Consider the following 58,762-nt stretch of genomic DNA (forward strand, 5'->3'; position numbering starts at 1 on the left):
TTCCTGGCTGAACCCAGCACAGATAGGAAGTACACATACGTTAAAAAAAAATCACCACTTCACTGTTGCTAAAAGACCTTTCAGATATTTCATATTTTTTTCTCCTCGAGTCATCATTTTTGTAGGATATCTACTGCTCTAGGCTGTGTACTGCTTATTGCTCTTAAAAGTTATAGAATCATAGATGGTTTGGGTTGGATCATCTAGTTTCTGGGCTGCCAGCGCACACTGCTGGATCATGTTCAGCTTTTCATCAACCAGTACCCCCAAGTCCTTCTCCTCAGAGCTGCTCTCTATCCACTCTCCACCCAGCCTGTACTTGTGCTTGGGATTGCCCTGACCCAGGTGCAGGACCTTGCACTTGGCCTTGTTGAACTCCATGAGATTGGCAGTGGCCCACCTCTGCAGCCTGTCAAGGTCCCTCTGGATGGCATCCCTTCCTTCCAGCGTGTCGACCACACCACACAGCTTGGTGTTGTCAGCAAACTTGCTGAGGGTGTACTCAATGAGACCATCCATGTCGCTGTCCTATGTTAAACAGTACCAGTCCCAACACCGACCCCTGAGGAACGCCGCTCACACTGAATGGGTCCATCCATCAAATTCATGCCTCTCCAATTTAGAAACAAGGATGTTGTGTGGGATGGTATTGAATGCTTTGCACAAGTCCAGGTAGACGAAATAGGTTGCTTTTCCTCTATCCACCAAGGTTGTGACCCCATTATAGGCAGCCACCATATTCTTCAGGCATGGTCTGCCCTTGGTGAAATCACATTGGCTGTCCCCAGTCACCTTCTTGTTTTGCATGTGCCTTAGCATGATTTCCAGGAGGATCTGCTCCATGATCTTGCCAGGCACAGAGGTGAGACTGACTGGCCTGTTGTTCCCTGGATGCTCCTTTTTTCCCCTTTTTAAAGATGGGGCTTTTTTTTCCCCTTTTTCAGTCAGTGGGAACTTCATCAGACCGCCACAACTTCTCAAATATGATGGATAGAGGTTTCACAAATTCTTCTGCCCGTTCTTTCAGGACCTGTGGATGTATTCTATCAGGTCCCATGGGCTTGTGCACCTTCAGGTTCCTCAGGTGTTCCCAAACCTGATCCTCACTGACCATGGGTGGCTCTCTATTCCCCCAGTCCCTGCCCTTGTCTTCCATGACTCTGGGGCTATGGCTTGCGCCCCTGACGGTGAAGACCGAGGCAAAAAAAGCATTGAGTACCTCGGCCTTCTCCATATCCCGGGAAGCCAGCTCTCCTGTTTCCTTCTGCAGAGGGCCCACATGTTCCCTGATCTTTTTATCCTCTATGTACCTATAGAAGCCCTTCTTGTTGGCCTTGATGTCCCTGGCCAGGTTCAATTCTGTCAGGGCTTTGGCTTTCCTAATTTGATCTCTGACCTCTCAGACAACTTGCCTGTAATCCTCCCAGACACCCTGTCCCTGCTTCCACCCTCTGTAGGCTTCCTTTTTGCACCTCAGTTTGTCCAGGAGCTGCTTGTTCAACCACACAGGTCTCCTGGCTCTTTTACCCAACTTCCTTTTCATTGGGATGGATCGTTCCTGAATGGTCACTATTTCACTGGAAAAGTCATAAGGAAAAAAGGATTCGATTCGAGTTTTTTCTCCTTTCTTTCTGATTTATACATGTTTTCCCAAATCTTTTCCCATGTGGATTTTTATTAGTAAGGGAGTAGCTCTTCAGGTTGTAGTTAACCACAAGAATTGGGGTTGAAAATCCGTAGTTCAAATTCTTTCTGAATCTTAAGTCAGCATTTCTAGTGTATTTCACTGTGTCTTTGTAATCATAAATGGATGAGTTAAAACCACAAGGAAGAAGGTTGCCCAGCAGTTCTATTGCTGAGGTTACCACCTCAGATACCATTTCAATGTGGCATGTGTATGGAGACTGGCTTAAAAAACTCCATTGGATTTAAGTTGGGAGTCCTCAAGGGGCTGTCACCACCAAAATAAAAATAAGGAATCGTTGCAGATTTAGTTGTCTTTTATCAGTATTTTTATTTAACTCTTTTATAAAATAGTTAGGCTCTCCAAAATATATTGGTTTTTAAGTGTTTTATTTGGATTCATTAGATTTTTTTTTCCCCCTGGATTATTCTTAGCTGTCTTTAAAAGGCTTTAAGCATGTCTTATGTGCATGTGTGTTAAAACTGAATTGGTGTACTGTTAGTGTATTTTTACTGTTGTAACAGGAAAAGCATTCTGACTTTTTTTTAAATGAGCAATCGTATGTATAATCAACTTGGTTAAAACTTCCTTCCTGGTAAGTGCAGCACTTCCTTTGCATCTGGATATGAGGGCGAGCAAGAAAAGCAGAACAGCTTAAACGAAGAATTTTTGTGTGTGAATGATCTTCCTTTAAAAAAATAGGAACTTCAGAAATTAAACAAATGAGTCGTCTTCAGCAATTCAGCCTTTATTTTATAACCAGGTAATGTTTCATCATGTTTTGTCAATTATAGGGGCAGTGTGTCCACAGTCGTTGCTTTCCGGAACTTGAGAATTTTAGTGAGCATGCTGTGTTGTTTCAGTTTAACCTTTCACATTTTTATCTTCTTGTTTTGTTACCCGGTAAGGCATTGTTACATTGGGTTTTGTTTTTCCAGCAGGTAGAGAAAGATTTTGTGTGTAAAAAGTGTTGTCTGGAAAAGACGTTCAGTATGTCACTGTAGCCTAAACCTGGTGAAAGAAAGCCCAACGGGTAGCTTGTGTGAGCGCGCTCAATCACCGCTGCCTTCCTCTTCCTAGCTCTCGGTGGATAATTTCCACTTTAATATTGTTCAGTGGAGATCAGCTGTGAGCAACAATATTTTTTGTTTACAGAAAGCTGGTAAGGTATTCAGAGTTGTTTTATGGTTTAGGTGTGATTTGATACATAGGGTAATAAATCGGCATCAGCTTAGGAGCATTTTCTTCTGTAACAAACTAATAGCTCATACTGGAAGTGTTTTCTTTTAAAACTGATGGATGTTTTCAGTCTGGTGGATTGATTTATTTGAATGAAGCATGTTTAAGGATGCTAGGCTTGAATTTAGATGCACATTCAGTAACTGTTTTCAGAAGTAGTCCCTGACTTTTGAATCCTAAGGGCCATTTTTTTATGTAAGAATCCTCATCACTAAAGAGAGGCAGAGAAAAATGGGAGTAGGCTCATCTGTCCAGGCTGCAAATAAATTTCTTGGTTTGTTCCTTGATGTCGTTCCTGGAGCTCAGTAGGTCGTGTTCTGCTCACATAGAGTAACAGATTTCTATGAAAATCCACTTATGTTAGTATCAACAGCACCAAACCAGGTGAGGCAGCAGAAGAATCAGTGCTTGATCAAACAGAAGAATGAACAAATCAGTATAGTCAGACTGCTTATCCTCAGTGAAATCTGGGAAGGCTGTTTAGAAGTTCTATCTCAATTGTTTAATCACTGAGTTGTTGGGGTTTTTTTCTATATTTGTGTTTGAATTGATTACATCTGAGGTGGTTTATTTAAATCAAAGACCAGAAATTAAGGGAAAGGACAAATATAAAAAGCATATACTTAGCAGGATTTTTACTGGCTTGTGATTTTAATTAGTTAAAAAATAAGAGTAAAGAAAAATGTAAATGAGAAAGTAATCAAATATTTGTATGTTTTGCTAGATTTCTTCTGGCATGGAGTTGGGGGATTATGACCAGCCTGTTGTTATGAGAGAAGAAAACAAACGAAGGAGAAGAAGAATGAAACCTCATTGTACGTCAAGTAATTTGTCATCAATGGAACTCATATCCATTGAGTTCATTTTACCTACAAGCAATAAACATACTAAAGTGCCAGAAATTATGTTACTCGAAATAGCTGGCAACTGTACGGTTGAGCAAATGAAAGCACAGATTTGGATGCGTGCAATAGAGATGAGTCAAACCACGGACTTCTACCACACGTTCACCCCAGATCAGTTTATTCTGCAGTATCAGAAGAAGGGGCAATGGTATGAAATTTATGATAAACATCAAGTATTACAGACATTGGACTGCATACTGTACTGGAAAGTGTTACAGAAAAAGGTAGGCAAGATCTATGTTGTCCAGAAACAAAAGCCATCAGAAGAAGTGCAGGAATTTCAGCGGCAGCTTAACGATTTAATTGGTTATGATGTCACTGATGTAAGCAATGTGCATGATGATGAACTAGAATTTACCCGTCGCAGATTAGTCACTCCACGAATGATAGAGGTAGCCTGTAGAGATCCTAAATTGTATGCAATGCACCCATGGACTACATCTAAGCCACTCCCAGAATATTTATTTAAAAAGATCACTAATAATAACATTTTCATAATCATACATAGAGGAACAACTAGCCAAAAAATTAAAGTGTCAATAGATGACACTCCAGATATGATTCTCCACAGCTTTTTCACAAAAATGGCAAAGAAGAAGTCTTTGATGGATATTCCTGAAGATCACAGTGAACTGGATTTTGTTCTCAGGATTTGTGGCAGAGATGAGTACATTACTGGAGAGACACCAATCAAAGATTTTCACTGGATAAGACAATGCCTTAAGAATGGGGAAGAAATCCACCTTGTCTTAGACAATCCCCCTGACCCAAAGGAGGATGAGGTTCAGAACGAAGAGTGGCCCTTGGTGGATGACTGTACCGGAGTTACAGGGTATCACGAACAATTGACAATAGATGGAAAAGATCATGAGAGGGTGTTCACTATCTCTTTGTGGGATTGTAATAGGAAATTTAGGGTGAAAATAATTGGCATAGATATCCCAGTTTTACCAAGAAATACTGATCTTACTGTGTTTGTGGAGGCTAACATTCAACATGGGCAACAGCTCCTGTCACAGAGGAGGACTTCATCAAAGCCTTTTACTGAGGAGGTTCTGTGGAATATTTGGTTGGAGTTCGATATCAAAATCAAGGATTTGCCTAAAGGTGCACTCTTGAATCTTCAGATATACTGTGGTAAAGCGCAGGGACTGTCCACAAAGACGAACCTTCAGTCACATGAATCGCCCAGCTCTGATTCAAAATGCAAAACTCAGCTTCTCTATTATGTAAATCTTTTGTTGATAGATCACCGTTTCCTCCTGCGAAGTGGGGAGTATGTGCTCCACATGTGGAAAATTCCAGGCAAGGGGGAAGAACAAGGAAGTATAAATGCAGACAAACTGACATCAGCAACTAACCCAGATAAAGAAAACTCAATGGCTATCTCTATTGTGCTGGACAAATACTGTCACCCAATTGCCTTGCCCAAGCACAGAATAACATCAGACCCCCAAGGGGATAGGACACGAGCTGAAATGCCCAACCAGCTTCGCAAACAACTTGAAGAGATCATAGCAACGGACCCCCTTAATCCACTTTCTCCTGAGGACAAAGAACTCTTGTGGCACTTTAGATATGAAAGCATAAAGCACCCCAGAGCGTATCCTAAGCTGCTTAGCTCTGTGAAATGGGGACAACAAGAAGTAGTAGCCAAAACATACCAGTTACTAGCTAAAAAGGAGGTTTGGGATCAAAGCACTTTAGATGTTGGACTCACAATGCAGCTCCTGGACTGTAACTTTTCAGATGAAAATGTCCGGGCGATGGCAGTTCAAAAACTGGAAAGTTTAGAAGATGATGATGTTCTTCATTATCTTTTACAGCTTGTGCAGGTAAGGTGTATTTGCATTCTTGGACTCTGCCTTCCAGGAATATTTGCATTACCCCATCATCATTCCCATCGTAGAAGGTCTAGTTAGTAATCCCTGGTTTTGAAGTCCTCAGTGTTTAGTCAAAGCAGCGATAGTAACCAAATTAACTCAAAACACACTTTCCTCATTTCAACTTGTGCTGATGTTGTTGTGTTGCCATTGCCTTGTGTCTTACAGTTTGTCTTGTGTTTACAGTGGTATGTTCTTCTGGAAATTGCCAACACTAACAGGGCTATGGTGGGAGCAAATCCTGACTGTGCGGTCTCTAATCCTGTTCGCATCACAGTGCTGAATCACACAACACTGGAGCTTTGTTGCCCAGCTTTACCAATAGTTTAGAAAGGGTGTAGACAGAAAGAAAGGCAGATGTTGACATGGGGAAGGCCTGAAGAAACATCTGGGCTTGGGTTTTAGGTCAAGAATAACAGTGCAGTTACATGGTACGTGGCAATGACTTCAGTCTTGTACTGTTAAGGGGACCAGATTTATCTAGAAGCTTCCAAAATTTTTCAAAAAGTAAATAAAGTATTGTTAAGACTCCATAATAAGATCTATTCATTCTGGAAAGTTGGGTGAAAAACTGTGGTTTTAATGGCAGTGAATCTCTGCTGTATCGATTTGAAGCTTTTTGTGTATGATCTTCCAGATGAAATGTCAGGAAAGTTTATGTCAGTTTACACAAGAAAATTGGTTTGTTTGCTTTCTCGCAACATGGTGCCGGAGCTGGGTGGCCTGTCAGTGGCAAAGTCACGTCTGATGGCTGATGAAAGGTGTAACCCCGCGGTTCTTCCTGGTAAATGTGTCCCGTGAAGCAAGGTGACTCTACAGGCTTCCCAGACCCGACAGGGCGCTGATTCTTGCAGAAAGGCTATCGTCCCACTGAGCAGGAAATACTTTTTTCAGAGAATCGGAGAACAGAATTGGCTTTCAAAGGGAAGGAAAAAAAAAAAAGGAACTGCTGCAGCCTGGGAACCTGCGGGATGGAACTTGTTATTTCTGCGGGTTCAGAGAGAGACCAGGTTCCCAGGAAAATGAAGTTAGTGTTTCAGGTTTTCCTGTGTTCCAGTAGTGCTTTAAACAAGGCCTTTTTAGCCTTGTCTTCGCGTGTCTGAAAATGAGGCTCCCCAGGCAGAATTTATGCACTTCTGCATTAACCAGAGGAGCTGCTACACTTACCTCATTGGGCCTCCCACGTAGCTGCTGCTATATATACGCTTGGCTTGCCAGCTCTTGCTGTCTACATGTGGCTCAGCAATTTTATTCACTTTTGTATCCAAATTAGGGGTTTGGGATGGTGATTGGTTGGTATCAAAGTGCCTGAGACAATGGGGTAAATAGTTCATTTTTCATTTGTTTTTCAAATTACTTGTTTTCAGGAAGTACAAATCTGGAGAGTTTTAAAAAGAATAAATCTCTCTAACAGTAAATTAAACTACTGTAGCCTAAAATCATAGTAGCTTAACTTCACTGTGGCATTTTTAGTAAGAAATGTAGTAGGAAATTCAGAGATTGCCATCCCCAGAAGGAAGAAAATACTAGATCCCAACTTTTACCTCTCTGCTGCTTCCTTGTCTTTCCTTCTGTGGCTAACAGCAGGGCATAGGCCATCCATCCTGCAGCAACATATTGGTACCACAGGGTATTTGAAAATCCATATTTTTCATGGGATGGATGTCAGCCATTCCTCTGCTAGAACGGACACATCCAAGATGTTTCTTCTGCAAATGGTCATCACTTTTCACTTGCATGTCTATGTGAAAGCTTTATGGCTTATTTCATTCTGCACAGGGTTTTCCAGTTTTACCTCCCAGTAGAGTTAGAAATCAAACAAACATTTTATTTCCCCCTGTGTTTATCCCAAATAGAAACAGCCATGTCATAAATAACCTATTGAGCTTCCTGTAAAGTCTCTTGTTCTCTGTGCAGTTGATAAAACATGGATGGGATAGGTAAAATACAGCAACGTCCATTGTAAACCAAATACCAACGACTGTACTGCTTGTATGTGGCAGTGAGTAAAGCTCTTCTGCTAACCTGACATGGCAAAGGTACATGCAGGGAACTAATGAAGTGCCAGCAGACTTTTAAATGGCTGCCTGTTGTTGTTGCTATTCAAATGTTGATATTTGCCTCTGTGAAGAAAAAAGAAAAATGTGCTTGACTTTTAAAAATAATTATTTGTAAAACATAACATAAAAGAATATTAGAAAAATGTATGATAAGCATCCTTATTATGCTTAAAATAGATTTGAAACCTTTCTGTAAGGGAGTTTTTGTTTTGAAGCAATGGCTGGTTGTTTGGCTGCATTTCATTATTAAATTGTTTTTCAGGGATATGCACTGAGCACATTGAGCAAAATATATACCAGAATGAGGTTTTTAATAGTCTTTCTTGGAACTGTAAGCAAATCCATTTAAATTTATGTACTAATTACTGCTTTTTGGTGCCCTATTGCAGTGAAAATTAATTAAAAAAAAATCTCATAATCTTATACACAAAGTAAAAGGATCTATATATTTTAAGATCAGTCTATGTTTGTGAGTTCTCATTGTCTTTCCTAGATGAGATGGTGTTGTTTGGGGAAATAAAATAGTATTACAGAGACAGTCAAGACAGTTCTTGCAGAACTATGATACTGTAGAAGGGCAAGTCTGGTGCTTGGTTTTCCTGTCTGTTAAGCTGTAAATAACAAGTCTTTGTAGCATTTTTATGAGTTGGTTCATTCTAGAGGGTCAACTGAAAAAGCCCTTTTTTCCTGTTAAAGAAATCATAGAATAAACCCACAGGACGATTTACATTTCAGAAATAGTGAAGATAATCTAGTAATTAAAAAATACAACTGTGTGCCACAGGACTTTTAAGAGTTTATAAACCCCTGTGATTTGTTTGATGAGTTTAGTAGACCTCTGCTGATGGCTTGGTTGCTTCTTTGCAAGCTACAGACCACAGCAATCTTGAAAGAGCCATTATATTCTATGGAATAACTATCTCTAGAGGTTTGCACACTTTGTTGCTACTGGAAGCTGAGCGTACTACATGTACCCATCTCTCCGCACATCCCTTTGTTTTCCCTTAATCTCCCCATGTGCTGCTTCCTGATGCTCTATTTCCAGAACCTGAAGCCATTCATCAACCCCCTCAGTCCATGACAGGGATTTTGTGACTCTATTCCAGAGACTGTATGCTTCTTATTTCTCTTTTCTTGCCATGGGATATACTTGCATACCTTCTTTCTCCCCATTAATCTTAGTTCAAACCTCCTATAAATTTGAGTCCCTCAAGCAACAGGAAAGAAGCTGCTGGAAGAACCACTTGAAGTGGACAAGTTCCCTGGCATAGCCCAGTACCCGGAAGTGTGATAGTTTTCTGGTAGATCAATTCCCTTGGATATTGGGATGGGAGGGAGAATAACAGCCAAAAAAAAAAAAAAAAAAAAATCCAATCCTGACACTTTTTTTAAAAGTTCCTGACATTTTGTTTCCACCCTTTTTTAGCAGTAGCTTGGAAATATCTGTGGGTTTGGGTGGAGGGGAGTGGCTCTTGGAAGAGAAAAAATACATCTGTGCTCACAGAGTCATTAGAAAAAGAGTTCTGGTGAAGGACAAGGGGTAATGGCTGTAAATTGAAAAGTGAGTAGGTTTAGATTGGATATCAGGAAGAAGTTCTTCATGGGGAGGGTGGTGAGGCACTGGAACAGGTTGCCCAGAGAAGCTGTGGATGCCCCATCCCTGGAAGTGTTCAAGGCCAGGCTGGATGAGGCTTGAAGCAACCTGGTCTAGTGGAAGGTGTCCCTGCCCATGGCAGGGGGGTTGGAACTAGATGATATTTAAGGTCCCTTCCAACCCAAACCATTCTGTGATTCTATGATTCATTGTACTGCATTAATATAGGATGTGCATCAGAGCCTTTATTCTGTTTTGCTCTCTGTGTAGGGTCTGATGGCCAGAATGTCTGGGATTAGGTGCTCCAAAAAGCTGCTCCTCTGTCCTGTGCTTGCTGGTGAACCCAGCAGTGAGCCCTGGTGCCCCAGCCCTGAAGTGGTGGATCTTGTAAAAAAAAACAGTGCTTTGTTATTGAAAATTCTCATTAAAGAACGATTACAAATACGTCATTTTGTTCAGCAATAATCTTTTCAGGCCTTCTCAGTGTCAGTCAGACTGCGGACCTTTTTCTGATCTTGCTGGTTTGTGCTACAGCCTGAGAACAATGTCGCTTTGTTCACATGCCTTCATGTGCTCTGATCGGTCTGGTTGGTTAGCTACTCCCTGTGTTCTTTTATTTGTCACATTAATAATATACCTGAAAAGAACCTCTTGGCAAAGAAAAAGTGCTTCCTGAATCAAACACAGAGAACTTCTGGTTTGTTTTGTTTTCAACTTTGTTTCCTCTGAAGTTTTTACACATTTTCTACTTTCCTGCTTTGTTACACATTTTCTATTCCTGCAGCAGTGTGTTCTCTACATGTCATTGGTAAAGTGTAAGTGCAATAGTATCCTACATATGTTAATAACACATCTTCTGTGTTTGTATTACTCAGGCTGTGAAATTTGAGCCATATCATGACAGCGCATTAGCCAGATTTCTGCTAAAACGGGGTTTGAGAGTAAGTATTTCAGAATACAGCCAACTTATGCTAAAGTTACTGGCATTGTCAAACCCTTTGTCAAGAAACGTGTGCTGATTGTAGTATTTTTCTTTCCCTCCAGAACAAAAGAATCGGTCACTTCTTGTTTTGGTTCTTAAGAAGCGAGATTGCCCAGTCCATGCATTACCAGCAGAGGTTTGCGGTCATCCTGGAAGCCTATCTTAGGGGCTGTGGAAAAGCAATGCTACACGATTTCATGAAGCAAGTTCAAGTAATTGAATTGCTGCATAAAGTCACAATGGAGATAAAATCAGTTTCTGCAGAAAAGTATGATGTCACGTCTCAAGGTATTTACTAACAGGCATTTCTTCATTTGTTATAGTACTGTTGTGGGGAAAATCTGGGCAGCAAAGTGTACTGTTTATTAAAAAAAATCATGTATAAATTACTGTCAAAAGGCACCATTATTATTTCTTATAAAGTGCCAGTGTAAGTTGATAGTGATTGACCCAATATTTGGTTGCTTGTTCCACCCCAGAGAGGGAGGAATATCAATATTATAGACACCCAGTTCATTCCCATGCTTTGGCTTGAACCTCATGCCATGCAACTGGGAAAGTCAAGTTCTTGTACCCTTAGCTGAATGCCAGCACTGAACTAAAAAAAAAAATCCCAGGACACAATAATTAACTGGAAATAAAGAGAAAAAGTGACACTTGCCAAGAAACACAGCCTTACCCTAAGCAGTCACTAAAAGACTCTTGGCAAGAAGACTGGAGAGGAGCTCAGTACAGCCTCTAGCTAGGCCACAAAAGTAGCTGGGGGATCAGCAGTGAATATACAGAGCACATCCTTGCCACGTGCTGAATAGGGGTCCTGTGAGACACAGATGTGGTATTGTTATTTCTTGTTCCTCTAAGCACTGCTTTGGAAGCCACAGTAGGATTATGCAATGCCTGTTTACCTCTGGGTTTTGCCTGCCTTTTTCCACCACCCACCCACCCCCAGCTTCCTTAAAAGCTTGTTATGGTGTTGGGAGTAAGTGCAAAAAGGTATATGACAATATCCAAATTCTAAAAGCTGTAGAGGGACCGACTCTTCCTGTGTTCAGCCTGGTATGGTGTAGGCCAGAAAGTCCTTGGTTCGGAAAGCCATTCCACTCTGGTTATGCAGAATTGGCTGTGGTGGTGTTTCAGCAGAAATTGGGAGGAAATACGCATTTATTCTTCAATATATAATGTAACAGCATTTACATTACTACATAGTGTGAGTTAGTGGATTTACTGATCCCCCATATAAAATAGTCTTTCTAAACAACTTTCTAAAATTTATCTTAAAATGTTCTATAATCTGAATATATTTGGTCAGAATCTCATGGTTTGGAAAGAAACTTTACAGCCCTGCGGATGCACATGTCTGTGACAGCAGAGGTTTCCATAATACACTATCTTTGGAGGATATGTGGGCAAAGAAGAAAAGTTTCAAGAGAAAGGAATCACATTAACACCCACCAGGTGTTGAAGTTAAAGAATCTTTGTATGTTAGGTACAGCAGAACACTGAAAGATGACTTATGTAATTGACATTTTCACTCAGTAAGGCTTCCTGAAACTGTGGAGTGTCCTACTAATGCTATATCTAATTTAATTTATTCTCAGATTATTGAGGATATGATTTTTCTTACAGGCACCCTCTACTTCTTATATTTTTAAAAATGTACATCCTAAAATTTCTTCTTCAGTTTACTGCTTCTATTTTGCCCCATAATTTCTTATGTTCGTAGTTGTTTATATTTCCAGTCTGAATGTTTCAGACTGTTTAATTTCACTTTGCCATGCAGCCTCACCTAATTCTTGTATATATTTTTTTTCCTCCAGTATTTGTGAATTTTTTAAAAGAATAAATTCCTTCCTATTAGGTCCATACTAGCCCAGTAGCAATCATGCTGTCAAACTGTTCCTTTCACTTGTAATCTCTTTGCTTACATTTGAACATAGCAAGTAATAATAACTAACTAACTAAATCCTTAAGGTCATAATATCACAGCTTGCATAGGATTATCTGCTTTCATCACCACTCTCTTAGATGATTTGTCTCCCAAGAACATGCCTGTGCAGCTGTTTCTTCTCTTAAAATGCATAGAACTTTCTTCATAAGCCAGATCAACTTGAAATTGTTTTAGCAAGTGCCTTCTCTTGCATTTTAAAATCAGCTAATTCCTAATCTTTACTAGCGTGAGTTGGTTGGCATACAATTTTCAAATGACGTTACAATACAGTGAGGAGACTTAAAGAAATCGAGTTAGATTTGTCTAGGAAATCAGTAGTTACATTCCAGAAAGTTGTTTCATGACCCAAGTTATTACAACCTAGGGGGTTATTTTGGTTTGGTTTGTTGGGGTTTTTCTTAAGAAAGGTTTCTAATAATAAAGTCTGTTAAGTCCGCTTAATAGCTCCTCCATCTGACTCAGATTTATTTATTTTCTATCAGAAGAGGTACTACATTAGTCACCACACAGGGCTAGATAGTCCTTTTCTAAAAGCTTTAGGATAGGTGTAACTTTTGGTTCTGTGAATTCTCTGGTAATTCTTTTGGCTTCACTTTCTTAATTTGATAGTAACTTTTGAAATGTCTGGTTGAAACAAGTCCAGAGAAAGCCACAAAGATGCTCAGAGGGCTGAAGCACCTCTGCTATGGGGACAGGCTGAGAGAGTTGGGCTTGTTCAGCCTGGAGAAGAGAAGGCTCCGGGGACACATTATAGCACCTTCCAGTACCTGAAGGGGGTTTATAAGAATCACAGAATCATAGATGGGGACCGGCCTTTTAGCAGGGCCTGTTGCAACATGACAAGGGGCAGTGGTTTTAAACTGAAAGAGGGTAGATTCAGACTAGATATAAGGAAGACATTTTTTACTGTGAGGTTGGTGAAACACTGGAACAGGTTGCCCAGAGAGGTGGTAAATGCCCCATCCCTGGAAACATTCAAGACAGGTTGGACAGGGCTCTGAGCAACCTGATCTAGTTGAAGATACAGAATCGTATCTCATATCCTTTCTTGTTGCAGGTGGGGTTGGACTAGATGATCTATAAAGATCCTTTCCAACCCAAACTATTCTATGATTGTATGATTTTATGATTTTGTATATTGTGGATCCAGGTCCATGTCTAGCTTTCTGAATACAGCTTTTTTTGCTCTTTAATTTTTAACTCCAAAATTACTTGAACATGTATATGCAGCCTCTGCTGCATAGCTGTACTTTCTTTTAGAACAGCGTTTAGATCCTTGTCTTAACGAAGGCTAATACCAGTGTACTGCTTATGCTGCTAATACCTGCCAGCTGGGATGAACAAAGTGTATCGTATGTATTATAACGCATACTGTTCTAAGCTGAAGTTTCAGAAGCTTGAGGGTTTAGGAATGAAAAGATTCAGTTTATATGTGACAATTAAAATTCTTGTTCATGCAAATATACAGTAATTTTTTTTCTTACTGAAATGTGAGATTAACAAGGTTGCACTATGAAACCAGTTTTAGGAAGATGGGAAATTCAGTATCTCTATAGTTGGAGTCCCTGTGATTACAGTATAATTGACTCCCAAGAATACAAAAACCACAAGTCTGTGTGTAACAGCAATGAGGTCAGTCAAAATAATACTGGAAAATGAAAGGTACTTTTAATTGCCTCCTCCTTCTGAGTTTTTGGGGTAGAGGTGACATCTTAGTGTAATCTCCTGAGTCTTCAGAATAACATCAAGCATAGTGCAGTGCTTCTAACACTCTGTAGAAGGCATGTGACTTGACATGCCTGAAGACTTTGCCTTTAGGTATCTGAAACAGCCCTGACCATTCATACTGCAAGTTAGCGTCTTCCCCCATTCCTCAAATCAGGAGATCCTGAAGGAAAGCAATTTAAAAAGTAGCTAAACTGAGTAGGTTTTTAGTTAAATCATGATGCTTAACAAGTATTGATTGCCTGTAAATTTTGCCTTCCAACTTGTGATTTCATTGTGTTTTCTTACTTATAATTGCAGTTATTGCACAGCTGAGGCAAAAGCTTGAAAAATTACAGAGCAGCAAACTTCCAGAAAGTTTTAGAGTTCCATATGATCCTGGGCTAAGAGCAGGAGCCCTAGTGGTAAGTACGTCCTGAGTTTCTACAAATCTTTTTGAAAAAAATCTACTTGCATATGTATGTCATTTGGTACAAATTTTTGCTACTATGTCTAAAGGTCTTACTTCACTGTGACTACAATGACATCTCATGGACTCAGTAACTTTTGCTCCCAAACATTAGCATTTTTCTAAATGTAATGACATGCTACCATGCACTAAAAAAATGCAACAACCCGTAAAATCCTAATAATTAAATGGCAATTATGATTTTTCCGTTAGTTTTAATCCAGGATTTAACCAGGTAATTGACTTTTTTTTAAACATTAATTACTTGTATAAAACTGATTTATCTGACTTCAAGGGCTTTGGGATATTCAGTTTCTGTTCCTCCTGTTACTTTCTCTGTCTACTGATTTATCTCTGTCATTAAGATTTAGGTCCAGACTTTCATCTTACTAACAAAAATATCTACCTCTGCTATTTCTGATGTTTCAATATCTCTCTGTTGCTTTTATTAGAAAACACATTAAGATTTTGTTAGAAATACATTAAGAAACATTTACTTTTTCTGTGTTGCTTCCTCCAGTTTTGTGGTGAGATTGCAGTGGCCTATGTCAACTCATGTTTTGTAGATCTAAAATCAAGATTAATAAACAAGCACATGTGTAGTGAAAGGGGATTGGCTCATGCATCTATTATGCAACGTAAGGTTTGCGTAAAGCATCACACTGAAGGTCCTTGGATTCACTTGATGTGCAGCAAGGAGCCTACAAGAAAAGGATCCCTTGATTTTTCTCTTAGCTAAGGGCAGACAAACCATCCAACCTAGGGAATTGCTGAATTGTAGGGTACTTGTTCGGGTAACTCATTGTCTAGGTCTGGCCATGTTTCTGTTAAATAAAACTGGTCCTTGATAGACAGGCTGTAAGCTAGTCTGTCTTCGAGCTGAGAGTGTTAAACACCTCCCAGTTGGGTATGACTGAGGTACTGTCAGGTACACAAGTCAATTCAAACATTGTTTACTCAGAAATGCAGGATTTGTAGCTTCTTAAATGTTATCTTCTTGATTGCATTTCTTTCTTTTCAGTTTTTTGTGTACAAAAATCGCCAACTGCTTGACAAAAAGTGGATTTCAAAATAAAATATAAGATTTTTCTGAGTTTTCTAGTTTTCCTTCACTTAGGAAGTATGCAGGCCTACCAGGAACTTCCTAGGGGAAGGAAGCAATAGATTTTCAAGGGAAGGTAGCTATGTCCAAAAACAGGTGGGTTAGAACCCTTTTTTTGCCAAAACTATATGAACAAATATTTTTGATATAATAAACTGTATTGGTAGGCTTTCATTTCATCTTCATGCTAGCAAGTGCTGCTTGTCCATTATCTTAAAACCCTGACTAGTTTAAACCAAGTATTAGAAGTAAAATACGTGTTTCTAGTAGGTTCAGAGACATAACAACTTCTTTCCTTTTTAAAAACAAAGATGATAAAAACTGTTTCCTTTTAAAACTACAAGCTCAGAACCTCAGTCTGTGAAACAGGAAAGCACATGTAAGGAATGGTATTTAACTGGAAGTCGGTTAACACTGTGGCTGGTGTGTAAAAAGGTTAGTTGTGTTGAGGCTGAAGTACAGTGGCGAGCAGTAAACGTGTCTTTCTACAGATAGAAAAATGTAAAGTAATGGCATCAAAGAAGAAGCCCCTCTGGCTTGAGTTTAAATGTGCAGATCCAACAGCTCTGTCAAATGAAACCATAGGCATAATCTTCAAACATGGAGATGACCTCCGTCAGGACATGCTTATTTTACAGGTATGAAGCTGAAATGTATAAAATGAATAATGTGAATATTTTAAAATATTTTAAGATAGTTTTACTTCTCAGATGTGTGTATACCTTATCTTTACTGTCCATATGGACTATAATGTTGTCTGTTGGTTTTTGAACTGTGTATGGCAAGGCTGACATCAAAACTAATGTAACAAATTTATGTTACTGTGTTGTGGGTTAACCCTGCTGGGGTGGGGAAAGAGGAAAGGAAGAGTAAAAGCAAGAAAACTTGTGGGTTGAGATAAAAATTGTTTAATAAGCAAAGGAGAAGTGGAAGAAAACAGAGAAAACAAAACAAGTGATGCAAAGGCAGTCACTCACCACATCCCATGGATAGACCAATGCCCAGCCAGTTCCTGCACAAAAGGTGGTTAACCTACCTAACCTCCTTATTCTTGGTTTTATTGCTGAGCATGATGTTATTCAGCAGGGAATATTTCTTCAGTTGATTCGAGTCATCTGCCTGGTTGTGTCCCCTCATGACCTCTTGTGCACCCCGGATCGATTCACAGTGCCTCATAGTGAGAAACAGAGGCAGGCTTGAAGCTCTGCAAAGCCTCTTCAGCGACAGCTGGGACATCAGTGTGTTACCAGCATTGCTTTGGTCACCGATCTAAACCACAGCACCATGCAAGCTGCTCTGAAGAAAATTAACTGCATCCCAGCCAGACCCAGCACATATTTCTCCTGCCATGTGCCATACTTCACATTTTGATGTTCTAGAGAAGGAAACCGATGTAGTGCAAGATGGCCTGTTTTTCTGACGTAGCATTTTTATAATTTATTTATGCAATGGGTGAAGTTACAAATTAAAAAGAAATCAGTAGGTAGCATTGGTCTAGTAATATTTTAGTGATTGTCCTGAGAAATGGGTATGTTAGCACTTTGGGGGATATTTATAGGAAAAAGTGGACATACTTGCTAACCTGTTCAATCTGTGCTCATGTAGAAATCATACAATGTATTTATTAATACTTTATAAAACAGGAGAGATTGCCTGGGCACAGGACAGATGAGGAAATATAAACCCTGGTTCTGTAACTGGTAATCTTGAATGGCTGCACACGTTCTGTATTTATCCCTTAATCTGTGAAACAGACAAGTAAGCTTAGCCCCATCTCAGAAGTCTGGGTGGTGTTATTTGTGTGAGCAATAAGTAACGTCTGAGCAATTTGAAATAACTTTGTGTGTACATTTGTTTTTACTAGATTCTTCGAATTATGGAATCCATTTGGGAAGCAGAATCCTTGGACCTCTGTTTGTTACCGTATGGTTGTATTTCTACAGGGAACAAAATAGGTACGTGATCGCACTTCCTGTGGTGAGAAATTCAAAATACCATCGTTACAGAAGCTGCATGTAGGAGAACTCTTCTAGTACACACTGTGGTCATGAGAGAAATAGCCATTTGTTACACTTCCTGTGAGCAGCCTTCAGTTGCATCTCCCTCCTCATGGGTATCCTTCAGCTGCTGCACTAGCTTAGCTGCCGAGGAGTCCTGTGCAAGTCCAGCTGTTTGCATCCTGCTGCAGGTTTCTCTTTCACAACAATATTTGGTACGAAAAAGACGTGAAAGTCGCTGATGTATTCAAGACGTGTTTTAATGTGTCAATAAGAATGAAATAGAGAAAGGAGTTAAGATAGCAAAACATTTTTTTTTTCCCCTGACCTAAAGCTTCCTACGCTACGCTACATATAAGCAACGGTATTACTCAACAGGGTGCTCAGGCAGTAGTTTGCCGTGGGCATTAGTTCTCACAGCAGAGATGGTCTATTTTCCAGAATTCATGGTGGGAGAAGCCAAGCAGTTGGTTACAAAACTTCTGGAGAACTGTGTGGTGATGTAGTAGAGCAACCTGGTAATCTCTGGAAGAGTCCAGTTACATCCAGAAATGCGAAACTGATGCATAATTTATACATGCTGATGGCTCCAAACTGACTCTTTGTGCTTGGATTTGCATATATTATGTACCCTAGCACATCCACATTGCACAGTTTCCTAGTATCCAGATAATACAAAATTGATGGTAGAGTCAGTTTTGCTAAGCAGCTCTTGAATGATAGGCTGAAGGATAGGCTTCTCAGTGTAGAAAAATCGGCCACGTCCAAATGGAGCTTTTGTGCTAAAAAAAATTCTTTGGCTGGTATAAACAGTGCATCAGTGAGACAGATTAGCAAGTACAGCTCTGCCATTTACTTAAACCTTGAGCGTGTGTAAAGATTAGCAAGTTTGTTAATGCCTGTCATCAGTGTAGCTGGCAGTATGATAGTAATTGCGTGGATTGATAAAATAGCGATAATAGAAATGTTGCTATGTGTCTCCCATGATCTCCAGCTTTTTAGCTCTTTTTCAGCAATATATTTTGCTTTATGGATTGAAGAATAATGAACTGACTCCCAGTGAAATTAAGAACTCTTAAATATATATCTCTAATGTAATTCCTCTCCAAAATACGCTGCCACATAAAAATTTTCTCATCCTTTTTTTTGGCTTCAAGATATCTTAGCAGTGCAGAAAACCAAAAATCATGGATAAAGTACTTGGTAGTGTGGTACGAAAAGAGTTTCTTTTCTCCTAATATAAGTGTTTGAAAATTAAATAAATTGTATAGATAGAATTATAATAATAAAGGAAACATAACATTGTATGTCAAAATATTAACTGTAAATATAATAGAGGGTTCATTTTTTTCCTCTCCTCTAGATATGTTAAAACAAACCTACTTTCTTAGAGAGATATTTAGGATTTAATTTAATTTTGTTTAAAATAATCTTAAGACAATGTATTGAAATAATGAAGGAAGGTGGAAGAATTCTGCCAGTGATCCTAGCATTCTTATATTCAAGTTACAGACTTCATTATTCTTTCATGAATTCATAATTGACTCCCCATTCTTTTATCTCAAGGAAATAATTGTTTATTTGCCTATATGCATGGAGGAGATGTAAGAGTTTAACATCCTTTCAGCACCACACTAGGGGCATGGTTAATCACATAAAGACTCCTGTTCCGTTTGCTGAGAATACCTGCAGCCGAAATTAGTACTGCCCAAGGAGGGACACTTTGATGTAGAGCTTGTGCTGGGTTGGAACAAACCCAAAGAGCAGTGGCATGCAAATGTTCTTTCACAATATTCATATGTGGTCTTCTTCCAAGCTGCTTCTTCCCTCATATCATCGTTTGGGCCCAGCCTAGACACTGAGCACCACGCGGCCGCTTACTCACTCCTTCCCCCAGAGGGATGGGGAGGAGAAAATACAAGGAAGGGCTCATGGGTCGAGACAACAGGAAGGGATCACTCTCCAGTTATGGGCACAGGCAAAACAGACTCAAACTGGGGAAGGAAAATCAATTTAATTAGTTACCAATCAAACCAGAGTATCACAGTGAGAGATAACACCAGATCTTAAAACACCTTCCCCCACCCCTCCATTCTTCCCAGGTTCAGCTTTGCTCCAGTTTCTTTACCTCTTCCCCCTACATGGCACCAGGGGACAGGGAATGGGGGGTTGTAGTCAGTTCATGACACGTCTCTGCCTCTCCTTCCTCCTTAGAAGGAGGACACAACCTCTTCCCTTGTTCCAGTGTGGGGTCCGTTCCATAGGGGATAGTCCTCCACAAACCTCTCCAGTGTGAATCCTTCCCATGAGCTGCTCCAGCATGGGGCCCTCCCCAGGCTGCAGGTGGGGGTTGTCTCTGCTCCCCCATGACCCTCCATGGCTGCAGGGGCATCACCAGCCTCACCGTGGGCTGAGAGGAACCTCTGCTCCAGCCACCTCCTCCCACCTTTCTACACTGACTTTTGGTGTCTGCATAGCAGTCTCTCTCCTTCTGCCAGTCTCTTTGTTTTCCCCACTTAAATACATTAATCACAGAGGTGCTGATTGGCTCAGCTGTGGCCAGAGGTAGGTCCAACTTGGAGCTGGGGAAGCTTCTAGCAGCTTCTCGCAGGAGCCATCCCTGTTGCCTTCCTCCTCCTACCACCACCAAAACGTGCCACACAAACCCAATACACATCCCTCTTAATATTTCCATGGGACTTGGGGCAGTTCCCGCGTGCTGGCAGAAGGACAGCACCCAATTCTGCACTGAGCACAGGGAAACAGCCAGGTGTCTTACACCTTGGGCTGGCTTCCCCACCTGTGTAGACCTTTCTCCGTTGAAGACATCTGCATCCAGTGTCGTTTGCAGTTTTGGAAACATCCGTCCTCTCCACTGCTGCTGCCAAACAGACCTCCGTAGGAAGAACTACCTCTTCCATGTATCACTGGTAAAGGATCGTACCCTATTCTCTCTCCCTTTGATATGGCTGTATGTTCCTGGCTCTGCAAGGTAGTTAGCGCTGCTTACTGTGTTGTGTCACTGCCAAATTTAAGAAGTTCAAGCTCACACTTAATAAGAGAGTCACCGGCTTTAGTACCGCAGATCCCCAGAAACACATAGCATAGTGCATTTACTGCTGCACTCCTTCCCAGCTGAGATCCTCTGTCCCAGTCACTGAAGCTTTCTCTAGGACAGACCATACCTACCGAGAGGCATGTCTGTGTTTAGAAGGATTTGCCAGTAGAGATATACTATTCCAGCACGTAACTTTTTTTTACCACGATACCTTTGAAGTATCTGCTTGGGCAGAATAAGCCGCGCAACATTCTGTGTAGATTTTATATCGCTCTTTTGGCAATGCAGTGGAGAATGATCAGTAAAGGGTTTTCATTAGCAGCTTCTTTAAAATCTGGGGACTTTTTACAGTACTAATTGACATATCTATGCTGGGAGTTAGTTTTAAATGCAAGGAGAAGCTGAAAATGCTTCCTGCAACAGCTCTGCACCCCCGGAATCAAGAAGCTGTTGTCTGGTAGAGGGAAATTGGTGAGCACAAGGATGGGAAGTCTTTTCAACAGCTGGAATGTGATCGGGAGCTCACTCCTAGGAGGAGAAGAACCACTTGACAAGCACAGACCAAAAGGCAGAGCTTTTTAATTTGATGGTGTTGGCAGTGGGGTTTGGAGGTCATATTTCCACAATAGTTTTATTACAGTGTCAAGACAGAAGAAATACCATCAGGGTGTATTCAGCCTTGACTTCAGCCACGTGTGGAAGCCAGGAGTAGGAGGAGATTACTGTGTTGTTGCTCCGTTACTGGAGACTTTGCATATAATGCAGTAATTGCAAGAGGGTAGGATGGTGAATAGGGAGAAATTCATCCATTTCAGAGTGGGGTTCAAACTGAACCAAATCAAAAGCTGCTTTGAAGCCACTTTTGTCAGAAAAGGATATTTTTGTTTGCTTGCTTATCTTTGAGCTGGGGTTGAAGCCAGGCTTTTACCTAGAAGACACTGTTGAACTTGAACCAGAGGAAGAAAAAACATTATTTCCAGTTACCAAATAAGCTCAACTGAAATCCAACCTTCCCCATACAGGCATGCCCAGTGTGAGGCAGACTGCATTTGCTGGTCTTGGCTACAGTGCAGAGTTGTTGAAGCCTCTCTTTCTGCTTTTCTCTCTATCTTGCCCTTCATCACATGCTATGTTAATATGAACAGTGCAAGTCCTTGTTTCTGCACTGTGCTACTAAGATGTGCTGAATTGCCTTTGCAAGGATCTGTTCAGTTTAGGGACCGACCTCAGGGGCCCAACAGCCAGAGCTTTCCACCAGCAAGCCCACTGCCATACCTCACTGTGTACTGGTATTTCTGAGCCTTTCTGTGCATGCACATGCATAAGCTTAAATTGGATTTACTGCAGGAGGGCCAGCTCTGTTGCTCTGCTGCAGCTCTGGCAATGTTTGCGTCCCCAGGCTGCTGCAGCTTCTCTTCAGTTCCTCAGATCAGCTGGTGGGAATGTGAATAGTACCTGGGCTTCTGCAGGGGTCAGGACAGGAGGCAGTTCCTCTCCTTGAGACAAGACTTACACAGAGGGTCCCCACTCATCATGTGATTCTTTCCATTTTAAAAGGTTTTACATTCTCATGAAAGAGTTTAGGATGCCAGGTTACAAGCTCAGGCTGTTTTCAGCTGGGAATGAGCAAGAACCACTGTTGCTTGTAAAATAAATTTCTGCTCACAACCTATAAAGTTCTGCGGTTGATTTAAAAAACACAGTTTTAAATTTAATTTTGCATATTTTTAATATGCTTTTATGTAAATTTAATAACTTCTTCTAACTTCTTCCTTGTTTTCTGTAGGAATGATCGAAATTGTAAAAGATGCTACAACAATTGCCAAAATTCAGCAGAGTACAGTTGGCAACACTGGTGCATTTAAGGATGAAATACTAAATCAGTGGCTCAAGGAAAGATGCATGATAGAAGAGAAGGTGAGTTCTTTGGATTTTTAAGTATGATTTTCAAATGCACCATACTAATTCAGGAGGACAGAGCCTGTACGGTTGTGTTTGTGTTACTTGAGTTTGAACAATCCATTCATTTTCCCTGTACTGAGCCACGGGTGTCTGTGAAAGAGCCTTTAGCATCCAGCTGGAAACTGAGCTCCTGAGAAACAAGATGCTTTTGAAATGATTCCTTTGTCAGTGGTATTTAAAAGCGATACAGGAGAAGCAGCTTGAAAGGACATCCAAGAACACTGAAAGGCAGTGTGGTTTTAGAGGATTTAAATACAGGTTTGGGTACTCACAACTCCCTTACTTAGGTAGGTCCACTGACCTATTAGGGCTTTCTGCCAGCTTTTTTTCCCAGAAAGCATGGACAACTATATCCTTACGTTATTTGTTCTCAGGGATAAAGCCTGCTCGCACAAAAGGGAGTGCAGTGCAGGGCTGTGATCTTAATCTCTGCTGGGCAACAGTGTGTTTTATAAGACAGTTTGCTGAGCTCTTGATAGATACATGTCGACAGAAAGGTGTATGACTGAGAATGACTGAATTTAGTTTTCAGCACTAAGGCATTTAACATCTCTGAGATTTATTTTTAGTTTCAGGCAGCTGTGGAAAGATTTGTTTATTCTTGTGCTGGATACTGTGTGGCAACCTTTGTACTTGGCATAGGAGACAGGCACAATGACAACATTATGATTACAGAAACAGGTGAGTTACTTTTTGAGAATTTCATAGAATAAGTGGGGGCTGTATGTACTTGACTATATTTACCTTTTATTTTAATAAATAATGCATTTAACAATAAATGAAGAGACCCATTGCAGTTCTGTCAGCATTGCTTACATGTTCACGTCCTCGTGACACTGAAATGTATTGTAACCCTGTTTGGCCTTCATATAGGCTCTAGATATTTATCTTTAATAATGTCATTCTTCTCCAAGGCTGAATTTGTTACCAAGTCAGTCATGAGGAATGTAAAACTAAGGCTTTTTTAGTGTCTAGATCCAAGATCTAAAAGCCGAAAGACTTTAAAAAGCATACAGCTGTTCACCTGTCTGGAGCATGGATGTGGTTTTGACAGGGTGCAGTAGAACTATATTTGTGTCAGAATTCAGATGTTACTGGACTGTCTTCACTTCTGAGGAACATAATTGCTTTATATACCTTTGTAGAAAATCCTAAAAAACAAGTGTACATGTACTGTGTTGGTTTTGCTGCTGAAGTCTGTGGGATGGTTGCAATCCTCCTGAAAGAACCACATTTATTTTTATTACAAACTTTGGGAATTATTCCTGTAGTTGCAGATTGGTCCATCCCTACTATTATTTACTTACGGAAGCCTCAGCAAGGACCCCAGAATGAGCAGTACATACGGAGGAGTTTTATTTGGTCGAAGAAATTCACTTCCAGTTTCATGATCCTCTGGCTTCATAATTAGTCTTTATGTAATGCTAAGAGACAGAAAATACTTCTGGGCTTAGTTAGAAGGCTGTATGTTTAATATTAATCAGATTATTGTTGAAGTTTTACCAGTTGAAAGCTAGAGAGATGTACCCCGAAGGCAGAAATGAGCTAAATGAAGACTACAGTAAAAAAGTTTATCAGAAGTCTTTGAGGAACAGAAGACAAAGACATGCTTTAATTTCAACATTACATAGAGTAGAGTAGAGTAGGATATAGACTAGACTAGACTAGACTAGACTAGACTAGACTAGAATGCAGTGTTAGTGCCCATGGGCAGAAAATGAGGGACAGGTCAGTACAAAAGGAGACAGAGAAAGGAAGTGTTCAGTGTGTTCAGGAAGTGTTCTGTGTAGTCAGGAGCAGTTGGCCTTAGAGTCTGTAATAGGAGCTGTCTCGAGCGAGTGTCAGATTTGGGGAAGGTTGGGAGGGCTTGGAAACTGGCTGAAATGCTGGAACATCTAAGGATGTTCTACCTAAGGATCACTGTCAAGTGTCATCTTGAATCATTTGATATTTTACCTTTTTGTATACATGTACCACTATTATCAATCTATGTTTTTAAGTAACCATGCTCTTATGTCCTTACATCCTGTCTGCCAATGGAAGTAATAAAGTAATTAGAGGACCAGTGGTGCACTCCAGTCCTGTAGGTGTAGTGATCCTTAGAAGTGGAGTTCTTCATCTCTTTCCTGTGACCTGATACCCTGTTACTATCTCAAAGTTATGAAAAGGGTGACAGTGCACAGTACAGGATGGTTTAAAAGTTGTTAATGTAGGTCTGTGAGGAAGAAGCATGTTCTAGTGAATGACATTAGCCAAGGAACTGGATAGTGCCAGAATCCCATGGGTGTTTGAAACATAATCCACAAGCCCTTTCCATATACTGATGTGCTGAGAGCTGATTGTTATGGATATGAGGCACAAGCTTTCCTTGGTTGAGTTTTGAAAAGCTGTGAGTGTACGTTTAGAAAATACAGCAGTTCTGCCAGGTTTTTAACAACTGCCAAAGATAAATAAAAACTAACTTTGCCAAGAGGACAGAATTATATATTTCAGAAAAAAGAGACAAAATAGTCTTTTCTGCTGAAGTGTGATCATATATACCTCAAAAAAAAAAAAAGGTTTTGGAATTACTGTGAATACAAGTAAGTGTTCTTGGCCGTTTATTGTATTTGAGCCTAACTGTGACTTCTTCTCTTTATGAAGGTAACCTTTTCCATATTGATTTTGGCCATATTCTTGGGAATTATAAAAGCTTCCTTGGAATTAATAAGGAAAGAGTACCTTTTGTGTTGACTCCGGATTTTCTGTTTGTCATGGGGACTTCCGGAAAGAAGACGAGTCTCCATTTCCATAAATTTCAGGTAAAGGAAGAGTATCTAGCTGCAAATCAATTAAGCAGTGTTTTTTACCCTCTGAAATGAACATTAGTGCCTTAGTTTTCAAAGGTCTAGGCTCCTGGGCATTATGTTAATAAAATTTACTGAATCATAGTACAATTCTGGGATATTTTAGGCCCAACTAAGAGCAAAAATTGTCTGTAGGATTATGGGAACTAGAATTTAAACATCCACAAAGCCACATGGAAAAGCTTCAGTTAGCAGCAGACCAGATAGGCAGCCCTTCCTTTATTTCTTGTCTTGATGGAAAAGACTGTGGAGGTCTTCAGTATTTGTTCAGTTAATGGAGACTCCGAGCGCTAAGCAGGCCCTTCTGTGTAGGCCATGCAGGTGCGAGGCGTTCCTCAACTGGCTTTGGCGGTGCTACTCCCTCCTGATTCTGTCCGTGTGTTCTGGGGTCTGGTTTTGGGAAGTGGCTGGACTTAACGCTCTGAAAGAAAGGAATGGTGCTAAATATCTGTTCTACTGCATCTTGCAGCCTTCCAGTACTGAAGGGACTACAAGGGTGCTGGGAGGGGACTTTTTACAAGGGCCTGTAGTGACAGGACAAGGGAAAACGGGTTTAAATTGAAAGTGGGGAGGTTTAGATGAGATATAAGGAAGAAGTTCTTCACAGAGGGGGTGGTGAGGCACTGGAACAGGTTTCCCAGAGAAGCTGTGGATGCCCCATCCCTGGCTGTCTTCAAGGCCAGGCTGGATGAGGCTTTGAGCAACCTGGTCTAGTGGAAGGTGTCCCTGCCCATGGCAGGGGGATTGGAACTAGATGATCTCTAAGGTCCCTTCCAACCCAAACCATTCTGTGATTCTATGATTCTATAATCTTCTATTTGAAATTGAGCCCCTCTGAAACAGGTGTGATTTTTCAAGCCTGTGTAGGACCTGGGCAACGAGGGGGCAAAGCAAAATGCTGTTTAGTATAGTTAATGAAATGGCTGAGAGCGTGGCTGAGCAGAAGTAAATGGATGTCTGGGGTGTTATTCCTGTGCTCATCTTTAGGGATTTTAAATAAGTGCCTGATTTAGAATGCAGTTTCCCTATAATATCAAAAGTCTCCTCCCCAGTGTGAGTCAAAGCAAAAGCCTAGCTTAGATGTTTTGTATTCCCGGGGGGATGAGCCAGTCTCTCTGTGCCGGTAAGGAGTCTGGTTTTCTAACCTGAGTACCTAATTAAAGTACCCAATTAAAATTTTATTGTTGGATGGTAAATATGTCCCTTTGAGCACGTACATGACTGTACAGCAAATAACGAGGCATTTGTCATCCTTGAGCCAGACTTCTGAAAATAACTGAAGAACCGGGTACAAATTTTGAGTCTTTGTTTCGTGCAGGGACTGGCTTTATCACCGAGGAGGTGTTTTGAAAGGGGCTCTTGGTTCAAGGGGTTTAAGAGCAGGGTGGATTTTGCTGTGGGAGGGGAATGCTGAGCCCATGCTCTTCACGAGCTGTGCTGTGTACAGGAAGGATGCTGTTGCCGCAGCTGTAAACCAGTGCAAGCGTGGGCTGAAACACCACGCCGGGGTACGTCATTTCCCAGAAGACCTCTGTTCTGGGGGCAGAAAAGAGTTGAAAATGTGAAAGCTTGCTGATGGAGAATTGGAAGGCTAGCAACCTGGTAGTGTCTGCAGTGGGGAATGTTGTGGTCATATGTATGGATCATCCAGCTTTTTAGGGAATATCTGACCTTTACTTCAGCAGCCCGCATAACAAAAGCAGCAAGAGGTGATTTTGGCCTTAGCTGCTCATTAGTGAGCCGTGCCTTCATCATGCAGGCCTGGGCTTGACTGAACACACGTCTTGTTACTCTGGTACAAATTTCTAAATCCTGCTACCATCCCACTAATGCGGAGGGTTTAGGAAGGCCGTGATGCTGCCAGTGTCATTTCCGTTAAGTCTCCCTAACCAGATGGAAGGTGATTAATCGGCTTTACCTTTGTGAACTGTGACGGTGATATGTGACCTGGTCATCTTACGTGGGATGATTTAGGCAGAGACAGTGATAATACTGACCAAGAGGTACTGTTTATAAATTGCTATTCCGGCAGTACGTTAAAAGACTTTTCTGTCTCAAAGGCCAATAAAAAGAAAGTTAAAATATCTCCATACAAGTAAAATAGTAACACAGAGCAAGTTATGCATCACATATTTTTCTGTAAAAAATGTATGTTTTTATTATATGGTCAGAGTACAAAAATAAACAAAATTATAGATTCACTTTTCAACTGGCTGGTTTCATCATGTTTCCTAATACTGAAGGATTCATTCAGTGTGCCTGCTGACTCATTTATGTATTAATGGAGAAATCTCAGCATTTATCCTTCATTAATTTTTAAGAGTGTCTCTCATTAATTTGTACTTCAACCACATTAAAATAGGTTGTACTTTAGAGGAGTCCTTTGCTTTTTACAGGCTTTAGTGTTTTTAGTGTTTTAAATTATCTTCTTCTTAAAAAATTCTCTGTCACCTACTGGATAGAGCCCATAGAGATGTGTTAGCCATAGCTCCTATAGCTTTGCATTACTTATGATGGTTTAATGAAGATTAGAGGCCAGAGGTTATCAAAGACATCACAGACGTGCTTAATAGGAAGTGGTATTTGATGGTCTTTCGTCCTAATCACAAAAATGTATTTAGGCATGACTTAATCTGAGAAGACAAGTATTCTTCTGTTCCATCTATGAATTTTTCAGCTGCCTTAGTACTGTCCAGATTTGTCTTGCTCTAAGTGTCCTATGTGGTGACATTTCCTTTCCAGCCTTTAGCTGAAATCCATGCAACTCTCTTATTCCTATGTACATGCAACTTTTTCACTTCTTACTTGTAGGAACTCTTGAGAGAGCCTCATCTGAGATCCTCGTAGCCTTCTGAGCTTTGTCTACCTGCCTGTTCCTAGTTTGTCTAAAATTGTCTTTGCTAGCTTTTGCATTAAATTTTTAATGCGTTTGTATTCATTATATTTAATTAATTCATTATTTTTTCACTACTCTGCTAACTTGATAATGCAGAGATCTGTATTTTCAAGCAAACTAAGCAAATTCTCTGTATCAAATGTTTACAAAATCTCACGTATTTGGCTGTCAAATAAAGGTGACAAAGCAAAAGGGTGAGGGCCCATGTAACAGAACTTGGATACTTTGAATTATAAAAATGCCTGACCCTTAGTTACTAATACTCCAGTACCTGAAGCAGGCCTACAAGAAAGCTGGGAGGGGACTTTTTACAGGGGCCTGTAGTGACAGGACATGGGGGAATGGGTTTAAACTGAAAGTGGGGAGGTTTAGATTAGATATCAGGAAGAAGTTCTTCACAGAGAGGGTGGTGAGGCATTGGAACAGGTTGCCCAGAGAAGCTGTGGATGCCCCATCCCTGGAAGTGTTCAAGGCCAGGCTGGATGAGGCTTTGAGCAACCTGGTCTAGTGGAAGGGGTCCCTGCCCATGGCAGGGAGTTGGAACTAGATGATCTTTAAGGTCCCTTCCAACCCAAACCATTCTATGATTCTATGATTCTATGATACTTAGGACAGTTTCACGCTCTCAAAATAATTATTCTTTATTGTCTGTTGGACGACAGAATTTTGGTTTGTCATCGGCTCCACTCATTTTGCCTATGGCTTTAGATTAGTTAGCAGCTTTCTTCTTAATCCCACGGTAAACATCTACATATCCCCGACACATGCGTATGCGTTATTTTTGGTTCTCCCTGCCTCTCAGAAGTGTAAAAAATCGGTGTACTTGGAAGATGTTAATTCAAAACTCCATTCAGTTCCTGTCTGAATAAATAACTGTAACAGGCAGATACAGATTTTTAAAATCTTTTGGATTCCTGGAAGGACTGCCTTGGAGATGCAGCAGTGCCAGGTTCTTGGCTGCATTATTGTTTTTCTGTCTCAGACACCCGCAGTAGTGAGATGCATCAGCCACAGAGAAATGTAAAACCTTCTTTGATAGAACTATAAAGAGCTTTCATCTCTTTCAAGGGCAACAAAACACACACTAACTTTTGTGACAAGATTTCCCTGTTTGAAGTTGATAATACATAAGTAGAATTTCTTTTTTTTTATTTTTTATTTTTCCCCTGTTGTCAGGGAGGGAAACTAATCCCTGTGATAAGATGATGGTGTTTTCTGTTGTAAATTCTGCTTTGATCATTGCAATTTATTTTCTGCTTCGCTACAGCTAAACTAATGTTAGAGTTCATAAGTATGATCTTCCATCAGGACAGAATTTATTTGGAAACAGGGAAAGATTTAAGTGCCCAGGCAGTAGGGAAAACCCAACCCTACAGACAGATCTTCAACATATATATATATCAACTTGCATCCTTACTGTCTTCCTGACCTGTCTGGTTGGTTGTCCTGCTGTTGCTGATGTGACAGTGATGGATGTTCAGATTATTTGTGCACTTCTTACTCTTTTTAAGGAAGGAAAAAACCATATTCCTTGTCAAAAGTAAATGGTGTTCTAGAGGGCTGATGAGATTTGGTGGAACTTTACATGAAAATACTTGGATTTCTTAAGAGCTCTTTAGCAAATTCACCTACATTTGCGGAAGGGTTAAATTGAGTATTTAATTGGGTAAAAATTAGCATTGCTTCAGCTTTGGTTTTAGTAGCAACAACCTTCTTGAAAGTACGTTTCATCTTTTTACGTTACTGCATGGCAGGCCCAATTTAACTTTCTAATATGTGATTGATTTCTTCATTGCATTGTCTTCCTTAAGATGTTATTTCTGAAAGTAAATGAGTAATAAATTTAATGTAGGAAATAATCATTTCAGTTTATGTATTAGTTGCTTAGCATTAAATTTTCTCCTAAAAAGCATTGTGTGCTTTTCCAAGCTGCAGAAATTTAATTCTTCTAAAGGTTATGTTGTTAGGCACAAATTACTTATATGTGGAAGTGAAAAAGCTATTAAAAAATCTGTGGAATCCAGGATGACAGTACATAAACACAGAAGTCCTACAGCAAGGCAGTGTGCCTGGAAACTAGAGCTGCCAGTTGGAAAAATTTCTCAGAACACCAAGCCTGAAACACCTTCTCCGTGAAAGAAGCCATCACCTCTGCAGAGTGAATAGACACATACATAAAATGAAGAACAGTCCCCTGGAGGTGCTGCTTTATTCAGCGTCACTTGCCAGCCATGCTCTTGCCGCAGGAACATACCAGTTGGAAGGGAAGACAGAGAATTATTGCTGTCTCTTTTAACAGCCACAGAAGGAGGTTATACGACATGGAAATTAATTTGGGATTTTGGTGAAGCTAAGGTTTTGTGCTTATTAATTAACGTAAGATTATTGAAAAGAGCCTTTAGCTTGTACACCAAACCAGTACTTGTTGCCCTGAGGTGTGGTGATGAATGAAGTAATACCGAGCGACGGACACAGATATGCACTGCATGTTTCTGCTCGGGTGAACGGCTCAGGTCTCCTCTCTCTGACGTACTCGAGAGATTGAATATGTTGGTTAATGAGAGTCCTGTGAAATTCCTACGTCATCTCTCTTAGTTCACCTCATCAATTAACAAGAAACTCTTTTCTCTTGCAGGACGTATGTGTGAAGGCTTATTTAGCTCTTCGACATCACACAAACCTTCTGATCATCCTGTTCTCCATGATGCTGATGACTGGAATGCCCCAATTAACCAGCAAAGAGGATATTGAATATATCCGGGACGCACTGACAGTAGGGAAAAGCGAAGAAGATGCCAAAAAGCATTTTCTTGATCAGATAGAGGTTTGCAGAGATAAGGGCTGGACTGTGCAATTTAACTGGTTTTTACATCTTGTGCTTGGAATCAAACAAGGAGTAGAAAAGCATTCTGCTTAATATTTTCTGTAACTTAACTGTGGGTGTGAATAGGAGGTTAGTGAATCTACATGTTATTTATGAATTCCAAGTAAATGGGCAGTCAAACTTGTCTTTACTTTGCTGGCAGCTTAAATGGATCTTCTAAAAAGGCAAGGACGTTTGCTCTGCCTCTTCTGAAGACCTTCCTGCAGTTAAGATTTTTTGTTTTAATGTCTAATGGCACTTCAGGTTGCTGGATTCTTTTTAACTAGTTGCTTTGCTGATGTGGCCTGCTTTTTTCTTATTTTCTTTAGTAATAATTTCAGATAAACATGGAGGAGGAGCTTGAGTAAGATGATAACCTGCAAATTCAACCAGAAATCCCCTGTGACATTACCTTAATTGTTCATGAGGGTCGAGCCCTTCAAAAACAGAAGAATCTATTTAAAATCCTGGTAGGCAGTTCACTTCTTTCTCAGGGTGGCTGATACTCAAGTGTTCTTCACCCACAACCTTCACTTTTGTCCCTTCCTTAAGACTTTGTCCTTTTGGGATTTTTAATCTGTTGTCAGTAGAAAACAGCTTTGGCTCTACCGCTAGAGGAAACTACCCTACTTTTATTGCAGCCTCCTCACATGGACAGCTGAGCTTGACTGTCCTGCCAGGAAAACTTCAGTTACCTGGAAGTTCCTCCAGTTTGAACCTGCAATTCTGAAGGTTTAGTTTTGAAGGATTTTTTACATAGTTTTTAATGGGGAACATCCATATTATATTACAGATTATATTCTTACTGTAAAGTTACTAAAACTCCACCTGTGTAGTAAAAGCTTTATAGAAAAAGCAACGGTACTTCCTGATTCCTCAGAGAAAACTCCATATATAAGAGTAATTGACATTTTACCAAATATTTGAGAAACCCAAAGTTATTTCTTCTTTGATGATATATTTTCAGGATAAACCCAGAAGGAATTAAATGTAATCTTTGAAATTGTGTATATTTTGCTATTTATTTTTAAATTCCTCAAGAGACTATACTACTGAAAAACTATTTATGAAAGAAAAAAAAATCCTTATCTTTAATTTCAATATTTAAACTTTAAAGAGGAAAAAATGGGCAGTGTTAAATAGATTTTTAACTTCTCTACTGTAAGATGCCTGTAAATCATCGAGTCTGCCTAGGGTAGGAAAGGAAAAAATACATAGCATGAGTTGGTCGTTGACTTGAATTATTATGGTATACTTCCTGCTAATTGATTTTTACCAAAGAGAGAAAATGTCTTACAATATTGCTTTTTTGCACTTGTGCCCGTGTAATTTCTTCTTTCATTGTAGTGTTACATGGGCTTTACATGACATATAAATGATTAACTGAATTTTTACATTCTGTTATCATTTGCTTTGATCATTTCACAGAACTATTAAGATTTTAACTACTGCCACCACTGTTACTACTGAGCGTATTCTTGAAGGATTTTTAATAAATGTACTGTAATTGGTGTCTCAGTTATGAGATATAGCCAATCTATTCTTGAAATGTAGATGTCTAATTGGTTCCTGTGCACAACTATTTTTGATGTATATGGTAGGCTCTAGTTAAGAAAATCTAAAAAGTTGACATGTAGAATATTTTGTTGTTCTGTTGCATTATTATTCTGTGCAAGATAGGCTTAAGACCATACTAAAATATAAACCAAATGGTGAATATTGTCTGTCAAATGATATTTTTAGATTTGTATTTCATAGATCTGAAATAAATTGACATGTTCTGTTAATTTGATTATTATTCATGAATAAGCAGTTTAGCCCCAGTCAGCAACCAAGCACTGCACAGCCTCTCACTCACCTCCCCCCTCCCCCAGTACGATGGGGGAGAGCATTGGAGGAAAAAGATAAGAGAACTTGTTGGTTGAGATAAGAACAGTTTAATAATTGAAAGTAAGTGAAATAAAATAATGGTTCTAATAATACTAATCGTATGTAATGAAAATACTACTAATAATAATATGCAACTGGAGGGAAAAAAAAAGGAAAAAAGGGAAGGAAAACAAGATGATGCAGCTGCTCACCACCTGCTGACCAATACTCAGCCAGTCCCCAGGCAGCGATTCCCCTCCTGGCCTACCCCCTCAACCTATATACTGAGCATAATGTTTGATGGCATGAAACGTCCCTTTGGTCAGTTTGGTCAGCTGTCCTGGCTGTGTCCCTTCCCAGACTCCTGTAGAGCAAAAGCTGGGAACACAGGGGCAGTGTCAGAAATTGAAACAGTCCTTGAGTTGACATAAACATTCCTTAGCAACAGCTAAGACCATCAGTGTGTTATCAGTGTTCTTCTCAGCACAAATCCAAAACACAGCCCCAGGCTAGCTACTGTGAGGAAAATTAACTGTCCCAACTGAAACCGGCACATCCAGTTACTTAAAGTCTGTGGAATCTCAGTAAGAAATCATATTCCAAGTTGTGCTTAGAGTAATTCAGTTCTGTATTAATAAGTCTGTACGATGTCAGATATCTTAAATGTTAATGGTCTGTAGTATTAGAATTACCATAATTATAATTGTAAAATGTGAATAGAAATTACCACTTTCTGAGAGCGCTTTATTCATTCCTGGTTTGTTCTAGAAAGAAAAATCTGAGGATTTTAGTAAGTTTCTAGTTTTAACACCTAAGTCAATCTACTGCTAAATTTAACTCCAGCATGGGGAAGTAAATGCTAATCACAGCTTAAGGGAAATGGCACGCTTGAAGCAGCCTCCATTCGCAGGACAAGGACTCAAGAGATCCGCACCCAGAGGAAAGCAGCCTAGTCCTGCACTAAACTCAGACGGATGCATTTTGTCAGCAGTTTACGATGCAACACACTGAATTGTTATGGACGGCTGAAACGCCACTGTGCTGAGCTGACCAGCAGACTCCTTCACTGCTCTCCCTGCCCATTGGGCTGCCTGGCCAGCGCTGAGTTGCCTTGTGTCTTCCTTTGTACCCGCTCTGAGTGCCGGGCGTTGGGTGTTTGCCAGCCTGGCTGGGCGATCAAAAGTAGCAGCCAAATCTCCTCTACCTGCAGAGCAAGCTACTGGGCAGCTTACTGGCGCTTCATTTATGAATAGCTGTGCATTCATATGGCTGGTTATCTCCTGGCTTTCAGGTGCCTCTGGAATCCTCCATCCACAACGTTTCTGGCAAGCCTTGACACAAGGAAGAACCACACAGAGATGTGGCTCGAGGCATCCCAGCTTCCAGGTGGAGTGGAATCGCTTTTCTGGCGAGGAGGTGGGCACGAGTACACATCGTCTCGTCCCAGTGCAGAGTATGGCCGTCATGTTCTGCAGTGCAGGCTGCATACCCAAGGCCTGGGCAGCTGGCACTTTAGCACAGCCACCGCTGCCGGAGCAGGAAGCTGAACCACAGTTTCCTGCCTTTGGCCCTAAGGTCTCCCAGTGCGTAAACACGCCGGCCCTTCAGAGTAGCTGGTTTAGGAGGGCTATAAAACAGGAAATGTAAGTTAGTCACTAACCACATTTTTCACAGGCTCTAACACAGTACGCAGAGAGAGAGAATTACTACGTTTTCTGAGTAGGTCTTAACTACCCTCTTTGCCTCCTGTTAGCCTTAAAATTATTTATTGAAAATTATTTTTAAGGGCTACTTTTTCTTTAAGATGTATTACATATTCTTGGTAGTCTAAATTCACGTTACTGCTGCACCTAACAGTGGAAATTTGTGTCTATTCTTAGAATCAGCGCCTCAGACTCGGTTGTGACGTGACATACACTTTGTCTCCAGCAAGATCACCGAGACATTGGTTAGCGATACGTGTGTCCCCAGGGCTCCAGCCTAATTATATTCCAGGACAGGAAGAGAAGTTGAAAGGGAGCTAAGGTGTACAGCGTGATTATATCTCCGTTAAATACGCTGGTTGCACTTGTAAGTGGTATTTAATCTATCATTAGCAGAATATTTAGCCTTATTTAACACCTACTTAGCAGAATTTCCTCTAAAATGTAACCAATGATACAGAAATGCAGGTATCAACAACTGACGAGAAAAATAACAATGGAAATTATAGCTCTTTTAGGGTATTTTTCATTATAAACCGTTTTTACTTTCTACTAGCAGCATTCTGCAAATTGGCATGAGCAGTCCCAAGGATTATGTAGATTACCAACCGTGCTGATGACTTTCTAACGTGGTTTCTGTAAAGTAGTCTAGAAAATGAGAAATTATTAAAATTAAAATCTGGGATACCAAGCCGCCTGCAGGGTCTCGTGGGCCATTTGAATATGCCAGTAACACTGAGGCAGCTGAAAAACAACTGATGGGCTTTCATGAATCTTCAATTTGGAATTTCCATGATATATGTTGGAAACAGCACTCCAGAAATCACCTGTTCTCCTGGACAGAAGTCTGCAGGAAGAGGTTCCTGCCATGCTCACCCCACTCTGTATTTTGGAGTCAGAATTGGCCAGAAAAAGTACTAATACTTGTACTTGTTCAGCCTGGAGAAGAGGAGGCTCCGAGGAGACCTCATTGCAGCTTTCCAGTATCTGAAGGGGGCCTACAAGAGGACTTTTTACAAGAGCCTGTAGTGATAAGACAAGGGGTAATGGGTATAAATTGAAATCAGGGAGGTTTAGATTAGATATCAGGAAGAAATTCTTCACAGAGAGGGTGGTGAGGCACTGGAACAGGTTTCCCAGAGATGTTGTGGATGCCCCATCCCTGGATGTCTTCAAGGCCAGGCTGGATGAGGCTTTGAGCAACCTGGTCTAGTGGAAGGTGTCCCTGCCCATGGCAGGGGGGTTGGAACTAGATGATCTTTAAGGTCCCTTCCAACCCAGACCATTCTGTGATTCTATGATTCTAATACATTTTTAAACTTCATGGCACGTTAATGGAAAATAAGGTTCATGCGGGAGAAGGGAAAGCAGTTTGTCTGCAGCTACACCGTTAATAATGAGGACTAATCAAAGATACAGATGACATGGTTACAACCACGTGAGGTTCCTACATCGTCATGTCATTGGAGAAAAGGGGCATTGGTGACAAGTTCTGGTATGATGTGGGGAGACAATCAGAGGGACATGGCTTTTTCTGGCTTTTGAGCATCAGTGGGTCTCTGGTACCCAGCAAGAGAGAGGCGGGTGTCCTGCCTGTCGATCATGAGCAAGAGGGCACTTGACAGGAGAAACTCTTTCCTTCCTACCCCAGGAAGCGGGGTTTGTCGTTCCAGAGGGTGCACGGCAGCACGGGATGCGGCAAGACCCCCAGATGCTGGGGAAGGCAGAGCTTCAGGAAAAGATGTGCCATTTCTCAGGTGATCTCCTGGGGATGCAACAGAAGAGGCTGTCACTTTGGAAACAGCAGCAGCACGGTGCCAGAAACACGTGCCAGTTAATTTTAGCTATCAAAAGAGACCTGAAGTGCTGTATCAAGTAAGTACGACAGCCCACAGCTCAGGGCAATCTCCCTGGTGTTCAGCATTAGGAGTCACGGCTCGCAAGTGCTGGTCACCCTCTCGAAGCCGTAGTGGCTTTGGTCAGAGTTTACCACCAATCCATTCCATGAAGAAATGAATGGGAAATAATAATCTGTAGATAGCAGCATTTCTTGAAAGGATGAACAGTGAGTAGATACACAAAGAAAGGTCAAATCTAACGTAATGACGAATAACCCGGCAAGATCCCTGAAAGGAGAATGAAAATAGACATGTTAATCGCCCATAGAACAAAAAGGGTTTAGAACTACAGCTCAGATGTTGTACAAATCCTCCTTTGACTGTATCCTCCTTTAGTGAGACTAATTATCCTGCAAAAGGCTACGAGGGCTATGACTGTTTAATAATCCAAGAAATCTGCTGCCACAATGAAGAGTTCATTAACAATTCCAGATACAGCCAGAGCTGAATTCTGCTCAGAATATTTCCTCTTAAATTACCTTAAATTAAAAAAAAATAAAATCAAAGAAACAATTAGTCCTGTGCTTCTTCCCCAAATCAACCAGCAAGTGTCTGGGACTGACATTAAACTCATCACATGGGGGAGTTATTTCCCATCATGATGGAAATGCATTTTTCTGTGAAGGATTTGGAGCTGGCCCCTGTCAGGGACTGGATACCGGCCTGGACAGACTCTGGCTTTGATGCAGGATGGCGGTTCTTCTGCTCGGCTGTCAAACGTCTCTGCGCAAAACAATCTCAGCGAGACAAACGGGTCTCCTCAGGAAATGCTCTCCCTCCAGCCAAAGTTATCCTTCATTTTGATGAAATTCACGACAGCGTCTCTGTTTTACAAACCTGCCTCTTTCCCACGGAGTATGATGTATTTCCCAAACCTTATAAACCAGTAATTCTGCCTGCCTGGGGAGAGAAATACCCGGAGATCTCAGTAACTTTAAAGCAGTCTGAAACCAAAACACTCGAGACAAAGACCTTTCAGTTCAAGGTGATGCCTCGTGCAAAGTCAAGCAATTGTTCTTCATGCCACTGCAGATTTGTGTTCTAGGGAGATGTTAAATGTGTTCATTTTTCCAGAGGACTCTCTTTGGGAGCCTGTCATTGCCATAGCCCACCGAAGCGAGGGTGAAGAGTGGCTTCTAACAAGACCAGAGACTTGAAGCTCCTGTGGAGACTGATGTCAGCTTCGTGGGGAGTAGGTGGCCATTGGGTGCCGCTGCGTCTTTCCCAGGGCAACGGGGGCCCAGCGGCAGCAGTCCTGGCAGAAATGGGTGTAGGAGTCAGGGTCTAAGTGCCAGGATGAGCTGTGCGCCCTGGGACTTTGAGGCAAGGGTAAGCATGCTGCACTGGTGGCCAGACCAAAAGCCGTTTGGTGACAGATGCTGCCCCCATCACTCAGCTTTTCTGAAAGAGGAAAGGCAGACCCCTGACCCCCATTGGAGGAGGGAGCGGCACTGCTGACCCCCCTCAAGGGCCCTGAGTGCACAGCCAGCACCACCAGCAGTGTTCATACCTCAGCAGATAAGGTACATTACTGAAAGGACCCTTTCACGAGATTTGTGGCACTGCTGTGCACAAGTGTAGTTCGTTAACTCGATGTTAGTTAAGTGTCCCTCCCAAGGATTTGAGGAATTGCACCTCTTGGAAGACTTTTTCCTGAAGTCTCATTTATTCCCCCTATTCTCCTTTTCTTATTCTTCCCCTGGTTTCTTCTGTAAATGCTAATATGACCTATTCAGAGATTAGTGTGTGCTTAAAACCCCTTATTTATCCTTATATAAAAGCTTATTTGCTGTACCCTGTCCTCTGGAGTTCGTGTCCCCACAGGCCATCTAAACAATGTATAGCATTAGGATTGAAGAAAAGAGCAAGAGGACTGTTTTCACAATGTTGTTAACACAGAAGAAAGGAACCAACTGTCTTCAAGGGGGCTGAAACACAAGACCCTCACCCCCAACTGGAGATTTAAAAAACCCTAATCATCACATACATGTTTAGAGTATTGACTTGCTTAGCTCCCTTCCCTCCCTCCGTCCCCATGTGCACACACAACTGTCTTACTCTCACAAGCCATCTGTGCATGCGCACGTCAACACGTGCTTCTCCATGGCCGCTCCAATGGCATCTCCTGTGACCCCCCGTCACCCCTCCAAGAAGCCGATGACCATTCATTCCCTGCTCTCTCTTAATTCCCTGCTGGGCTGCTTTCCCACAGGGCCCTGTATTCCTTTTCTATACCAGGCTGTCACAGAGGAAGGAGTGGTGCACCCCACCCAAAAGAGAGAAGCAGCAATATGTTTTGTTTAGGTAAAATAATTTGACAGAGTGCAATAAATCCCACAGAATTTACCAGTTTGACAGTGGTTTACTAAGGCTCAGGAAGTTGGTTGGCAAGATTCACCTTATGAATTACTGCGTGAAAATATAGAGGAGAACTGAGTTAGCAAAATGTACAAAGTTTAACAAGCGATTACTCACCAAGGGTCTGTTGCAGCCAAGAGTCTCTCAACGTCGAGGAGTAAGGGATCTCTCCACCTCAGGCAAGAAGGGATCTCTGAGTCTCGGGTGAGGAATCTCAAGCCTTGGGTCCCTGCTCACCGGGAGTCACCCGGCAGCAGTCTAGCTGCAGTTCAGGGGAAGCTCAAGTTGGGCTCGTCCAACGATCTGCCGTTGGTAAAAGGTCTCTCTGCCTGGAGGAGCAGCCTTGAGAGGCATCCCAGCTCAAGGAGAGATCACCGCCATGCAGACGCGCTGCCTAGCAGGGAGAGCCCAAAGGCGGTTCACTTGGGCCGTCGTATTTATGGGATAAAGTGGTTGGCATTGTATGCAATGGAAAGGTAGGCATGAGACTCCTCGTACCCACAACTAACTTAGGGGTCTTGATAAATGAGTTTTGGAAAAGTCACCTGTTATTTATGCGTTAATCGCATGATCGGTGTTCCAAACTCATATATATTATGTTTACTATGTCACTCTGTTCCTTTGTGGGTTTTCGGAGAACAGCTTGAAAGTAGAGGAGTTCTTGGCCCAGCTACCCCTCAGGCCTCCTCCTCCTTTGGAGCCTGCATCAAACTATGCTAGTTTGGTTAAGGCGACGAGCACACCTGTCACACAGTCCTACAAAGTGCATCTGGAAAAAGAACAATCAGCACCTAAGAGAAATAAAGCATCCTTCTTCTACCTCGTTTCCCAATAAAGATTTACATGAGCTGCAGAGACCTGTATGTGGAAGAACATTGACATCATGCACTCACAGGAATGCTGGGAAAAACCCAACCCATGTCGAGTGGTCTTTACTTAATGCAAAACTTATGCTTACAGTCCTTAAATACTGGTGTTATCAGGGCTATTCAATCAGAATAAATGCACTTTATAAATATAAACTTGCTTTTCCTTTTTCATCGGTAGGTAAAACCGTAACGTGAATGTTTATTCCCTGCTGCTGCTCAGGATCTTCACCCCAGTTCCTCAGTTCTATTCTCTTGTTGCTGTTTCTTGGACCTCAAGATCGAAACCAGAATAGACTGTCCACTTCTTATAGCCAGGAATGCACAGATGGATGTTAGCAAAAGAACCAAGTGTCAAAAATACAGGTAACTAGAGACGCTGTCAACACCTGCACTGGGAGAAACTTGCTAAAAATTCTCCTGGCTGTGAATCGCATTAGGAGATGAATCGTAACAGCAAAATAAATCAGGAAAAGCTGTGCATGTATCCTTCAAGGTGCAAAGCACTGGAAGACCAGGCTCTCCCAAGTTCAGTGCTCTGTATTCACCCTCCTGACTACTATTGTCAGTGGGGTCAGTGTAGAAAAGGAACTTTATAGTGAATACACATTTGACTGCCGTTGAGCCCTAAACATAAGAAGGGTTAGACCAGTTGGAGCAATTCCAGAGGAGGCCACAAAGATGCTCAGAGGGCTGGAGCACCTCTGCTATGGGGACAGGCTGAGAGAGTTGGGCTTGTTCAGCCTGGAGAAGAGAAGGCTCCGGGGAGACCTTATTGCAGCCTTCCAGTTCCTGAAGGGGCTACAAGGAAGCTGGGAGGGACTTTTTACAAGGGTCTGTAGTGACAGGACAAGGGGTAACGGGTTTAAATTGAAAGTGGGGAGGTTTAGATGAGATATCAGGAAGAAGTTCTTCCTGGAGAGGGTGGTGAGGCACTGGAACAGGTTTCCCAGAGAAGCTGTGGATGCCCCATCCCTGGAAGTGTTCAAGGCCAGGCTGGATGAGGCTTTGAGCAACCTGGTCTAGTGGAAGGTGTCCCTGCCCATGGCGGGGGGGTTGGAACTAGATGATCTTTAAGGTCCCTTCCAACCCAAACCATTCTATGATTCTAAGTGGAGAAATCTTAATGCAGTTAGTGCAGTAGTAACAGAAATACAGCCCCACTCCAGGATGACCAAATCTCTTCAGTCTTTGTTACCCCAGCTGGTATCACATATGCATCCTACCCAAAACTGTGATCAACCTAGCTAATGGCATCAGCAACTGGACCTGCTGAGAAGCAAGTTAATTACTTTTGGTACTCTCTTAAGCAATACTTCGGAGAGCACCCTTTAGTATCTCACTTTCACAAGAGGTAGGCCAAAAGAGTCTTTATCTTAATTGCAATTTCCTAATTTACAACAGCATCCAAGATAAAGCACAAGACATACCTATTGGTGTTATTTATAAGGTCAAGAGAATATAACCTGAAACTGAATGACAGGCAAGCACTTAAAAGCACCATTTTGTCAGAAAGATGTGGAGACCACAGTACACATGGTAACAACCTGCCAAGATCTGTTTAAATACAGCAGATGTCACAGCAAGACCTTTCAAAAGCTTAAAGGATGCCACAACTCTTGAAACACAATTTAAACACCACTAGAAGTAAACAACTTGCTGGCACCAGCGAGAACAGCACTGTTACAGGGAGGAGTTCCATGAGTGCAGACGAGGGCACAAACAGCCATACAGCGAGATTTCCGTTCAAGCAGGGAAAGGAAATATTTGTAGATGGCAGAAATTTCACAAACCCGCAAAAGCATGATTTAAAGACATAAGTGTATGGCATGAAAACATATGGAAGTCCATAAGAAAAAATACCAGGATAGAAGGCTGAAAAAATCCCAACATTTGGGGAAACCCAAACAGGCAATTCCCCCAGACTGCTCAGTGCCTACTAGAAATGAAGACAAAATTGCACCAATGAGACAATGGATGTTTTGGGACAGTCAGTCCTTTAGGAAAATTTAGAAAATCTGGTTCACTTGCAGAATGACAAAGTATTCTTGGCTACCAAAGACTTCTGGAAGGAAAAAACCAAAGTCAACTCTGGAGTATGGACTGCAGAAACAGAGTACCTGGTCATTGCAACCAAAATACCTCAATGGCTCTGAAAAAGGTGCTCAGGAGACCTCTCAGAATGGTGCACACAGGGAAAGATGGGCTGTGCTCTTTCCCAGCCAGAATCGTCAAAGTTGTTAGAGACCGTTCCTTCATTCAAAACACCAGAACTCCAGGAGCTTGATGGCAATTCCGGATGCATGCAACAGAACACGGCAGGAGTTGGCGACTGCTCGTTCTTCACTCAGAGGAAACCATTACGTGCTCACAGCTGATTACTGTGGTAATTTTTCAAACTCCATCAAACAACATGAGATCCAACAATATGGGCTGTGACAGAGCCCTGCGAAGCTCCCGGGCTGCAAGGGGAGAGGTGTACAATGCAGGAGACTTTGATCTTAAATGCATTGTCACTTCCATGTATCCCATTTAGTCCCTACAAATTACTGCGAGCAAGGTATTTTTCTTGTTAATTTGCTGTGCCCTTTTTCCTAAAATGCATGGTTCACAAAGCCTTATAGCAAGGTAAAGCGACCATCATCGAGCAGGTGAGTGTAGGAAGGCTAATGTTAGTACCGAGCGCGGTGGAAGAATCCAGCCCCTGCACAGGGGCTGTGTTGGCGTCACTCGCGCCCTGGCTGCCTGATCGAGAAACCAACCTGCAAAACGCTTCTCTGGCACTGTACCAACACCTAACATCAACACCCAGTGACTTGTTGAACTGAGTATGAGTAAGTGCAAAAAATAAAAGGAAGGTGCTATCTGCCACTAGTCTCAAAATTTTGCAGCAGGATCTAGTCCAGGAATTCACCTGTGCTCAATGGTTTTCTTGATTAAAAAGGCCTGTAAAGGATGGAGAGCTGGCAGTGGAGATGCAATAGGACAAGTTCGTGCTAGAGTCTCCTTCCAGCCCAAACGACAGCGAGGCCCTGAAAGCTGAGAGCTAGGCTGAAAATCCCTTGCTGTAACTCAGTTTCTTGACCGTTTTGCCCAAAGAAATTTATCTTTTCCTTAATGATGACCAACAAGTCTTCAGCAGAGTAGTTTCTTTAAAAGTGGGAGTGTGCATTAGCTTAGTCTTGAGTGCCCACCCTCCAACAACTGATTTGTGGCTTACACTTTTCTTAATGCTACTTTATTCATGGAAAAAGAGCTCTGTTGGAAGATGCAGGCAAATATCTTCCTGGCAGATAAGTGGACCAGAGATGGTTTATGACTTGGAGAATGTCCATACCCATGAGTCACCATGTAGCAGTGTTTGCTAGACAAGGGATCTGCAATGAATTTATTCAAGTAATAGTCAACAATAAACATCTGAGGAATTTAACAGATCTATACAGGATGGATGTTTCAGACATGCACAACCCGCTTTCCATCCTATTCTTGGCCCAATGGACAGAAAGCTGAGAAAGATACAAAAATAGTCAGTCAGCTACTCATCAAAGCAAATGAAGGTTGTCAAGACCTTCTCTCGTTTACGGAACTACTGAAAATAAGCAAAAGCTGTGAGTTGTTTCTAATGCCAAGAGTTATTAATCAACATTTGTTCACTGGAAGATGGGCTAGAAATCGTTCTATGATAAAAAGTGTCAAATCACTTAAAACTTCCACAGGAAATGTCAGTATTGTTACAAGAAGCCTGAGAAGATGATCTGTCCTCACAGTAATTAAATCAGCAGAACGAGCTAATCTTTATGCACACAGAAGGGACTCAGAGGGAAAAAGGAAACTCCTTGCTCTTAGTTGTGCAGTATGCTGCCAGCAATACCGAAACAACAAACGAAGAGAATATTAGCAAGCCCTAGGAACCTCCTGCTTAGCATATAGAAAACTCCAATACAGCCAACCCAAGCGCAGCTGATTGTTGGTGTTTTGGCTATAGCTACAAGAACCAAAATCAACACTTGCTTTGGATGAAAGAGATGATTTAAATGCCCAAGCGAAGGATTATGGTACATTTTGACCATGTTTTTAAGAATGTCTCCAAAATTCCTTTGCTTATGAGAATGTGTGGCTAGACACAAGCAAATAGTCATCTGGGTATTTTAAGAAAGGAAGAAGAAATTAGAGTCCTCCTTAATCTTTTTTTCATGTCCCTTGAGCTGATTTGTTGTGAGTAGAGCATGTGTTTGAAAAGTTTTCTTAATAAAAAGCCTGTTAGCTCATCCCTTACAGATCTCCAGTCCTGCACAAGCTAAATACAGGTAATAAAATCATGTTTACATTGGGATATTTCTCTTTTTTTCCTCCCAAGAGGCAATTTCTTTCACACTCTTGCTAACACTGCTACATATGCAAAGCTTCGGCACAGGGTAAATATCCAGCTGAAAATATAACTTAAATACAAACAGTTGATAGCAAAGACCATTGTTGCCATAGGCATGGCCTTCTGGGAGAAGGGAACCTTGGATGCTGTTGTTGAACTGAATGTCCCGGTGGCAAATCTGGGTGGAAATAAGATAAATAAATACTATAAGCCCATGGTATCGCCCCACTTCTTTGGGAGGTTCTTGGTGTAGCTGTTCCACAAGCAGAAAGAACAAAGAGGTGAAATTCCCACAGTGAGCGTCAGGGCTCATATTGCCACCAATCTCAGGAGCTTTTTGAATTGTACATAGGCCACGTGCCCATCGGAAATGAGTTTGATGAGAACAATTGCTGCTGCTCTCGGGACCTCTGCTCTCAGCACCTCTGGAAGCATATGAGCTTTAGGCAGCCAGGACAGCATCTGTCAGCAGGGTAGCAGGAAAGGAGGCAGCTGCAGCCAGCGTTCAGCAGAACAAGGAGCACAAAGTTGTGGGTACCGAGCTGTATATCCAAGTAGCCAGCTTTGTAAGAATCCCACCAACGCCAAATCACAGTAAATGAGCTCTAGTTCAAGCTGCAACACTGCAGGCCTAGCCTTGGGAGCAGGATGTGCTGTACCCAGAGAAAATAGGAACAAGAAGACTCAGAGCTGGAAATTCAAAGCCCACTTCAACCATGTCTTCTTCAGCTCTTGGAAAACAGCCTCGGTAAATCTCCAGTCGCATCATCGTGACAATTTTCCCAGCCTGTTGGCTAAACAGTACCAGTGCTAAATATAGGCCTCTTTGGCATGCCAGCAGGAGCTTGCCAAACATGAAGGAGAGCAATTTGTCCTTCCTGAGAAGACACATGCCACCATCAGGCATATGGTACCGAGCCAGAAACAATCCACCCCAGAATGGCAAACAGCCCACCACCGGCCTCAGCCTGATGTATTCCCACACTGCCATGTGGTCATACCTGCAACATGGAGGATTATTAGGAAATTTCAGGGCAGCATTTTTTTTTCCAGGTAAGAGTCACTCTTATAAGAGAACTCACAGAAATGCAAAGATAAAAAGTCACGTCATTGTTTTTAAAAAAGGGACTAACATTGTGAATCTTCACACAATGTTTTAAGGTCCTAAACCCATGAATTACACTGTTCCACCTCCAGCTAATTTTAATATATAAATTGGTATGTCCTAAGCTCTGTTACACACAGATTGTCACAGCTGTTGGAGTGGGTCACCAAGAATGAGCTGCATTTGAGAGGGAATTGGCTTATCCTTTACAGAACAAGCCTGCAAATAATCTATAAACTGTGGAATACCTATTAAATATAATACATGGGTTTACTTTGCTCAGAAAATGAGCTAATCCTGGGGTGGGGGTGGGAACCCACCTTGGTGAATCTCTGATGGATTATGTTCTCACAAACTCAGGCTGGTCCAGTTTTTAGTCATCAACAAAGTCCAAGAACAGACTTTAAGATAACACAAAATCACAACATTTCCATTTTTTTCAGGACCCCTGATCTTTCCCCCAAGAAAATTAATCAGTTGCAGTTTTACACTGGAAACAGATAATTTACAAAAATACTTCAGAGAAATAAAATGTTGGACTTTCACCCACCAGTGAAAGCTGGTCAGGCACAGAGGTCCATAGGCACACATCTCCTTGCAAGATCATGGCCTAGAGCAGAGGAAACCACTGACATCTGGAGAAGGTAATGGCTCTGTTACTCCAAATACAAGTATGTTCAAAGAAAACTAGTAATAAGGAAGGAAATCAGCATTGACTAAAAGTAGCTCTATACATATATAAGGAGAAGACTCAATGGAGTTTCCCATGCAAGGAGATGCACTGGATATGTTCAAAGAACCATTTTTTCCAGATGAAAAGGAGAATCAAGGGCACTGGAACAATAGAAAGGATTTTTGTATTGCTCATTATCTTCTCCATGAGGGAACCACCAAGATGTGCTAAGCAAAGAGCTTTGCCCTGGAGAATTTTTTGCATTTCCAACCTACAGCTAAGGAGTACCTGCCACAAACAACAGATAATAAGCAAGTTAGGAAGTTAATTATTCATCATCATCTTTCAGAGGGAACATCAGAAATGTCACAAAAGGAGCAAAGGGCAATGGGACCAGCAATTCCAAAGTTTAGATGCCCGTTGGCAGGCTGAGAACAACTAGCTGCAATTACATTAGCTGTGATGTTTTGAAGGATTCAGAGTTACGGACTTTCCTCTCTAGTAAGTTTTGCTACAAATGGCTTTGAATCCGGCCAGGTGTGGCAGAGTCCTCATGCAGGGTCTGGTCACACTGACTGGGCTGCCCTTGAATCCTGGAAGTGGGGTGCTGAATCTTCTAGCAAACTTAAGTTGAAGCATAGATGTGTTCAGAACCATAAAGGGTGGATGATTTATGGGTTTGAGGGATTTTTTCCCCCCTTCACTTGGAGTAGTGGAAGAAGAGAGAGTTCTGTGGCCTATTTGAATATTCTTTAATCACTGTTGAACTGTGAGTTATGTTCTCCTTTAAAACCTCCTTAACACGTACTCCAGTTCTTAGCTGAGTGCTCTGTGTCTGGAAAATAGCTATTAGGCACTCACCCTTATCTCAAGAGTCAAACAATCAGCATTGTGGTGTCGTGATACGTTCATTCTGTTTAGGTTTTTTATGGACAAGCTGGGTTGCTTGGAATAAAAGTGGCTTTTCTGTCCCACTCTTTCAGGAAATAAAGATATTTCTGCCATATAATACTTTTTTTTCCAAGGATAAGGTCATCTTGCTGTGCCAAGGAAGCTCTTTTTAAGGCCACAGAATGAAGTAATTCCAAAAATGCACTGATCTTTATTTATGTTAATACATAGTTTTCAAGCTTTCTGTCTAGCCCAAGGCATTGTTAATATTGACACAAATACATACTTGGCTTCCAAACAGGCCTGCAATTGTTGTAGCTCATCTATATTAAATACAAAAAAATCTAAAAAACACCCCAAGTTTTAAGACATCACTGCAGCCTAACCACTTAGCAGGAGGTTCTCATCTGTTTTCAAAACAGATTTCTAGCGGGTTTCAGCTGTGGTCACTTTTTAAAAATCACAGATTTGCACACTCCTGCATGCCCTGTCTCATCAGAGAGTGAATAAGCTTTTCCATGTTTTAGTTATTACCATTTTAGTAGAGGAGCTCAGCCTCATTTTATAGTTTCTGCTGGGTGAGTAATTCCTCCTCATCCAAGTAGTCCCATTGAGTTTCCATTTCAGCAAGAACTTGCAAGACCAGGACCTTTCACCCTCAGCACTGCCTCTTCTTAGAGTGTAACTATTTTTATTCTCCAGTTTCCAGGCATAGAAACGTTGGCATCTAAACTGAGGAATGCCAATGGTTGAGACACAAAAAGAAAATAAAAGCCATCAATTAAATTATGTTGATTTTTTCAAGACCTCGTATTTTTAAGCAAGGATTTGTTTACACAGTGGAGTAATTTAAAAATATCTATGTCTTAAAAGTTAAAATCTTAAATGCTGCACATGTTTAAAATCAAAGTGTTTAATGCTTTACAAAGTAGTAGATGTTTTAAAATAGTAAATATTTTAGTAGTAGATATTTCAAAATAAATCCTAGCACTTATTAGTCTGTCTCCAGTAAAATAGGCTCTTCCATCAGCACTTAGAAGAACTCTTCTTACATTTCCATATATTTATAAGCAGAAATTAAACCTTCCAGGGACAAAATATTTACCTGCTCCTTAAACCAGCTTGGGTAGATGTTAATCGGTACTTACGTATTGCAAAAATATGGAGACAAATCACTAGGGATGTACCCCAACCCTCAGGAAATTTGCTGAAGATAAAGAACTGGGAGAAGAGGTTGATATACCACGTGGCTGTGCTGCCTTTCAGTGGGACCTCGGCAGGATGAAGGCTCTCCAGTACTTGTACTGGGGCTCCCCAATACAAGAGGGACATGGACATACCACAGTGAGTCCAGCCAAGGGCCATTAGCATTAAGGGCTTGTAGCATCTGGCTTCAGGGAGAGGTGGGGAGAAGCGGGGCTGCTCCACCTGGAGATGGGGTGTTCAGCGGTGCCCAGTGACAGGACAAGAGGCAACAGGCAGGACCTGAAATACACAATCTAGACAGTCTCCACAGGTCCCTTCATCCTCAGCTGCTCTGGGATTCTGTGCTTTTTCCCTGAACTTTGAAGACTATGAGATATTGTTCTTATCTCTTTTTCACCTCTAATTAATCTATCATTTCACAGGAGAAAATAACATGAATCCAGTATGACCTGACCCCAACTCCTTCTGTAGCAGGCAGCAGCTTTCAAGCAACTTCAGTGAGCCCCGTTATCAGTTCTGCACATGACGCACTGAAACACTGACAGGACATGAAAGGTTTTCACTGCCTGTAAAGTGTAGCCGTAATCAAAACCTGCTCTTTTCTGTGAATGCAAATCAGTTTTACTATGATACAGTCAGTGCTGGGTCTGCAATGCCCTCCATCATTCAGGAGTGTTGTGCCATTTCCACGGCAGAAAGGCCTGTGCCCAGCTCGATACCGGAGCTTCCCCTCCGGAAGGGAGGGCTGTCAGGGGACGCAGAAGCCTGCAATGCTGCACTCCCCTGGCTTGCCAGCTTTCACTGCCCAGAGTTCACTACTCTCACTTTGGTAATCAAGCACTGAAAATCTCACCTGCTAAGAAACCCAAATTTTTAAGAAACCCAGATGTAGTCATGACTGAGCTACTCCATGCATCTTAATCCATGTGAAACTGATTCCATAGAGAGGATGATAAAACTAGGTTAGCACTTCATGGATTAAGAAAAAGATCTCAGCCTGGTGAGTATCAGCTGGAAGCTGGCCAAGGCAGCAGTGTGGTACTGATCACACACTGAGAATCTCTGTGCTCTCCAGAATAATTATCCTATTCTACAATGAGGATAAGACCAGTTGGACCTTGCTGCCAGCTCCCACAGGACAATCTGGCTGCCCAGTGTTAGTAAAACAGGATATCCACTGCCTGTATCTTTCTATTCTATTCCTGTTCAGGGAGTCTGTGAAGAGTCCATACTGCAGTCTTCCCAGCTGCACCTCGACATCTTTGAGAAGGATAAAAAACTGAGGACTGACTTACTTTGTAAAATGACAGGTCCTGCCAGGGCTACAGTTGATTCAGGGGAATTTTCTGATCCAAAAATCCCCACACTTCTGTGCCTTCATTCCTTCTTCATCACCCTCAGAAAAAGAACATCAAAGTAAGCGTGTAATTATTGCAGACCAGCAAAACAAGAGAGATGCAAAACAAGAATCACTCCATGAGTGATTCTTACCTTTCAAAGTGACAGTTTCGGGGAAATTGCACTCCCCTTTGTTACAGAAGAGGCAGATGGGCTATGTTTTGAAGTGTCTGCTAGTGTTTCCACCCCAGTGGCCTGTCCTAGAACCCTTCAGAGTAGGGTAGCATCAGAACTTTGGATCTTTCAAACACATAAGTTTCAAACACATGAAGTATGTTGTCCTTTCCGGACAGGTTCCACAGCCAAATCTGCTCTCTTGTACAACAGATGCATTATCAGCCTGAACTTCTCCACAGCTCCTTATGCAACTGTGATGTTGTAAACCAGTCTGAAGCCTGGCGTGTTCTGGCCAGTGTTCTGTCCAGCCCCAGCTCATGGGTAGTTCCTATGGATTAATCTGCTCTGAATTTGGGCAGCCTCCAAATTGTCCTGCAGTGTAGTCCCAGAGAGGGATTTCAGCAGAACATCACCATCTCCCCAACAACCAACCGCTGGACTCTGTTACACTCAGCAGAATCTGAAGAAAGTGAAGATTCTGCCCCGTTGGCTCCAGACACAGCTACATGCACACAGCCTTTAGGTGGAGTGAGAGTGAATAATGGCAGACCCCGAAAAAGGAAAGAGAACCAACTGTTACCAGCAGTGTGGGAGACTTTAACTTACATGGCTGCCCTTCCAGCTCCACACACGTAACAGTTGTCCTCAGCAAATGGGTTCAGTATGAGCAAGGATTACTTACACGATAAAACATGAAAAAGTGCTGTTGCAAAAGTACTTGAATCTGAAAAAAGCACATTTGGAAATAAATAGGGGGGCATTGGGAAATCACATTCTGGCAACTGCACAAAGTGTGTGCATTTCCCATAGAATTGAATAAAAATAGATTGTGCTGAAAACAACGATAAAAACCTCATGGGAATGCATGTCTGGCACTGTTTATATTCCACTCCTGGGGCTAAAGTTGGACTATTGAAAGGGTGGTGCAATTATGAATTTTAAAAATGTAAATATTTCTTTTTCTTATGAAAGTATAAAAAAATAATCACATACTTTCTTTGATGATCCATGATAGAATAGCCAGTCTTAACTCACTGCAAGTCAACTAAGTTGAGATACTTCATTGCATTTGTAGATGGATGGGGTCTTTAGGTTCCACCAAAATAGAAAAAGCAATGTCATATACAGACATCTATGTATGCATGTGTGTTTATTTATACATGTACACACATACATGAGAGATAGAAAGACAGTATTTCTGTTCCAGAATCTGTAAAGGTCATTACATTTAGATTATTTTTTAATCAAATGCACATTTACAAATTCTTATAAAAAAACCATCCTGAGACAAACTGGAGACTTGGCACTCCAGTGCACAGCTCTGAAGCATCCACATTTGTCCTTTAAGGTCTTCTGGTTTGAATTAAGGTTCTTCTCTCAAACATAGGTCTTCCAACTACGAACACATCTTCCCCACAGACTAGGCAATACCTGAAGCCCTCATCTGATGCCTTTAACACACAAAATTGTCTGTCATACAGCCCAGCATGTCTACCTATCCAACCCAAGCTGTGTGTAGGTGTGCAGAAACACCAAAATTAAGAAACACATCATTCATTAGGGCCAGAACTACTCACTAATGTTATTCTCAGTTTTCACCAGGACGAAAGTCTGAAGGAACATTACCCCTGCATTAAGGTTGAAACCCAGGAAAACATTTCAGTTGCTGCTTTCATGTCCTCATTAGCCAATACTTATGCAGATGCTTTATTCCTCCTGCCAAGAATCAATACTAATTTTCTTCAAGAAAATAATGTGCAACAATTAAATCTATTATGGAGGAAAACAAACAAACCAACACCAAACCAACCAAAACCCCGACAGTTAATGTCCACTGAAAAAGTTGCCTCTTCCCAAGGAGAAGACATCACTTAGAATCACAGAATCCACAGCTCTGAGCCCTCATTTTGGAAATTAGCTCCCAAGAAACCTAAAATAATTCTCATAATAGATTTGTTTGGAGGAACATTGGCAGCTAATGAGCAATGCAAGTCATGGAATTGTAGATTTGTTCTCCATCCAAACAGCTATTTCTACTCCTTTGCTCCCTATTTTTGCCACACAACAGACGACCTGAAGATTTCAGATCTAAGCTCAGGACTAGTAAGAGGAGAAGAAGGAGAAGAGGGTTTGCAGGGAGAAAGTTAATTTTTCAAAAATCAGATTCCCCAGTTCCCTCAGTAAAAACAAAAAGCAAGTCTATCCATTCATTATAGCTCTTTTGCATTTAAATAATACCCAAGCATCCACAGTGGTGACTGTAAGCTTTTTGAAAACCTACCTATACTATGGTTTTCTCACTATTACTTCATATTCCATAAGATCTAGGTACTACTGCATCTTTTGGGATATTGGTGTGTTCTTCTCGAGTCATGAAAGAGTTTGACTTTCCAAGAGAAGATGTTGAGCCCTTTCTGATAAGCAAGGCCAATACTATTCTTTTCCTTAAAGGGTCTAGAAGCAACCACTAGACTATCTAGGTTGACATCCGTCATCACTTAGATCATTCAGTATTAAGGCTTTACTACCGAGCATAATAACACGGCTCAGATAAAGGCTGTAAACCCCTGCAGCAAGGCATTTTCTTCATTTTATGATTAATTCCCATATCTCCTTTCTGCACATCTCCTAATTTTCCATATTCTTTTGAACATATGAACACCAGAACTGTACATACACTTCTACTGGTCTCAAGAGTGCTATACAAAGGGAATATTCCCCCACTCATATTTTTGGTGTCCCTCTTGAAACAGCCAAGAATCTCATTAGCCCCTTTCTCTACAGAATTATACTGGGAACTTCAAGTAGAGTTGTTTCTCCATTTGATCTCTAAACCCTTTTAGAAGGACTGTTTTCCTTCTAAAAAAAAAAAAGTCCTCCCATTCTGTAGAAACACCTTGCACACTTTCTTCTAAACAATGACTTAATATGTAGCTGTGTAAAGGTGGTGTAGGCCCTGTTGGCAGCTGAGCACCACATGGCCACTTGCTCACTCCTCTGTCTGGTGGGGTGGGGAGGAGAAAATATAACAAAACATTTGTGGGTCAAGACAAAAATGGGGAGGGATGACTCACCAGTTCTGGTCACAGGCAAAACAGATTCAACTTCGGGCAGAAAAATCAATTTAATTTTTTACCAAACATATCACAGTACAATGATGAGAAATAAAACCAGACCTTAAAACACCTTCCCTCACCTCTCCCTTCTGCCCAGGCTTAACTTTAGACACAAATTCTCTACCTTCTCCCCCTCCAGCAGCACAGAGGGATAGGGAATGGAGGTTGTGGTCAGGCCAACTCATCTCTGCCGCTCCTTCCTCCTCAGTGGAGGATCCTCACACTCTGCCCCTGCTCCAGCATGGGGTTCCTCCCACGTGAGACAGTCCTCCACCAGCTTCTCCAACATAAGTCCTTCCCTCGGGCTGCAATTTTCTTTACTCAGTACTCTGGCACAGATCCTTTCCACAGGGTGCAGTCCTTCAGGAGCAGACTGCTCCAGTGTGGGCTTCCCACAGAGTCACAGGCTTCTTTGAGCACATCTGCCTGCTCCAGCACAGCATTCTCCCCAGGCTGCAGGGGGTCTCTCCTCCCCCATGACCCTCCACAGCTGCAGGGCACAGCCTGCCCTCCCACCACAGACTGCAAGGGAACCTCTGCTGTGTCCCACCTCCTCCTGCCTTTCCCCACTAACTTAGGTATCTCTCTCACCCCCCTCCTCTCTCTGCTCCAGCTATCTTTGTTTTCCCCTCTTAAATATGTTAATCAGAGGAGCTAATTATCTCAGCTGTGACCAGAGAAGGGTCTGATTCGGAGCCAAGGAAGCTTCTAGCAACTTCTCACATAGCCCCTCCCCTGCTACCAAAATCCTCCACTACAAAAACCCAGAACAGTAAAGACAGATTTTATTTAAATGTACGAGTTCTCTAGACCGCTCCACACTTCCCTGAGCTCACTGATATCACTGTTCTGACTGGATTTTGTGTCATCTGGAAATTGCATCATCAGCATTCATATTTGCTCCCAAGTGATTGCAGGAGGTGTTGAACAGAAGCAGCCTACTGTCAATTCCTGGGGAACTTCTCCATCTGATGATAATTTCCTGTTGTCAGCTTGGAGAGATGTCTCTGTTAGCCATTTAACAGGTTGTGTTGACAGTGTACAATGCCACTTTTATAAACGGAGTAGGACATCGTAGGAAACAAGATCCTCAAAATAGCCAGTCTACTACATCTGTACTGTCATTTTATCTCATTACTTTTAAAATGAGAAGGTTTAATTTTAACATGAAAAGGTTTACATTTAGTGGCAAATTCAGCACTCACTATATTGACTTTAAAAATTCCAGTCATTATTTTCTGAAATCACAGGTGATTGTGAGTGCCCAAATTGAGGCCTTTATGAGTGCCCCATAAAGAGGACTGATTTTCTAAGAGAGGGTATCCAAAAGTTTCTGAATATCGAGGACCACAAACAATAGATTTCAATAGAAATCAATAGCTGTTTTTTGACTGAATAGTAACAATTGGATGCAGAATTTGCTGTAAGTCACAACGCTCATATTTCCTGGAAAGTCCAGTTCTAGGAGAAGAACTATGGTGAGTGGAAAAGTAAGGGACTTGAGGTCTGATGTGATAGTCTGCAATTCTTCTGACCATATTATCCCAGTAGATGAGGTTGTTTGAAGACTTGGTTTCATGACCAATGTAAGGCATCCTAAATTTGAACTGCTGGTCAAAGGATAGACTGATACTACTCCTCCTGAGCCATGATTTCTGCTGTCTTTTCTCTCTCAGCATGATGATTCATCTCAGTTCTGTCAGGCATTTAATTTGACTGACTACATAGCCCTACAAGTGCTAAAAACGTGATATAAGGGAGAGGAAAGAAACACTTGTTCGAGGGTTAGCAGGGTGCCATTTTGGTGGGAAGAAACTCCTCAAACCTTCTCTCAGGTTAAAGTGACTGTGAATTGGTACTGAAAACGGCAGGGGCTGTTTCACTGACAGTGCTTCACCACTATTCTCTCTCCTGAAGTGGGTGGGTTCTTTCCATCCCAACTTTTGAACTTGGCCTTTCTGCCTGCTCAGGGAAAACCCTCATTGGTGTAAATAAGAATTTTACTTGAATATGTAAATGGTGACTTGGTTCATGCTGTTCTAGATTTACATTAGGCAGGGGAAGAGTTAGGTGTTTTGAATCCACAGAACAATAAGCATGGGCAGAGCAAAGCGTATGAGAGGGAGAACAGGAGACTCAAGTAAAGGAAGAGTCATGAGGAATGTGTTCAAATTTGATCCATGAACTACAGGCACTAGTTTCTTATATCATTGATAGGACTGAGCATTTTCCTGATAAATAGGTTTGGGTTCAGTAATGGATTTGGTAAAATAATAGCAGTGGTGTATCATTCTAATGAGAAGAATAGAAAAGCAGGAAACTATGGATCTGCACAGGTGCAAGTTTTGGTTTTGCTGAAAAATCTATGGCTGAATGATTGCCATTAAAAACAGTTAGTAAGAAAATTCTGCGAGCGAGATTTGCCTAGCATGCCAGCCTGAGCTGAGAAGGAAAAAAAAAGGTCAATATATGTGACATTTAAAGGTATTTCGGAAGATCAGAAATTGGTACGTGATTATTCCTGTGAACTGTGGTTGTTCAAAACTTACAAACCAGCTATTGCTTGACCCAGAGACAGCAAGGAAAAGCGTTGCCATACAGTTAAAGAGATTTTGAAGCAAATATAAAACACGAAGGGATTTGCAGGTTGCTTTTCAGCAGCAGCTTTTGATCATGCAGTATGCAAAGTGTATCTGCGTTTAAAATTTCAAAAGCCGAGACAAAAGATTTAAGATAGCGCAAACCAAAAATCTTTAAAACCCAGGAAATACAGAGACTAACGTCTCCCACACCCAAACGTCAATCTTTTCCTACTCCGCTGCGGTAGGTATAGGGCCAGGTTTTGTCCCGTGTTTTCTCTAGTACAGCATGAACTCTTTTTCCATGGAAAGCCACCATTGGGAGTTGCTAGGTTGCCAACTTAAGAGAGAGATCACTATAGATGAAGAGGTCAGGGTCTCTTCTTTCTGCTCTGGCTGTGCAGCTCGTGCAAGCTGACGATAATAATAGTCCCTCTTGCCACCAAGAAGGTAATTAAGAGGGGGTTTTGAAAGGCTGTACTCCACTAGTGTGCTTGCTAAGTTGCTTTCCACTCAAGAGAAAAGGCTTTACCCTTACACTCATGAGGTTAAGGGCACACTTCTGCCCCTCTGTATGGCACGTGTTGCATTGCAGACCTTAGCCAGGGTTAGTCAGAAGACGGTTGTTTGCCAGAATGGCTTTGGAAGGTCGGGAGAAGGACGTTCCTATCAGGCAAAAAGTTGAAAGCTGGCAGAAAGATGGTTTGTAGCTGGCTGTTGGATGCAATGGCTCAAATTTACTGAATTTACTAAATTGGCGTTTACCCAGGTAAAGGAAAATCTTGAAAGTCTGCTGCTCCTTCCTTCTGCACTCTGTGCATCATCCTCTACGTGATCAGAAAAGATCTCATTCTCGAATCTCGGACAGCAGTAGTCCCAACCGCTGCCTGAAGCATTCTGTCTGGCATTATCACATGGGAGACACAGTGCTTGCTATTTCTCAGCTGCTAGCTGTAGTCTCCTACCTTTTCACAGCCTCGAACCAGGTGAAGGGACAGACTGATGTGGAAAACTGGTAAGCAGTGTGTTATGAAGAGTGATTTTGAAGGTTTTATGTTCTCTTTCATTTGAAGATGATGTTCACAGCTGAACTAGAATGACACAAAAATTAGTAGCAACCTATAAAACTCACTGGGAGGGTAAGAACTGATACCCTCATTACTTAACTGTTCACTATGCTAAACAGAACACATCTGGGACAGCTGTTCTTACAAGGATCTAAGCAATTTAAAGGACAATGTAAGCTCCTTGGAATAGAAAGTATCTAAAGAAACCAGATGACACCAACTTGAACTATGAAGTTCACGGCCATCTTTGGAGATAACCCAAAACTCAAGATAAGCCTCACTAGAGACAAACGTTTTGGGCTGGTTTGAAAATTTTAAAAAAGAATAATTCTTTAGAGTGCTACCACTTAGGAATTTCATATTCAAATTATCCCAGTTTTGCGTACAAACAACAAAGACTGGCTCTTGAGGATGTCCTCAGAGAAGCACTCTCACATCTGGGAGGATGGGAGGCTCTGGCATACTAGGGAAGTCCTTGGTTAGATAGCAAAAGACACTATGCTGCTGGTAAATTCCTAGAACAATAGTGTGTCTTGTCTGGCTAAGAGAAAACCTCAGGGATGACAATCCTTTAGTCCTGAAAGGCTCCAGTAAATGGAATATCGTATGCTCACAGAACACCTGGTGCCCGGAAGGCACCGATTACCAACACCTTCCTGGAGGTTTCTTCAGGGCTTAGGTATCTCTCAACCAGGTCACGAACACATCAGCCCTCTCAGTGGTGTGAGAGGACTTTTAAGCTCCTAAACTTGTGAATGATCCAATCTGGCATTTCTAGCTAAGCCACCCTCGGAATGACTAAGGTATGCACCCGTCCGTAAGGCAGAGATGTCAGCTCTCCGGCTGCACTTGACTCTTGGCCACTGTAATCATAGAATCACAGAATGGTTTGGGTTGGAAGGGACCTTAAAGATCATCTAGTTCCAACCCCCCTGCCATGGGCAGGGACACCATCCACTAGACCAGGTTGCTCAGAGCCACATCCAGCCTGGCATGTAATGCACGTGGCTACATGCCACAGCAGCAGCGCTTTGCCAAGCAGCTGTGGGCAGGGCACGCCAGCACTGGGGCATGGCATGAAGCGTCAGTGTGCTGACTCCCTGGGCGCTGCAGCAATTCCTAGAGCCTGCTGGTGGAGCGATCTTCCGCAGCCAGAGGACTCAGCTTGACCTTCAAGATGGTCCTCAGGCTGGACAGTGCTAAACACCAGTGAATTTCAGTCAAATCAGTACTTCATAATGGCTACCCGTAGGCTTTTCCTGCAGGAAGAAATGAAGCCACAATGTATTCCACAACTCCAGTGGCAGAGGTGTCTCTTGCCTGCTCAGGGCAGCAGTATCACCCACACACGTATCCGTCGCTCACTAATTTGTCTGGTCTGTGAACCAAGCTACTTGAATCTGACTTGTGAACCAAGCTCCGTTTGAAAGTGTGTACACAGGGAGCACTGGGCTCCACTTGGAAACTAATTCAATTAAAAATGGCTTTGAGATCCAGATCTGCATGAAAAGCATTATAGGAATTGCTGTATTTTGCTGTCACATTACTTTTGTGAAGTCAGGTCTTTGAGTATCTCGCTACTACAAACTCAAATTTTGACTGCTTATCTTACCCTAAGCCCTTATGAAGTGTATTTCAAGGCAATTTGAGTAATCCTGAATGTTTAGTGAAATCAATTATCAAAGGACTAAGGAGCCCCAACTTTAGCCTTTTTAGCGGTTAATTTGCTTGGTGCGTAAGACTCAGAAATTTCTGGAGCCCCGAAACGTCGGCCAGATGTTCAGGGGTGATTATGCATCGGGGGTGATGCAGTTTTCATGCGTTCCAAGGATTTCACTTTCAAGAAGCATTTAGTAAAGCCTTGTGAAAAACATGGCACCCGTAATTGCTACTTACTTAAGACATTTAAGCTTCCTGGTGATGACAAGCAGCACCTACTCTGCTAAGTAGTCTTTGCAGCGTGACTGGGAAGGGCGTCTGTGCTGAGCATTGGCACTCGGCAACGTTTAAATGGGACTTTTTTTCTTTTTTTAACAATTGCTTCTTTCTCCAGCTCAGTTTTTCGTGGACCTTAGACAACCAGCTGACAAACAGGATGCGTCTTCTAGCACCACACCACCGCTCTCGCCGTCAATACGGATGAATAGAGCGCACATCCAGGCGGATGAATGGTGTGGGCAGTGCCTTTAAGGCGGCACGCGGCCGTGAAAAAGCACGGCAGTGATTACAGGGAGCATGCCCTGCGGTCCCCCGCAGCTCCGCTCGGTAGGAATCCCCGCCGGTCACCCGCGGGATGCCGGCATCCCGCACCGCGGAACGGCACCCGCAGCCGGGGTGACCCGCGGGAGCGGGAGA

At 41.8% G+C, this 58,762-nt stretch overlaps 1 protein-coding gene across 1 annotated transcript; it reads left to right on the forward strand.

Moving 5' to 3' along the window:
- The first annotated feature begins 3,659 nt into the window (after positions 1-3,659).
- On the forward strand, positions 3,660-31,246 carry PIK3CG (phosphatidylinositol-4,5-bisphosphate 3-kinase, catalytic subunit gamma). The gene is made up of 10 exons (XM_010146628.1): positions 3,660-5,663; positions 10,241-10,306; positions 10,410-10,635; positions 14,321-14,424; positions 16,062-16,208; positions 17,435-17,525; positions 22,412-22,542; positions 23,157-23,268; positions 25,231-25,388; positions 30,965-31,246. Exons 1-10 carry the CDS (start codon positions 3,660-3,662, stop codon positions 31,244-31,246), a joined length of 3,321 nt encoding a protein of 1,106 aa, XP_010144930.1.
- The last annotated feature ends 27,516 nt before the right edge of the window (positions 31,247-58,762 follow it).

This window comes from Eurypyga helias, unplaced genomic scaffold (assembly GCF_000690775.1).
Source record: "Eurypyga helias isolate BGI_N326 unplaced genomic scaffold, ASM69077v1 scaffold3132, whole genome shotgun sequence".
In the NCBI taxonomy this organism is placed as follows: Eukaryota; Metazoa; Chordata; class Aves; order Eurypygiformes; family Eurypygidae; genus Eurypyga; species Eurypyga helias.

Excerpts from the sequence above, each read along its gene's own strand:
- PIK3CG (XM_010146628.1), top strand. The coding sequence starts at position 3,660 with ATGGAGTTGGGGGATTATGACCAGCCTGTTGTTATGAGAGAAGAAAAC. Across the intron at positions 17,526-22,411 it reads TTCTACAGGGAACAAAATAG|GAATGATCGAAATTGTAAAA; the intron begins GTACGTGATCGC and ends TGTTTTCTGTAG. Across the intron at positions 22,543-23,156 it reads GATGCATGATAGAAGAGAAG|TTTCAGGCAGCTGTGGAAAG; the intron begins GTGAGTTCTTTG and ends ATTTATTTTTAG.